Source organism: Trifolium pratense, linkage group LG3 (assembly GCF_020283565.1).
Source record: "Trifolium pratense cultivar HEN17-A07 linkage group LG3, ARS_RC_1.1, whole genome shotgun sequence".
Taxonomy (NCBI): Eukaryota; Viridiplantae; Streptophyta; class Magnoliopsida; order Fabales; family Fabaceae; genus Trifolium; species Trifolium pratense.
Window position 1 is genome coordinate 19,193,475 of NC_060061.1, and position 71,106 is coordinate 19,264,580.

General features: G+C 33.0%; 10 protein-coding genes, 2 long non-coding RNA genes and 1 pseudogene across 15 annotated transcripts in view; 10 read left to right on the forward strand and 3 right to left on the reverse strand.

Annotated features, from left to right (window-relative positions):
• The first annotated feature begins 378 nt into the window (after positions 1-378).
• LOC123918575 lies at positions 379-1,409 on the forward strand (annotated as a pseudogene).
• An 11,910-nt stretch (positions 1,410-13,319) lies between these two features.
• LOC123918577 (oxysterol-binding protein-related protein 3C-like) lies at positions 13,320-19,381 on the forward strand. Its single transcript, XM_045970653.1, has 10 exons — positions 13,320-13,549; positions 13,788-13,881; positions 14,429-14,545; positions 14,643-14,715; positions 15,010-15,128; positions 15,474-15,595; positions 16,096-16,272; positions 16,616-16,760; positions 17,998-18,176; positions 18,881-19,381. The coding sequence occupies exons 1-10, from the start codon at positions 13,461-13,463 to the stop codon at positions 19,125-19,127; spliced, it is 1,362 nt and encodes a 453-aa protein (XP_045826609.1). The 5' UTR covers positions 13,320-13,460; the 3' UTR covers positions 19,128-19,381.
• A 1,626-nt stretch (positions 19,382-21,007) lies between these two features.
• Positions 21,008-25,253, forward strand: LOC123918579 (scarecrow-like protein 14). The gene has a single exon (XM_045970655.1). It carries the CDS (start codon positions 21,451-21,453, stop codon positions 23,635-23,637), a length of 2,187 nt encoding a protein of 728 aa, XP_045826611.1. The 5' UTR covers positions 21,008-21,450; the 3' UTR covers positions 23,638-25,253.
• Positions 22,899-27,897, forward strand: LOC123918578 (scarecrow-like protein 34). The gene is made up of 2 exons (XM_045970654.1): positions 22,899-25,253; positions 25,410-27,897. The coding sequence occupies exon 2, from the start codon at positions 25,421-25,423 to the stop codon at positions 27,641-27,643; it is 2,223 nt and encodes a 740-aa protein (XP_045826610.1). The 5' UTR covers positions 22,899-25,253; positions 25,410-25,420; the 3' UTR covers positions 27,644-27,897.
• Positions 27,898-29,241: 1,344 nt separating this feature from the next.
• LOC123918582 lies at positions 29,242-31,695 on the forward strand. Its single transcript, XR_006812850.1, has 3 exons — positions 29,242-29,408; positions 29,726-30,400; positions 30,632-31,695. It is a non-coding gene; the product is annotated as an uncharacterized LOC123918582 (long non-coding RNA).
• LOC123918581 (scarecrow-like protein 14) lies at positions 29,968-43,021 on the reverse strand. The gene is made up of 3 exons (XM_045970658.1): positions 42,900-43,021; positions 39,271-39,482; positions 29,968-31,567 (listed from the first exon to the last, which is right to left on the reverse strand). Exons 2-3 carry the CDS (start codon positions 39,305-39,307, stop codon positions 30,066-30,068), a joined length of 1,539 nt encoding a protein of 512 aa, XP_045826614.1. The 5' UTR covers positions 39,308-39,482; positions 42,900-43,021; the 3' UTR covers positions 29,968-30,065.
• LOC123918580 (scarecrow-like protein 31) lies at positions 40,720-42,901 on the reverse strand. The gene has a single exon (XM_045970657.1). It carries the CDS (start codon positions 42,723-42,725, stop codon positions 40,875-40,877), a length of 1,851 nt encoding a protein of 616 aa, XP_045826613.1. The 5' UTR covers positions 42,726-42,901; the 3' UTR covers positions 40,720-40,874.
• Positions 43,022-49,751: 6,730 nt separating the features above from the next.
• Positions 49,752-52,440, forward strand: LOC123918583 (scarecrow-like protein 30). Its single transcript, XM_045970659.1, has one exon. The coding sequence runs from the start codon at positions 50,230-50,232 to the stop codon at positions 52,201-52,203; it is 1,974 nt and encodes a 657-aa protein (XP_045826615.1). The 5' UTR covers positions 49,752-50,229; the 3' UTR covers positions 52,204-52,440.
• A 574-nt stretch (positions 52,441-53,014) lies between these two features.
• Positions 53,015-54,265, forward strand: LOC123914721. The gene is made up of 2 exons (XM_045965900.1): positions 53,015-53,527; positions 53,696-54,265. The coding sequence occupies exons 1-2, from the start codon at positions 53,015-53,017 to the stop codon at positions 54,263-54,265; spliced, it is 1,083 nt and encodes a 360-aa protein (XP_045821856.1).
• Positions 54,266-56,918: 2,653 nt separating this feature from the next.
• Positions 56,919-58,715, forward strand: LOC123918584 (ubiquitin recognition factor in ER-associated degradation protein 1-like). Its single transcript, XM_045970660.1, has 2 exons — positions 56,919-57,048; positions 57,398-58,715. Exons 1-2 carry the CDS (start codon positions 57,046-57,048, stop codon positions 58,568-58,570), a joined length of 1,176 nt encoding a protein of 391 aa, XP_045826616.1. The 5' UTR covers positions 56,919-57,045; the 3' UTR covers positions 58,571-58,715.
• Positions 58,716-59,048: 333 nt separating this feature from the next.
• On the forward strand, positions 59,049-59,917 carry LOC123914722 (scarecrow-like protein 14). Its single transcript, XM_045965901.1, has 2 exons — positions 59,049-59,085; positions 59,148-59,917. The coding sequence occupies exons 1-2, from the start codon at positions 59,049-59,051 to the stop codon at positions 59,915-59,917; spliced, it is 807 nt and encodes a 268-aa protein (XP_045821857.1).
• A 5,159-nt stretch (positions 59,918-65,076) lies between these two features.
• Positions 65,077-66,546, forward strand: LOC123918585 (ubiquitin recognition factor in ER-associated degradation protein 1-like). Its single transcript, XM_045970661.1, has one exon. The coding sequence runs from the start codon at positions 65,197-65,199 to the stop codon at positions 66,397-66,399; it is 1,203 nt and encodes a 400-aa protein (XP_045826617.1). The 5' UTR covers positions 65,077-65,196; the 3' UTR covers positions 66,400-66,546.
• A 3,029-nt stretch (positions 66,547-69,575) lies between these two features.
• Positions 69,576-71,106, reverse strand: part of LOC123918586 — a 5,400-nt gene continuing 3,869 nt past the window's right edge. The window contains exons 8-9 of one of the 4 annotated variants that reach the window (XR_006812851.1): positions 70,363-71,106; positions 69,576-69,858 (exon numbers count right to left, since the gene is read on the reverse strand). The exon at positions 70,363-71,106 is cut by the window's right edge and continues 163 nt beyond it. This is a non-coding gene — a long non-coding RNA (uncharacterized LOC123918586). Of the gene's footprint in view, positions 69,859-70,362 lie in introns of those variants that run through there. The other 3 variants (XR_006812854.1, XR_006812852.1, XR_006812853.1) reach the window with 3 other exon arrangements.

Sequence of the window (71,106 nt, forward strand, 5' to 3'; positions counted from 1 at the left end):
ATTCCTTTGTAGATGCCACTGAACCTTTGATGATTGAGGTGGATCAGATTTACCATCGTGTGTGCCCCGCACCTCCTATTTTCTTCAAATATAATCCTGTGAACGTATGATCTTGTCTTATTTTGTGTTTAATCATACCATTTATTTAGCAAGTAGTTCATATAGTTGTATAACAATCGAAGAGTTTACTTTTAACATCCATTCATTGCACAGTCACTAAAATTGGTTGCTTCATATAAAAGTGCATAGAACCCACATGCATAATGCTACAATCTGCATCAACGAATATATCTGCTGCATCGCTGATTGAAAGATATCTTTTTCATACTGCTCCTTGAGAGATTATCTAATGTGTTAATAATAAATTTACAGACAATAAAGACATATGTGATTGGCACTCTGAAGTCTGAACATGCTTGGGCTTGCAAAACGAGTTGGAGCAAGATTAGGAATTTTTCTTTGGGAATAAGATTTATGATTTCAGCTTCTGCCATCAGCTGGTCTTAGTTTTGTTTTTCTTGGCGTGGAATCTTAGTTCTTATTTTATTGACAGAATTTTGCTTACATCAACTTCGGAGGTATATGGGGATCCTCTTGAGCATCCTCAAACTGAAAACTAAGATAAACCCTATTGGAATGTGCTTAACCCTATTGGTATGCGCTTTATCTCATTCTATATGAAATTGTATATGTTGCTATGCTTTTGAAAGATATTTGTACTAGATAAACCTTGAAGACCTTTCTTTTTTAATTTGTGAATAATAATATAAATGGCTTGTTTGATTGTGCTGTTTTCATGACAAGATGTACCTTAACTAAGCACTCAATTTTGTTTGTAACAGGAGTTCGTAATTCATGGTTTTCTGTTCACATTAATTTCCTCTCATTCTCTGTAGGTATATATCCTGTGGAAGTTTTGTTTTGTGATTGAAGAAACTAATATTTTTTCCAACATAAAAATTCGTGTTGCGAGAATCTTCAACACATATGGGCCGCGCATGAATATTGATGATGGAACTCTTACATTTTCTCTGTAGGTATATACCCTGTGTGTTGTCAGCAACTTCATTGCTCAAGCACTGCGGTAATAAAACTTACATTTTCTTCTCGCTTCTTCCCATTTCTATATTAATGCCTACCAGTTTAATATCCTTCTTTTCTGATGCAACCATTTTTGTTGTGTTTTAGTGGTGAATCCTTGACGGTCCAATCTCTTGGAACGCAAACTCGTAGGTTTCTGTTATGTCTCTGACCAGGTAATATGACCCATTGAATCTTTGTTTTTTTTCCCATTGAATTACCAGTGGTATGCTGATTTTGTGTATTCTGACACCCTTTAGGTTGATGGTCTTATCCGTCGCATGGGAGGATCGGACACCGGTCCAATCAATCTTGGAAATCCAGGTTAGATTTCTACAATTGATTTTCTTTGCCTTTTTTTTTTTGACACTCCTAAAAAGATATCCATTTGGTTACAGTGGTCCGAGACTCCTCTTTGTTTGGAGGAAGCCAGGATTGTGTCACACATCATTTGCTTATCTTTTCTAAGACTCTTTACATTTCAGTCAATGTTTGATACTCAGCATCTACTTTTGTCAGTTTCGTTAAGTTTTCTGTTTTGTGTGAAACAGGGGAGATAACCTCTGCATGCCCGTGGAACCTGAGGCAGGCAGAGGTTCTCATATTAATTTGTGCTTTAGGAACAATAGTGTGAAGCATTCGCTTAAGATGAAGAATTCTGGACAGTTTGGTTTGACACTTTTTTGTTATGTTGATCTGCTGATTCCTATTTTGACCATCTCTAGTAAATTCCTTTAGTTTCAGTATTTCATTGTTGTTGAGAGCATATATTTGTTGATCTGTTATTTTTCTCTTTGGTTTTGCAGGAGATGTACAATTCCTTCGGCTTGTATGTTCCTCTTGTTTGATCTTTTATGTTTTGTTTTCTCACTATTTTTTCGCGGTTACCTTGGTTTCGATCTTGAAGTTTGTTGTTCTTATTTTAATGATGATCTGCAGCTATTGAAGAGTTGTTTGGATTTTAATTGATTGCTCTTCCAAATTGTTTCTGGTTCATTATTTTGTATGATATTTAGATATTCATTCATCCATTTTGCAGCGGGCTTCTGGTTCTATATTTTGGATGATCTTCATGTTTAATATTTGGTGCAACATGTACATGTTTGTTGCATATTGCATTGTAGTGTGGTTTATGACCTTCTCATCAGCGATTTTGTATGGAGAATTAGGATACTTTTCTTTCTTTTATTTGTCAAAGTAGTTTTGTTGTACATGTATGTATCACCTGGTGTTCACAGTCCCAGAAGTCTCAATCACACTTCACCTTGTCAATTTTGTTGTGCTGAAAATGGAGACGAGTGCCTCTTCCCCTTTGTACTAGTATCTTGTGAAATAATTAATAAGTACACATGAACCTCATGTTTTGCTGGATGTAGTATATATTTTCAATTGTGGCTGAGCTTAATCTGGCAATCTGATGATTTTTAACTGCCTCTGCGCTTTGTACTACTTCTGCATGCATGCTTCTCTCATTCTTTCTTGGGATATAATTGGTCTTTTTCTTACTTCTATGTATTTGTTCCCAAATGATAGTTCTTTGATTGCGTGCAAGCTGGTGTTGAAGCTGTTTATTTCAGTATCCAGAACCTGAGTAGTACTCTGTCATAAGGTACAAGATTCTGGAATAACTCTTTTCCCTTCCTAGTTGAAAAATTTTGGACAATTTTGGTTACGTCATATGTGTTGTTTGCTGTGATGATTTGTTCGTTGGTGACAACTTAACTTTGTTCGGAGAGATTTTCTCTAGCCTTCTTTTGCTTGTTTTTACTGTTAGTTGTGATCTGTGATGATGACCAGAATCTGCAAATGTCTCTCTTCATGTTTTCTGTTTGAGGATGTAGTTTACTTGACTCCTTTGTCCATTTCTATGGCAGAGATTATCAAGGACATATTCTTGCTTTGGTGTTACAAGGGAGAGAGCCTGTGAATGTTTTTGCTTTGGTCAATTTTCCTTAAATCGACTTGGTGGGCCTCTCTTTGTACTGCTGATCCACATTGATTTGAAGAATTATGCTACTATTACATTAGGTGTGTCGAATAGTTCCAGCTGTAAAAGGCTTAAATTTGGTCATTTCTACTACGGCATGGTTTATTATTTTGGCTTCCTGCTTCTGAGGTTTTATTTGGTTGTTGTTGGTTTCAAACTATTATTGAGTTTGTTAGGTTTTTCGTCGACTTATTTTCTAGTTCATCTTTTGTGTCAAATATTATTCTTCCTTAGAGCATGTACATATCATCAGTGTTTTGCTTTTAATTTTTTTTTTTTTTGCAGCATGCTAGACTTCTGATGTGAATTTTATTTTTTGATGTGTTACTAGTTTGGGCAGCACGCCTCGTTTTTAACATGTAGTCTGGAGAAATTAGGACAGTTCTGTGGGACTCTCTTTGTAATTATGACCTTCTGATCAACGACTTGGTTTGGAGTATTATACTACTTTTCTTTCTATTTTCTTGGTTTATTCTACAACTAATTGTAACAATAATTTTGTTGTGCATGTATGTATCACCTGGTGTTCACAGTCCCAGAAGTGTCAATCACACTGCACCTTGTTAATTTTGTTGTGCTGAAAATGGAGATAGTTCCTCTGCGCTTTGTACTACCCGTGTCCTGTGAAATAATTAACAAGTACACATGAACCATCATGTTTTACTAGATGTGGTATATAGTTTCAACTGTGGCTGAGGTTAATCTAACAATCTGATGATTTTCAACTGCCTCTGCGCTTTGTACTACTTCTGCATCCTTGCTTCTCTCATTCATTCTTGGGATATAATAGGGCTTTCTCTCATATGTGCGAGCTGGTGTTGGAGTTTTCGTGTGTCATCTAGTGTGGAAGTTGTGTTTCAGTATCTAGAACGTCGGTGCTACTCTATCATAAGGTACAAGATTCTGGAACAACTCTTTTCCCTTCCCAGATGAGAAATTTTGGACAATTTTGGTTATGTCATATGTGTTGTTTGCTCTGATGATTTGTTCTTTGGTGACAACTTATCTTTGTTTGGAGAGATTTTCTCTAGTCTTCTTTTGCTTGTTTATACTATTAGTTGTGATCTATGATGATGACCAGAATCTGCAACTGGCTCTCTTCATGCTATCTGTTTGAGGATGTAGTTTACTTGAGTCCTTTATCAGTTTCTGTGGCAGAGATTATCAAGGACATGTTCTTGCTTTGGTTCTACAGGGGAGAGAGCCTGTGAATGTTTTTGCTTTGGCCAATTTTCCTTGAATGCACTTGATTATGATGATTACGTTGTACTCGTGTCCTGTGAAATAATTAATAAGTGCACATGAACCTCATGTTTTGCTGGATGTGATATATATTTTCAATTGTGGCTGAGCTTAATCTGGCAATCTGATGATTTTCAACTGCCTCTGTGCTTTGTACTACTTCTGCATGCATGCTTCTCTCATTCATTCTTCGGATATAATTGGTCTTTTTACTTATATGTATTTGTTCCCAAATGATAGTTCTTTGATCGCGTGCAAGCTGGTGTTGAAGCTGTGTGTTTCAGTATCCAGAACTTGAGTACTACTCTATCATAAGGTACAAGATTCTGGAATAACTCTTTTCCCTTCCCAGATGACAAATTTTGGACAATTTTGGTTACGTCATAGGTGTTGTTTGCTCTGATGATTTGTCCGTTGGTGACAACATAATCTTTTGCTAGTTTTTAATGATGATGATGTTGATGATGATGATCCTATAAAGATAATGTTTTCATTACGGTGGCCTGGGACTCCTATGTTTTAGGAGGAAGCCAAAATCGTGTCAGAAATATGTAGTTTGTTGTGGAACCTGTGGCAGACAGGTTCACATTGTTGTGGAAGTGTGGGATATAATTGGTCTTTTCTTCTGGTTTTGGTTCTATCTTTCTTTTGTTTGAGCTTCATGTTTTGTAATTTTTCTGGTCTTTTGATCCTCATGTTTTGTAATCTTATTTTTTTCTGGTCGTTTGATTTGGTTCTGGCTTTGACCGCCATACATGTGAATTGAAATATGACGTTGTTTTCTGCAGTGTAGTGTGTTTTGAAACAATAACATTCTAAGTAGTATCAAGCCTCATGTTTATTTTGCCATCATGCACTTGGGTTGTGAATTATTTTCATTTCTATATTGTCTAGTAGATTTATTTCTTTGATCTACATTTGGCTTTTTGATCTAAATTCTGACAGTGCAAAAGTTTACATGATTCTTGAGGAGTTGGGATAACTTGGTGGTCCTCTCTTTGTAACGCTGATCTGCAACTTGGTTTGAAGAATTATGCTACTATTCTTCTTGTTTATTTTTCTACAACCTATTTTCCACGGCGTAATTGTTCTGTTAGTGTATCATGTGGTATTGGCAGAGCAAGTTTTACATGGGTTTGGTGTGTTACAAAAGTCTTCATCTTTCGCAATCAACCTACACCTTTCAATTAGCTACCTGGAATGTAGAACATTAGAGATGAGTTTCTTTGCCGCTTAGTACTACTTACCTTCTGTGAATCATTATTTCTGATGGCCTGGTTATATATTTGCTAGGCTTTAATTTGGGTTTCTCTTGGAATATGAATTATTTACATTTCATTATGTCCGTTTCAGCATCCCTGCTTCTTGATTCCATTGTGAAAGCTTAGAGAGAGGTTATCACATCCCTTTGGTTTTGCATTTCTTCTAGTGTTGAAGTTTTTCTGTGTTTCTATCCGGAACATCAGTTTTACTCTGTGGTTTTGCATACAAGCTTCCGGAGTAACTCTTCCCTTCCCAAGGATGAGGAGTTTTGGTCAACTTGGTTAGGTGTTTGTTATGATGATTTGAACATATAGAGATAATATTCTTCTAGTGTTATTTTCGTTGTTATTTTGTATTTATGATGTGTACTCCTAAAATGATATCGTCATTGTTACAGTGGCTGGCTCGAGGACTTATCTGGTATGGCATATGGCAAGATAAAATCGGTAATTTGGCCTGTGGCAGGCAAGTAGAGGTTAAAACAGTAATTTTTGCATATCTGTTTGTCTTTTGATGGTGTGTCTGCTAGTGTTGGATTTCTTATTTTCTTTTTGTATCTACCACTTGTGCCACACTATGTTGGTCTCTTGTTCTGTTAATTTACCACTTCCTTTGTTATGATTCTTTAGGCTATTCTTGTCCACTGTGATATATGAATCTTCTCTCTCTCAAATCGGTCTGTCACAACGAGGAAGCCTAAAAAATTGTCATTTCACATGGAGCTCTGCAATTAACTGTGGCATATATTCGCATTGTTGTATTTTGAAGCATTTGGTGATTTTTATTTTGACTATGAATTCTTCATGTTTCTGTCTCTTGAATTTAGTTTTTTTAACATACTTTCCATTCAATTCAGCTTTGGGATCTTTCATGTTTTTACGTAGTATTTTCTGCATCTTGCTAGTCTTGGTGATTTTGTGTTCTGCAAGAGGAACGTGAGAAATGAAGCATACAAGATTCTAAAGTATATCTTTTCACACTCCCCTTGAATGAGGAATCTGGACTTAATTTTAATTAAGCTGCTTTGGCGCGTTTTACTTGATCGGTCTGGTATAGGTGGGAAGCTTAAATTTGGTATCATTTATCATGGAGGACCAGAATTTCCATTTGGTTGTGACATATGTTCTCATTGTTGTTATGCTTTCATTTGGCGATCTCTACTTGACTATAAATATTGCATGGTTCTTTGTCTTTTAAGTGGATCTAGTTTTCGCGTTGGTTTCATGTTGGTGTCAGGGGGAATATGGATTGTGTGAAGCTGTGGTGGAGATTATCAAGGACATGGACTGTGAAAGCACACTCTACTTTGGACTTATAGGGAGATAGCCTATGAATGTACTGTGGGATTGAAAGTTGCGACGATGGGCCTCGCTATAAAATGGGTTATGTTCCCCCTTAACTGTACTTGTTCATGAAAGTCGTTGTCTTTGAGATGGTGTTATGTGGCGATGTTTATTTTTGTGATTTTATCAGGAATTTTCCATACTAATATGATGGGTAGAGAACAGCAAACAACTCTAGATAAATCCAGATTTTTCTAATAGTTGTTCTCCATTATTATTTTTTCATTGGTTTGATCGCATGTATTATGAAACCTATTTTCTGCTGTGTTGTAGACTTCTTCAAGAACCAGTTTTGTCTGCAGTGTGGTAGTTCTTCATAGCATAGCTCCTCGAGATTTGATTAATTTATCTCTATTGAATTCTATCTTTCCCATGATTGTATTCTATATCGTTGGTGGTTTTGGTTTTTGCTTCTGAATTTTTCTTTTCTTGATTTCTTAAACCTAATCAAGTTGTTTTCCATCTTTGTTGGTTTCAGCCTCAGAGTTTATTGTACCTTCAATTAGTTGTGGCTTATCCATAAAACTCTTTTGAAAGGGAAGGAAAGGTTGAAAGTTGAATTCGTGAAAATCTGTCATTCTTTACCAACATAATCATCCTAAGTCATTGCATCCAAATTATACAGTGCAGTAATTATATCTTGAATAAGATGGCTTTTTTTAAAGAAAAAAACAAATAAAGGATGCGGTGCCTGGGTTTCTTGGACATGTGAGTTTTGTGATACTTCATTCACAATCATTGGCTCCAGGTAAAAACCTTTGTTCATTGAATTTTTTGGTATCAATTTTTCAGGCTATGATCGCAGCATGTGTATTGAATTATATGAACCTGTTTTAGGCAGATTGTGTGTTGAATAAAGGTAGTTCTATGTAATCAAGCCTTAGTTTAATTTGCTTATAAAAAAAAAAAAAAAACTTAGTTTAATTTGATGACCTTTACTGGATTATAAGTTACTTTTATTTGAGTATTACTCTTTCTATTTGTATTATAGATTCTTTCCAATTTCCTCATTTAAGTTCACTTGGATGTTTCATGAGAGATAAAGCTATGAATGTGCAACTGTGGTACTGGCAGAGGTTATTCTTCCAAATGTGCAGTGTTGGTTTAATTCACCATTTACACTCTCAAAATGTCCAGATGGTGAATTAAAAGAGTGTAAATGGTGAATTAAAAATAATAATAATTTGGTCATCTGTTTTACGACTTCATGTTTCAGCTATGTTTGATACTCAACATCTACTTCTGCTATTCCTTTGAGTTTTCTGTGTGGAAGAGAGGTTCACATACTTTATGTTCAGCCTTCGGATGAAACAATTTTTTTACTTACTTCTGCGTATTTGTTTTGGGATAGTGTTGAAACAAATATCCGCTTGGTTTGGTACTTTTTTGTCCTGTTGATTTGCCACTTTCTTTGTTATAATTATTTATTTCTATTTTCTTGCCATTATTAAGGAAATGATTGGTTTGGAACTTTATTGTTCAGTTGACCATTTGCCACTTTTTCATTCTCTTGACTATTCTTTTATGGATTGGTTATAAAGAATTGTTTGCCTAGCTTTTGGATATAGTTCTTCATTAGATAATTGAGTTGTGTTTATCCATTTTGCAGTGAGTTAAAGTCTTTGGATATATGTAGAACATTTCGCGATTCTTTCTTAAATGCATAAGAACAGAGAAGGTTCCAGATAAGTCAATTTTCTTCAACGACTCATTCTTTATCAATTTTATTTCTTTGCGTTTATGGCAAAGACATATGAAGTGAACGGTGAAAATGTTTTTCTGCAGCGCGCGACTTCTTCATAGCATGGAGCCTAGATTTTCATTTGGTGATCTCTAGTAAATTCTTTTTGTTTCAATGTTTATTGGTTCTGAGAGTATATTTTTCATGATTTGTTATTTATTCTTTATGTTGCAGGAGTGGATGATATGATTTTGATTTACGTATTGATATGTTTCTCTTAGAATTTCACACCATCAAACTTCTCTCTTCGTTTATTCATCAAGGTTTTGTTTTGTATAATTTTTTGATATAATTCTTCGTTTCATAATTGAGAGATGCGTTTATCCATCCAATGTCTATAATGACTTGACGCAATGGACAAGAACGGAAAGCGGTTCCATATACAATAGTTTTGTGCGTTTCTTCAATATGAGTCCTTCTTTACTATTTTTACTTAGTTTTGTGCATTTTCAAATTAATAACTTTCTTCTAGCATGGAGCTTAGCGTTTTGATTTGGTGATCTTTATTAAATTGTTTTTGTTTTCAATATTTCGTCTTGTTCTATATTCCTTTTGTTTGATCTTCATTTTCTGTATTATTCTTTTCTGATTGATTATTTGGTATTTTGGTTGCTATTGCTTCTGTTCTTGTAGTTTGCTTTTCTTATTGTTCTTGGAGATGAGTGCCTCTGTGATCTCTTTTTCTCTGAACTTAAATTTGAACATTTCGGCATTCATGCTTCTCGATTCTTCTCTGAAAGTTTAGGCAAGATTATCAATATTCATCATTGGGATATAATTGGTCATATTTTCTATATGCATATGTATTTGTTTTCGAATAATTGTTCTTAGATTGTGTACTAACTGGTGTTAAAGTTTGTGTTTCTTCTGGTGTTGATGTTTGTGTGTTTCAGTCTCCAGAACCTGAGTACACGATTTTGAATTAATTCTTTGCCCTTCCCAAGATGAAGAATTTTGGACGACTTGGTTACATCGTAGGTGTTGTTTGTTCTAATGATTTGTTCGTTGGGAGAGGTTTTCTATAATCTACTTTTACTGGTTTCTATTATTACTTGTGATTTAAATGACGATGATACTCTAAAAATATATCTTTTTCATTACAGAGGCCCGAGACGCCTCTATATTAGGAGGAAACCAAAATCATGTCACACATCATCTGCTTTTGATACTCTAAAGTAGGAAGACTCTTTACATTTCAGTCGACATTTAAATACTCAACATCTACTTTTGAGTTTTCTGTGGGTAGGCATGGCAATGGGGCGGGGCGGGGACGGATATTGCCCTCCCCAAACCCAAACCCATAAAAGTTCGGGTTTTCCCAAACCCATCCCAATTTTGAGCGGGGATAAAATGTATAACCCCAAACCCATACCCAACGAGGATCGGGTATCCCCGTCGGGGTTCGGGTATCCCCGTTACGTATCTTTTCACATGAATTTGAATTTTGAATTGTATTTTAGTATTTTTTTATCAAAAAAAGAAGTTAAATGTCCAAAATTATTTTGTTTCAACAATATTTTTTTAAATAAAGAAAAAAATAGAGAAAATGATTTGTTTAATACTCAAATTAAAAATAAATATAAACATATGAATGTAATTTAAGAGATTGTTGAAGGGTTTCTAATGTAAAATATGTAAAATATAATTTTAGTATAAGCGGGGCGGGTTCGGGGTGGGTATCAATGTACCCATTACCCGCCCCAATCCATCTTTTGAAATCGGGGAAAACCCAAACCCAGTCAACTCGGGTTTTCCCCGTCAAAACGGGTAGGATTTGGGCGGGTACCCACGGGTATGGGTTTTATTGCCATGCCTATCTGTGGGGATCTAGGTAGCCAATAAATCTGCAGCAGGCACAAGTTCTCATATTTCCCGTTAAACTGGTAATTTTTTTATTTGTGTATTTGTTTCTGGATTTTGGAGCAATAACTTGGTATAGGGTGAACCTAATGGAGCACAAGAATCTGCTATAGTCTGCTGTTTTTGTGCTTTCATTTGGTGAACGCTACTCTTCAATGAATTCTTCACGCTTCTTTGTTTTTTTTTTTTTGAGGATCTAGTTCTATTGTTTCTTTCATGAGTTCCATTTGGATTTCACAAGGGGATATGTACCGTGAAAGATGTGGTGGAGATTATCATGGACGTGTTTTTGGTTTAGTGTACTGGGGGATAGAACTATGAATGTACTTATTCTGAATAGTGTATTATGGCAATGTTGATTTTAGTATATCTATGGTTATGTAGTACATGTACATCTCTCTCTTGGATAATTGGGATACATGTATGTTTTTCAGTGAGTTGAAGTTTGGATATCTCGTTTGTAGAGGGACGGATTTACAGAGGGGCAAGCAGGGGCTTGGGCCCCTCCGTTACTCTTGTTATCATATACTTCATAATGATAATGATATATAATACTACTAATAATATACAACTATGATTCCAAGCTTGCAATTGTTCTGTTTAGTGATAGAATTAAATTAAATATGTTCAACTTTGTGTGTATAATAATCAATAATCAATAATATATTTTAGTTTAATTGATTTTTGGTTGTTAACTATTTTGAGATTCTAGTAATTTGAAGTTCAGTCAAAAAGTAAGTAAAAATTAACTAAAAATTGTCTTACACACATGATCTAAGTTCAGGTTCTCTCAAACAATCTAACTAAGAACTTTTTCTTTAATTTGTATACTTATAAAAATTAAAAGTACGCGTCAAATAAATTAAGGGTAAAAAAAAATTCTAACCTTGTAATGTAATTTTTTTTAACATGTGTGCTCAAAGGTTAAAAGACAAAAAAAATTAAAGACCGAGGAAGTATTACATTTTTTGGCCCCCCGTTTTATAAATTCCTGTGTGTCTGAATATACCTCTATTGTATCTAAGATTAAGGGCCTGTTTGTTAAAGATTTTCTTAAAATAGATTCTTATAGTGTTATATGATTTTGTGTAAAAAAAAATACAAAGAAACTTTTTATAAAAGCTTCAAATGAAAATTTGGTTTAAATAGTTATTCTTAAAATGTTATTATAGGAATTTGATTATTTTATTGAAACTTTTTTGGATATCAAAATTTTGAAAAATCACTTAATTTTGAAGTTATTTTAAATAGATTTTCATAAAAGGCATGTTCTACCATGAACAAGTACATGGTATAGTTAATGGTGTACAAGTCGCCGATTTCATTATAACGAATACGAATTTTACAAAATCCATCGTTGGATTGAAAGTTTATAATATATAGATCATCTATGTTTTTTTATGAAAAAATTTAAAATCATTTGTTATGTTATTGAGACTCGTCAAAATTAACGGTTTATGAATTTTTATTAAATACCGTTACTTTTTATGAGTCGCATTAACATATCAAATGATTTTTAATTTTTTCAAAAAAAATTATGGATGATTTATATGATATAAACTTTCAATCCAACGGTGGATTTTATAAAATTCGTATTCGTTATAATGGAATCGGTGACTTGTGCACCATGCACCATATGGTACACTTGTGCATGTTAGTCAAAGCCTTCATAAAAATCAATTTTGAAATATAATTTTTTGAAAAAATTGTAATTTTGACTATGTTTTGTCCTTCAATAATGTGTGTTTATGTTATATGATGTCAAAATTAGTGTTTCAATTTAGAAAAAAACGAATATAAAAAAACTTGTAATATTTTGAAAAACGATTTTAGAAAATCTATTTTTAAAAATACAAAGAAAAATTCCATTCTTTTAAAGATGAAACAAACAGGCCCTAAATGTATCTTGTCTTTACATTCAGACTTTGAGGTGTGAAGTCTATTAAGCGACAAACGAATATGGTTGCTCACACACCTGCTAGGGTGGTCATTTCTTGGTATAGTCGCTATCTCTTTGAATTGATACCTCATTGTATTGAAAGTTTATTATATAATGAAATGATATGAATTTCTGTTTGTAAAACAAAAATTGATCTATTTGTCATTTTTTTAAGAGAAAAATAATTGATCTATTTGTCATTTTTTTTGTTTAAATGCAGTTTTACCCCTCTATTTTGAATAAATTGAAATTTTATTTTTCTATTTTAAAATCTGGAATTTTACCCCCCCCATTTTAAAATCCTGAATCCCCTCCTATTTTAAAGTTTTTTGGATTTTGCCCCCCCCCTAGAATTTTGCACAAAATCTACTTCTGAGCCTCAACTTCTAAGCTTCGTACATAACTCAATTTTGATCAATAATTCATCAAATTGGTGCAAAAATGACCATAATCGAGTTAACTTTTCATAGAATTAGGCCCCAATAAATTTGGAGTTATAAAGGGAGAGTATTTATCGATATAGTGCAGACCTGTCCAATTACTAATTTTATAGAAATCTGCTCCTGACCTTCAAATTCAACATCGTCTATTGAACGCATCGTAACTCCAAATCCGATGAAATTGAAATTCCAACAAAGGTAATTTTGTTAGCTTTCCAGACATGTAAATACTATTCAAAACGGAGCTACAAGGTGAGAGACATGACGAAAATACCAGTAGTAGGTTCATTTCACTAAAACAGTAATTAATCTCTCTTTATAACTTCAAATTCTGGTTTTTAAAATACCGGATAAAATTCCGATTTATTCAAACCATGGGGTAAAATTGCATTTATGTTTGTTTTTCTTTTTTTAAGAGAAAAATAATTGATCTAAAAAAACACAACTAAACTATACACCACTTCAATCTATCACCGTTACAGTTTTGATTTGTATTGGATGAGCTCAGTTTTGGCAATATCTCTTTGATTCCGATCGTCTTGTGAATTAGGGTTTCACATTCACGATGGGTACCCCCCAAAAGGAAAATGAAAGCAAGGGTTTCTTTTCCGCAATGTCTTCCCGCTTCAGCAACGCTATCCGATCTGTTAACGGGTACTTCATCCCTTCCTTAATTCACCTCATAAACCCTTCATTTTACCCCTTCTTTGTTATCTTCGTTGTTTATGTTTCAATTCTACAACACTGTTAAATTTGTTCTTCAATATGATCAATTCATGAAGTTTGGTGGTTAATTCTAGAACCTATCATCGTATGTTTGAGTTTATTTACTAAGATATGCTGTGATTTGGAGGAATTTTAAGGTAATTATGTGTTTATTATTTGGTTTTAGGCTTCTTGGATATGAAGGTGTTGAAGTCATAAACCCAGATGGTGGTAAAGATGATGTAGATGATGAACTTCAGAGAGGAAGATGGAAACCGGAGGTGCTCGCTTTGTTTTGTGTTGTTTTTTAGTTTTATTGGTTGTTAAGGATAAGGAAGGATGCTAGCATTTGTTTTGGTCTTATAGTTTTACGGTGACATATAATAAGAATAGAGAACATGATAGTTATTTTAAGGTTAAATATGATTTTAGTCCTGCAAATTCAAAAACCATCTGTGGCTCAATATAATCACACCACATAGCCCAATAAGTTGGCGTTAGGGACTAAATAAAACAACATTTTTTGAATTTATAGGACTAAATCCGAACAAAAAATTTGCAATGACTAAAACAAAACAAAAAAACTTATAATTACAGGGACTAAAATCATATTTAAACTTTATTTTAAAAAGATAGTTATAAAATAGGCCTACATGAAAAGATGATAGGTTCCCATTGGATGACGGTTTAAAAATATTTTACACCGTCAATGAATAGCCAATAAACTCTTTATTTTATGTCATTTTTTCTTTCTTTCGCGTGTAACCCTCATTCATACATGCTTGTGTAGTTTGAAAATTATCCGTTTCTCTCCTTTTGTATATATAGGAAAGAGATGGTTACTGGAAGATGATGCAGAATTATATTGGGGCAGATGTAACATCACTGGTGACATTGCCAGTGATTATATTTGAACCAATGACTATGCTCCAAAAAATGGCCGAGGTTTGCTATCTTTTTTAAGTTATTCTGTTGTTGTTAATGGTTTGTTAACTTGTATTGTTAGTTGATTGAAATTGGAACATTTAATTGCATGGACTAGTTGATGGAGTATTCCCACTTGTTAGATCAAGCAGATGAATCAGAGGATCCTTACATGCAGTTGGTATATGCATGTGAGTTATTTTTTCTCCCTTGTGTTTTATCTTAGTTTTTTTTTTCTATTCGATTTATTTAAGTATAAATGATTGGCAAACAACAAGCATATGAAACATCATAATTCGGAACTAGTTTTGCTGAAGTATTTGGATGACCAGACTCATTTATCTTCAAGCGATGCTTTGTATAATGGATTTAGTTCTTATTGCATTGAAGTAACTATAAATATCAGGCGTGTGTTCTTATGGCTTTAGTTCTTTTTGTTATTATTTCTTCAGTATTTAATTTAATTTACGTAATAATGATCACAGCATCATGGGCTATATCTGTGTACTTTGCATACCAACGAACCTGGAAGCCTTTTAATCCTATCCTTGGAGAGACTTATGAATTGACCAACCATAATGGAATTACATTTCTTGCGGAACAGGTATCTTTTCAGTTTGTGATTCTCTGTGCGTGTGCGTGTGTGTGTGTGCACGCGTGCATGTGTGTCTTGTTCAATTTCACAACCAAACTTTTTGCTGAATACAAAATTAAGTAATCTGACCATGGAATCGTGTTATACTATATTCTAGGCTACACTTGGGATCAATGGATCCTAACTTTCTCACTTCCTCCCTATGTGTGCATTGTGCATGTGTGATACATATGCTAGCAATTGGAAGAAATATTAACTTCTTCTCTTGCTTTCTAATTTTGTTTGGTCAAAACAAACTGATATTTTTTTGTACTTCTCTATCTCTGTATATCAAAAATTTATTTTGAATTTCAGGTTAGTCATCATCCCCCAATGAGTGCTGGGCATGCTGAGAATGAACATTTTACATATGACGTGACTTCCAAGTTAAAAACTAAGTTTTTGGGGAATTCTGTTGATGTGTACCCTGTTGGAAGGTGATGAAGATATTGCATTTGTTTAGTAGATTTCCTTTGTTACATTGTTTTACACTTTTACTCCTATTTTCACTAATATTTTTGTGTTCTTTCAAGTTCACACTCTTATTTCTGCTTTCACCTGTCACACCCTAATTGAAAGAATTTCCATCTCATCTCTGATCTAATTTCCTAAGAGATTACAAGTGTTCTCAAGCAGAAGAGAGGATAGTGATATTTGATAACTACATGGCATGTGTGTTTTCAATCTATTATAATGCTTTCCTAAGATATCCATACAAGGTCGCCAAATGCCGATGTAGGTTTTAGGGTCTTGAAGAGCTGTTGTATGAGATTCAATCTTAGTAGTCCACGGTTATATATATGATTAGACAATACTGGATTCAACTCTTTCTGTTCTTATTTGAATTATTGGTTTTATTGCTGTTTCCTTTTTTTATAAGCTTGCTGCTGTTTATTATTAAGGAGGAATAATATTTTGTGGATTATATTGTTTGCAGAACGCGTGTGACCCTTAAGAAGCACGGTGTAGTCTTAGATTTGGTGCCACCTCCTACAAAGGTTAATAACCTGATTTTTGGCCGGACTTGGATTGATTCACCTGGGGAAATGATAATGACAAATTTGACAACTGGAGACAAAGCCGTACTTTACTTTCAACAATGTGGATGGTTTGGGTCAGTAACATTTCAAGTTCTAATTTTTGTTTTTTAAAAAAAGATACATTTTTATTAGTTTTATACCTATTCTATATTAGGATTTAGGTTTCATCCTTTAAGCAATTCGTTAGTGTATTAATTTGACTTGATGTATATTGAAATGAAAATTGTTTCTCCTGTTTCACCTGATATTTTGATTTGATGATAATTGAGTGGCTCTGAACTTTGTTCCCTTTCATTTATGATGTCTATGTTTTAACTCCATCTCCCCCCCCCCCCCCCCCCTAGCTGTTTAGGTACCTCACTAAATCTGTATCTACAGCCTTTAATTAAGCTCTACCTATTTCCTCATCTTCTGCAGTGCTGGTCGCTATGAAGTGGATGGTTATGTTTATAATTCTTCTGAAGAACCCAAAATTTTGATGACTGGGAAGTGGAATCAGTCAATGAATTATCAACCTTGTGATTCTGAAGGAGAGCCTCTTCCAAACACAGAATTGAAAGAGGTGATATTTTCTTCATTAATCTTCAAAGTTACCTTGAGAATTATTTGCAATCAAAATTCATAGTAACTTTGCTTTAAACACTAAGCATTTTTTCTCGCTCTTACCATCTGATGATAAAGAGCCTGTTTGTTTGAGATTTAAAACAAATGATTTTTTTTGAAAAAAATCATTTTTTTGTAGAGATTTTGAAAAAAATCTAAAGCTATTTGCCGTTTGTTTACAATCATTAAAATCTATTTTTTTAAAATGGTGAGGGATGATGAATGATAAAAAAATGGATTTTGATAAAAGCTATTGAAAATAGATTCTCATTTTGATGAAAAAAATGATTTTTTTACTAAAATGATTTTTGAAAAAAATCTGAAACAAACACAAGTAAGATAAAAAAATAGATTTTTTTGTTGAAAAATCTGAAACAAACAGGCCCTAAATCATTGCCTATCTAGTCATGCTTGGTAGGTTAAGTTGAAGAGAGTGATGTCTTTTTGCCATAGCCTCTTTCCAGTTATGGAATTTTCACAAGACAATAATTCACGGGTGACCCATTTGAATGTCCTCCATCCATCCGCCCCTTGGCCCCTTCCCCTTTTCCCCATTTGAAAATTTGTTAGAGGTGTGAGTGAGGCCACCTCTTACAAATTTTCAACTATTTCTACTTAGTTTAATTTTTGAAGAGTTTGATTTTGACAAACTTTCACGATCAATCATATGGACGGTTTTAGAAGTAGTTACAGTTAAAGTAAAACATTTTTAACGATTTGACGATTATGGTTGATTGGCAGTGTAAAAACTCTTTACAGTTGCACTGACAATGTATATAGATGTTAAACCATTACTTTTATTCTTGTATAGCTAACAATGTTTTCCGGTTAATCTATTACTTTGCTCTTATCATTTTAAGACAACTGAATTTCCGCTCGTGATTTTGAAATTGTCTCTGAAACAATAATCTTTAAAGAACTTCATAATGTGATGGAAGAAAACAAGGATTTGATAAGGCATATTTTGGCCATCTCTTATATACATGCACACATTCTTATTTATAATCCATATTTAGCCTTCTTTGAAAATCTTCAATTTGAAGTTATAGCCATGCAATCAAGAATCTGGCATTCTATCTGATAAAAATAAGTAACCCCAGTCTTATGCTTAGCTTATATATTGATTGTAACGATATTAATACCTCAAAGTTCCTTATCATTGTTATTGGCATTTCATCAGTGATTTTATCATGCAGGTTTGGCATGTTGCTGATGTTCCACCAAATGATAAATTCCAGTATACACATTTTGCTCATAAATTAAACAGCTTTGACACTGCTCCCAGAAAGTTGTTGGCATCAGACTCACGTCTACGTCCAGATAGATATGCACTTGAGTTGGGTGATCTGTCAAAATCCGGGACAGAAAAGAGCAGGTTTATTACCATTTCTTTTGTTCCCTTTCTGTCTCCTTGTGCCCAAACACATTTAGTTGAGCATTGTTTAAGGGATGTTCATATAAATTTTTGTAGCAGTTTAACTTGTTTAATGTTGCATTTCTATAGGCATTATGTTGGTTGAAATAACTTGGCTGAGGTGGGTTGTAGTTCCTTATGGGTGGGTTGGGGGTTCTGTTAGGACCTGTATTTCAGAAGATGATCCTATGCTGATCAGTAGTGGGAAAAGCCTAGATTGTGGAAGGTTAAATTCGAGAGAGAAGAAAGGTGCGGCCAGGTATTCTGTTAGGATAGAGGGAAATATTAACGTGATAGTGATAGGAGGGTTGAAAGCAAGTAGTGGGAGAACTTCCATTTTGAACTGTGTGGTATAGGACAATCATTCTCTGAGGAGCCCTGGCTGTGGATCAGTGTATCTTCTGATTGAAGAATACCATACTATTTCATGCTGTCATTTGGAGTGCTATTTTTGGTTTTCTATTTTCTTTCTGTTATCTAAGCAGCTTAGGTTTTGGATGATTAGATTGGTATAGAGCCGTGTAACCCGTGAGTGTCTACATTGATATCTGTCACTGTCACCACCTCCCTTAAATAAAATATGGTTTTGAGTTTCACCATAGAGATGCTGCGAGATTGCTCCCTGTGTGTTTATCTTTTTTATTTTATTTTCTTTTCATTTTCAGTTTGGAGGAGAGGCAGCGTGCTGAAAAGAGAGCTCGGGAAGAAAAAGGGCATAAATTCACACCAAGATGGTTTGAGTTAACTGAAGAAGTGACAGCGACTCCTTGGGGTGATTTGGAAATCTACCAATATAATGGTAAATACTCGGAACATCGAGCTGCTGCAGATAACTCTGGCAGTATTGATGATGTTGATGTTAAATCAATTGAATTCAATCCATGGCAGTTTGCTGACTTGGCCACGGAATGAAGTAGTTTCAATGTGCTTTTGTTTTTAGATGATGCAGTTAACTTTTTACTGATGCATTGGAAGAAATCTAACTTTTTATTTTGTGTTGGCTTGTGTACATTGTATCTACAATTCTCTTTCTGCCTATCTTAGTATTTTGATTGTGATATGGAATATGTTGCATTGCTGGTGCCTGTACTGGTTACCTTGAAATTGTATATATCCTATGCTGTTTTCAACAATTGAAACATTCATTGGTTGTTTTTACATTTGAAGATATTTTTCCGTAGTGATGATTGTTTTATTGGTGTTACAACATGCAAGATTTTGGAGGATTCTCTGAATATATTTTGCTCAATGCAAAAGAGAGCGTAATCAAATGACCCATGGTTTACCTAATTATGCAACTGGAAATGATTTGTGTTTGGCGGAAAACACAAATCGATACTATTGGAAGTAAATGTGATTGAAGAGGATCTATTCTCGTGTTGAGCTAAATGAGGTTCCACCATAGTGTTACAATCCTCAAGTCCTTTGTATATGACCCGTTCCATTCGATTGTCTGAATCTGAGGTTTTTGGTTAACTTCAAGGTAATGCAGTTCATGTCAAATTTGTGGATCATTTTGATATGTAGTTCATAATAAATCAACACTTGAAAATCGTTCAATATTGTAACGACAACTCATGGTACTTATTAGGAGAAGTTTATGGTTTCATCATTCCGGTGAGTGATACGTGAATTGATACCCCTTGACTGGTATCTCTTTGAAAATAAAGAAAAATGAATGATTGTCTTGAAAATTCCGGTGAGTGAGACATGACTTGATCACCACATTATCAAACTTTTATTATTTTCCATCAAACTAGTTGTAAAAGAAGTTAAAATTTAAGTATAAAACAAATAAAAAAATGTTAGGGTAAGAAGTCTCTGCGGGATGAGGGATAAAACTCGGTCCTCATTCCCAAACCTCCCTTGGAGGAACTTTCTCTCCCATCTCTATGCAAAAAAATTCTCTACCTTTGAACCTTCAAACCGGACAATCTCCATTTATTGATAGAATTGACATCATTGTATATTGAAGTTCTCTTTTATATAGAGTGAGTATTAAAGTTAATTTTTTTATTTTTTTTTTTAAAAAAAAAAGGTGGGAAAGTGTGAAATTTGTATTTGTTGGTAAGGCTAAGCTCTAAGCACTAAACTCCTAAAGGTTTTAAATTAATTTTGTTATGCAATGGCCTGCAAATTAATGATGAATTTGAATTCTGTTTCTCAAAGTAAGTTTACTAACAACTCTTAACCAAGTTGTCAAGTTTAAGTGGTTAACAAATTTCATCAAAGAATAAATTGCTTTAAGAAAATTTATTTTCTTTTAGTTGAACTCCAAATTATTAGAATTTTTTTGGAGGCCTATGCGCTAACAAGAAAAAGAAAAAACTAAAGAATATTGCTCCAATCTCTAATATAAATAAAAGTTGGTCAAACAAAATTAATGTATTTAACAAGCTCTCAAGCGATCTCTTGGTTAAAGGTGCATACCTCAACCTTGTGGTCCTTGGTTTTGATACCAACAGAGAATGTATGGATCTGACTCCTCTAAAGTAAGTAATTCACTTTAGAGTGTAAAGTAAGTAATATCAACCCGTTAATTAATAAATCAAAGGTAGATATTATAGTTACATCATAATAAATCATGAGGTTGTTACAACCACAACCCTTAATATTCTCACTTTACACTTTACTCACGTTAGAGAATCCAAATCTAGAATGTATTATCTACACATAATTGCATAAACTAATTCTAAAAAATAACTGAAATTTATTTAAGAGATTAACCTCTTTCCATAAATATTACTACTATTCAATATATCCAGTCAAAGATTAATCTGCGAAACAAATGGTTAAGGGAGTAGAAGAAGTGTGTATGAAATTTAGCAGCCACTAAAATAAATTTGGACCCGCATTTTGACCCGGGGTCAGGAAAAAGAAAATCCAGTCCATGAATGAACCACGTTGAAGTTGAAGTTGACGACGGGTCATAAGATTGATCCTGTGATCATCTGTCACCGTTCAGTTTCTCACTCTTGTTATTGCTCTCTCCACTAACTTCATTATGCTGATTAGATATTTCTTTAATATTTAACAGAATCAAATAAAGAATATTTCACTTCTCAGATTCTCAAATCAAAGGTTCCTTTCCTTTCCTTCCTTCTTCTCTCATCAACAATTATTAAATAATCACTTCATACTAATAATAATCACTTCCTTCAATTTTATCCCCAAATCACTCAACCCTAGGGTTTCATGATTGATCTTCTATAAAAAGAGCTTAATTTCTTCACAAATGGATCCTCGTTTCAGCTCCAATTACACCAACGGTTTCAAATCAAACCAAATTCCAACTACACTCGATGGATTCATAGATAACCCTTTTCTTCATCCACCAAATGATCCAAACACTGAAGAAGATTCTCCATTGGATGAAACTGATTTTTCTGCCACAGTTCTTCGTTACATAAACCAAATGCTTATGGAAGAAGACATGGAGAAAAAACCATGTATGTTTCATGATTCATTGGCTTTACAAGCTGCTGAGAAATCATTCTATGAAGTCATTGGTGAGACATACCCTTCTTCTAGTTCTATTCAAAATCATCACAATGTGGATAGTCCTAATGATAGTAATTTTAGTAGTTATAGCAATTGTGGTACAACTACTAGTAGTAGTAATTCTGTTGAGTTTGAGTCTTATTGGAGTAATTTTGATGTTTCTGAGTATAAGCCTTCTATACTGCAAACCGCGTTTCCTGCTGATTTTGTTTTTCAGGCAAGTTCAATGAATGGTTATGGTACTAGTACTACTAGTACTGGCAGTAGCAATTTCGGTGTAACCAATAGTGGATTTTCGGTTAGTTCTAGGGATGGATTTCCTGATTCGAACTTGTTTAGTAAGAGTGAGTCTGTACTGCAATTTGAGAGGGGTGTGGAGGAAGCTAATAAGTTTCTTCCGAAAGCGAATCCCTTGGTTATTGACTTGGAGAATAACCACCCTTTTATCCCTTCTTTTAGGAAGGTTCCTCAGGAGGTAGTGGTTAAGACGGAGAGTAGTGAGAGGGAGCATTTTTCTGTTGAGTCTAGGGGGAGGAAGAATCACGAACGGGGAGATGAAACGGATTTACAGGATGAGAGAAGTAACAAGCAGTCGGCTGTTTACACTGATGACAGTGAAATATCGGAGCTGTTTGATAAGGTGTTGCTTGGCACAGGGTGCAGAAAGGAGGGAGATCCTAAGGAAGAGAAGCCTAATGAACAAGTTACGGGTGTGCAGCAGAAAGAAGAAGCCAACAATTCTGGTGGTGGAAAGAGTCGTGCTAAGAAACAAGGCAACAAGAAGGGTGTTGTGGATTTGAGGACAATGTTGATTCTGTGTGCACAATCTATTTCTTCTGATGATCGTGTAACTGCTAAGGAGTTATTAAAGCAGATAAGGCAACATTCTTCTCCACTTGGTGATGGATCTCAGAGGCTGGCACATTGCTTTGCAAATGCCATTGAAGCACGCTTGGCTGGCACTGGTACTCAGATTTATACTGCCTTATACTCCAAAAGAAACTCTGCTGCTGACATGGTGAAAGCTTATCAAATGTATATTTCAGCTTGTCCGTTCAAGAAGCTTGCTATCATTTTTGCAAACCATACAATTTTGAATCTAGCCAAGGAAGTGGAAACTCTTCACATTGTAGATTTTGGCATCCGTTATGGCTTCCAATGGCCTGCCCTTATTTATCGTCTATCCAAACGACCAGGTGGACCTCCCAAACTGCGCTTGACAGGGATAGAGCTCCCTCAACCTGGCTTCAGGCCTGCAGAGAGAGTCCAGGAGACAGGGCTTCGCCTGGCAAGGTATTGTGAACGTTTTAATGTTCCATTTGAGTTTAATGCTATTGCACAGAAATGGGAAACCGTCAAAGTTGAGGACTTGAAGATACAGAAAAATGAACTTCTTGTGGTGAATTGTATATGTCGGTTTAAAAATCTACTTGATGAGACAGTAGTATTGAATAGTCCCAGGGATGCTGTTTTAAAATTAATTAAGAATGCAAATCCCAATATCTTTATACATACTACTGTCAATGGGAGCTATAATGCCCCATTCTTTGTGACACGGTTCAAGGAGGCTCTTTTCCATTACTCTACAATGTTTGATGTGCTTGACGTCAATGTTGCTCGTGAAGATCCAATGAGGTTGATGTTTGAGAAAGAGTTCTGGGGGCGGGAGGTAATGAACACTATAGCTTGTGAGGGTTCTGAGAGGGTTGAGAGGCCAGAGACATACAAGCAATGGCAGGTCCGGAACATAAGGGCTGGATTTAGGCAACTGCCCTTGGATAAACATCTCATTAACAAGTTAAGATGCAAGTTGAAAGATGTGTATCATAGTGATTTCATGCTTGTTGAAGATGGCAACTGCATGCTGCAAGGTTGGAAGGGCCGAATAGTGTACGCTTCATCCTGTTGGGTACCTGCATAGGCCTCGACAATGCTTCTCAGGGAGTTTAGGAGTAGCATTGCTTGAGTTTGTAGCAGGAATCTGGCAAACATAACTTGGACTTCTTAATAGTTCTAGAAGCTGACCCCTGCCAATGGAATGGTATAACACAGTTCAGTTTCAGTACCTGCAACATTTTTATTTGGTTAAGTTTGTGTATAATGTAACTAATGCTATGTAAATGATGTATTTAGATGCATATTAGTTTAACTTTTCCTGTATTTGGCAGTCATTAAAGAAGTGGAATCTTGAGTAACATGTAAGGTCTAAAAATTGAGCTACCATGATATATTTTCTACTAAGTGTATGTTTGGTTATCAGTTGCAACGAGTAGATGCATGTCGAAAAAGGTCAAGCATGAGTTTTCTTTTCTAAATGGTGTTTGGGTGGTTGAAGATAAATCAATTTCAACAACCCAAAATCGATTTCAACTGAAGCCAATATTCGTAGATTTTCATGGTGACTGCGCAAATCGGTGCTTGCAATTTTTTGTGGGATTTGACAGTTATTGATGGATATAACAGTTACACATCTTCTCTCTATTCCTTTCTTGTCCTTGATAAGTGTCATCAATAACTTCTACCAATTTTGTGCTTTTTTACTATTGGCATCCCTATGTCATGAATTCACCAACTTTCAATCATTGTTTTTGCAAAATCCTCCATTTGGTGAACTATAATTAAATATCAGAATTTATATTACCAACTCTATATTACTGGCCTGATATGTATTTGCTCTTAGAAGTTCTTTCATTTTGCAACTAGTGGTATTGGAGAGTTGCAGACAACAACTTCTTTAGAGGTAGGTAAACTTGAAAACTGCTCTGTTTATATTTTCTTCATCTGTGATAGTTTGCAATAATTTCTTTTTGGTGATTGATAAAGTGTATTTTATTTTAGGCTAAATTGTGATTTTTACCCCCTAAATTTCATAATAGCATTTTTGGTCTCCTAACTTTAGCCTCTTTTGCAAAAGGCTGGTCCCCAACTGATTTGGCCTAGTCAACGCACACGTGAACAATGACTCCATATCACGTCAGCATGTCTTGCCGTCTATGCAATTATTAAAAAACAAAAATCAGCATAATTTATACCTTCCAAAAAAAAATTAGCATAATTTTTAAAGAAAAGCCAATTTACCTATTGTTGGTAAAAGAAACAAGTGTACCAAACCATTTCATTTGGTGGGGTATCTAGATGCTGTCTTCAAACAAATCTAACAAACATTGGAGACTTGTCTCACTCTTGACCACGTTGAAGAAGGAAAAAAGTTTTACCAACCGTAAAAATGATACACTGTACATTGTTTGCCCATCACGCCAAATTCACATGACTATTGTCTTTGACTATAGTAATTTAGTGTCCACCTATGTTTTATCTTTTGACAACATTGCCATCATGCTACTTCTTCGAAGATCCGTGTATTATCCATCTCAAATATTTGTATTATTATATGCTTTAGTCAAAGATGCTATATGCTTTAGTCAAAGAGGCTGCTTCTCTATAAAGAATAAGCACCACATCATAACCAAACGAGAGCATCTCTCTGAATCTCCAAACTTCAATAGAGCCCTTATCTTGTATCAAGCAACAACTCAGGTCAGTTCAATTCAAATCTTACTAAGAGTTATATGAAACCATTTCATATTATTTTTTGTTCATACTGTTCCATTTTATTTATGTTTATGCTTTGTTTTTCATTAATATACTCAACAATAGTGATTTGAGTGTTTGTAAATGTTTCTCAACAAACAGAAACAAAAAAGATGGATCCAAATTTTCCTCAAGCTTTCATAAATGGTTACTACCACTTTGATGAAGAAGGAAGCATAGTGGTTTCTGGGTCTGATCCAAATCAGTATGATAGTTTCCATGATGCTGATCCAAATCAGTATGATAACTTCCTTGATGCTGATCCAAATCAGTATGATAGCTTCCTTGATGCTGATCAACTTGGTTTTGCAGCCACCACTTTCCCTATAGAAGGTTCTATGGGCTTGGTGACAGATCCTTCCCTTGAAGATGCTGATTTTTCTGATACTGGAAAGTTCATAAACCAAATCCTGATGGAAGAAAACCTTGACCAGAGACCATTTTATGATCCACTTAGCTTGCAAATCACAGAAAAATCATTCTATGATGCTCTCTTACACCAAAATAAACCTCCTTCACCTAATCAACATCCCTTAGATATTCATCACTCTGATGGAACAAACAGCACCAGTAGTAACAACAATAGCAATAGTAATAGTAGTAGCAGTGACGACTCTCGAGAGATGATACCCCTTTCCCCTGATACTCCTGTTTCTGATCTTGGTGATCATGTTTTTCAGTTTAACTCCCCTTCCATTTCTCACACTTTCTCTCAACCTCATTCTACTAGTGATGCACTCAGAGATTTGGATTCTTCTATTACAAAGATGGCACAAAACATTTTCACTGATGTAGATTCTGTTTCCCTATTCAAGAAAAGTTTAGAAGAAGCCAACAAGTTTCTTCCTCCGCAGCCTCAACTCGTGACTGGTTTTGAATCATCCAATTTTAATATGGTTGAGGAGAAAGAGAAACCGTTTGTGTTGAAGGGTAGAAAGAATCACAAACGAGAAGAAAGTTATAGTAACGAAGAAGACGAAGAAGCTGCTAGGAGAAGTAGCAAACAATCAGCTATTAGTGTTGTTGACGAGGATGAATTATCAGAGATGTTTGATAAAGTTTTGCTTAATGTCGAACATTTGCCATTATGCAAGGGAAATGATTGCTCGCAGACTGGACAAGTGAAAACGGAGCAGTCGCCTCCATCTAATGGAGGGAAAGCTCGTCCTAAGAAAAAAGGCAAAAAAAAGGATACAATAGATTTGAGGAATCTTCTGCTTCTGTGTTCACAATCTGTGTATGCCAATGACAACAGGAATGCTAATGAACTACTGAAGCAGATTAGGCAACACTCTTCGGCCTTAGGAGATGCATCAGAGAGGGTGGCACATTACTTTGCCAATGGCCTTGAGGCACGCCTTGTTGGTAATGGTACTAATTCACAAGTGTTCTATTCTTCGCCAAGTTCCAAGAGGATCAGTACTGCTGAGTTTTTGAAAGCATATCAAGTTCATCTATCTAGTAGCCCATTCAAAAAGTTTGCATTCTTTTTTGCAAATAAAATGATTATGGATGTTGCTGAAAATGCTGAAACCCTTCATATCATTGATTTTGGTATCCTATATGGTTTTCAGTGGCCAATACTTATTAAGTTTTTAGCAGATAGAGAAGTTGGACCTCCAAAGCTGAGGATCACCGGGATAGAGTTCCCTTTGCCCGGCTTCCGTCCAATGGAAAAAATTGAGGAAACTGGCCGTCGTCTTGCTAACTATTGCAAGCGTTTCAATGTTCCCTTTGAGTTTAATGCCATAGCATCGCGGAACTGGGAAACAATTCGAGTTGAAGATCTTAAAATTGGGAGCAATGAGGTAGTTGTTGTGAACACTTTGATGAGGTTTAAGAATTTACTGGATGAAAGTATTGAAGTGAACAGTCCAAGAAACGCGGTTCTGCAATTGATCAGGAAGATAAACCCTGCTATTTTTACTCAGTCCATTGTTAATGGGTCATATAATTCGCCTTTCTTTGCTACACGGTTTAGGGAGGCACTGTTTCATTTTTCTGCTCATTTTGATATGTTTGACACTGTCATACCGCGTGAAAACGAACATAGGATGATGATGGAGAAGGAAAGTCTGGGTAGGGAGGCTATGAATGTTGTAGCATGTGAAGGTTTAGAGAGAGTTGAGAGGCCTGAGACATACAAACAATGGCAGGTTAGGAATACAAGAGCTGGTTTCAAGCAGCTTCCATTGAAGTCAAAATTAATGGACAAATTTAGGACAAAGTTAAGTCAGTACCATAAAGATTTTGTATTTGATGAAGACAACAATTGGATGCTTCAAGGTTGGAAAGGTCGCATTTTATATGCTTCAACATGTTGGGTGCCAGCATAATCAACTCACATCATACTGGACTTATAGTGTGAGTCTGATTATAAGAATCATGCAGTTGTAGCTTTTTACTCTATCTTTCCCCTTTGTTAAATTTTTGAGTTGTAGTGGTACTAAGGCTAGGATGAGGTTGTTAACTGAGATAATGTTTTGGTATTTATGTTGTAATGGTTAGCTTATTTTGCTAGCTCTTTAGAAGCTTGTTTGTCTTAATGTAACAGAAGCTTGTTATTATAAGTACCTTTGAGATAGTAAAATTACATGTCCTATTCACATAATTTTGATTGTTTATTTGCTTGCCAATTAGTCTGTTAGTTGTACCTCATATTGTGAAATATATGCATGACATAAATTGTTTCAATGGAGCTGGCAATGTCTTTCCAGGTCCTGCTGCACACACAACACACTCACTACTCCCTCCATCTCATTTTAAGTGAACCCTTTGAGATTTGCACACTTTTTAAGATAATGATTATTTGTGTTGATTTCAATGATAAAATAAGTTTCATTTACTATCATACCCTTATTAATAGTAGTTGGTAGAGTAGTTATGTGAGTTGAAATACAATAAATAAGGGTATATATTGGTGGAAAAAATTAATAAATGTTGCATTGGTAATTTGAGTCATAGAAATATTATAAAAGAGACACTTATAATGAGACAGAGAAAGTTGTACTCGTACTTAGCTCACATTATGCTCTCCTTGGAGTCCATAATTTTGTTTTCTTCCGTTATAAATTACGGTCAAAACAGGGACATTATTGCAGGCGCTAGGGTTCAAACCACAATTTTTTTTACTTCTCCACACTAAATGGAACCAAAATATGTTGGGTCGGAATACAATCTCTAATTATACACCATAACAAGTGACATACTTTTAGAGGAATGCTTAGTTTCCACATGCTGCTCCAATCCCCTTCCACACAAAACGCGGTGTTGGGCAGAATGTTACTCATCACAAAATGATTGAACTCAGAAAAAGAAACCCAGAAGCAGCAAGAGTCATAGCAGCACATGTGTGTTGAGGACTTCTAGCTCCTAATACATTTGTTAAGAAACTAAATAATATGTTTATCAACACTCATATCTAAAACCATTACTCAACAGTTCCTTTGCTTCATCCTAATCCGTTCACTTGAAATCTCAAATCAATTTTATATAAAATTAAATCAAAGTAATAGAATATGTACTAGTTGTCTACATCAAAACCAATGATAATCAGAAAGTATTAGTAGAGTCTCCATGAAAGAAAATATGTACATGTACTAGTTGTCTAATGTGTTATATCTGACAAATGCTAGTGCACAGTAATTTAGGTGGAATCCTAAAATTAGTACCAACCAACAAATGCTAAATCACTTATCTGAGATATGGCTAATGATAGTATCAGATCAAGGAAAACTTTTGATAGTATCAAATTATTGCTCAATCGATAATATGGAAGATATAGGAAACTTAAATTACTCAAAAAATGTGTTAGAAATTCAAATAGTTTTGAAAAACTTACTAGTTTCGAGCATGAAGGTTGATTCATTCCATTTACTAATTTTGAAAAACTTCTAGTCAGGTATACCTGAAAATCCTTCCTATTAATTGCAACAAAAAAAAACTGTATTGCTGAAGTTCATTCATTCCATTTACTAAGATGATGATATTGGTTTCATAGGTTGTCCATTGCTGCCAGAAGCATCTTCATTCAATTCTAATTGAGAAGACAGAAGCTGCAGAATCAACTTTGCTTTCAAAATGTAGGACTATATGTGTTTGGTAATGTCAAGATCCATAGTTATATGTTTATTTCATTGTTTCTGACTTATTAGTACTAACTTATACAGAAAGAAAGTTTATGATCAATTCTTAATCATTAGATACATTGCGTTGGCCAGGTTTCACTGCGCAATTATTCTGAACATCATTAAGAATAAAATCATGTATTAATCCAAATTCAACATACAATCAAATAGAATTTAACACAGTTTACAATAGAAATCACATGGTCTAATATAAAAATATAATTATATGGTCTACAACTGATTCTTATTATCACACTCTTTCTTATTATATGATATGAGTTGATTATGCAGGCACCCAACAAGTTGAAGCGTATAAAATACGACCTTTCCAACCTTGAAGCATCCAATTCTTGTCTTCATCAACATCAAAATCTCTACGGTACCACTGCTTTAAGTTAGTCCTAAATTTTGCCATTAATTCTTGGTCCAATAGAAGCTGCTTGAAACCAGCCTTAGTATTCCTAACCTGCCACAGTTTATATGTCTCAGGCCTCTCAACTCTCTCTAAACCTTCACATGCTACCACATTCATAATTTCCCTACCCATAATTTCCCTCTCTATCATTGTCCTCCATTCATTTTCTCTTGGTATGACAGTGTCCAACATATCATAACTAGCAGAAAAATGAAATCATGCCTCCCTAAAACGTGTTGCAAAGAATGGTGAATTATACGATCCATTAATAACAGAAAGAGTAAAAATATCAGGATTTATCTTCCTAATAAAATGCAGAACCGCATTTCTAGGACTGTTCACTTTGATGCTCTCATCTATTAAATTCTTAAACCTTGTCATACAGTTTACAGAGATTACCTCATTGCTTTCAATTCTAACATCTTCAACTCGAATTTTTTCCCAATTCTGTGATGCTATGATATTGTACTCGAATGGAACACTGAAACTCTTGCAGTAGTTGGCCAGACGGCGACCAGTCTCCTCAATTCTTCCAGTCGGACAAAATCCAGGTAAAGGGAACTCTATCCCAGTGATTCTAAATTTTGGAGGTCCACCTTCTCTATTTGATAAGTACTTAATAAGCATCGGACACTGAAAACCATAATGGATACCAAAATCAATGATATGAAGGGTTTCAGCCTTTTCCGCAACTTTCATAATCATTTTATTTGCAAACAAATACACAAATTTGTTGAATGGAGGACTAATAAAATGAACTTGGTATGTTTTCAAAAACTCAGCAGCAGTGATCCTCTTGGTGCTTGGCGAGGAATAGAATGTTTGTGCACCGGCTCCCTCACCTACAAGGCGTGCCTCAAGTCCATTAGCAAAGTAATGTGTTACCCTTTGTGATGCATCTCCAAAGAGCGAAGTGTGTTTCCTAATCTGCTTCAGTAGTTCCCTAGCATTCCTGTTGTCATTGGCATACAAAGCTTGTGAGCACAGAAGCAGAAGATTCCTCAAATCAATCGTTTCGTTTTTGCTATTATGTTTCTTAGGACGAGCCTTAGCTCCACCAGCTGAAGGCGTGTTCTCATTCGGAAAGCAATCATTTTCGTCATTAAGTAAAGCTTTATCAAACATTTCTGATAGCTCATCCTCATCAACACCACCACCAATAGCTGATTGCTTGTTATTTCTCCTCCCTTCTTCATCTTCTTCGCGCTCGTGATTCTTTCTACCTTTCAACACAACTGAATTATCTTTCTCCTCGAATATATTGAAGTTGGATGATTCTAGACTAGTCAAGAGCTGAGGCTGAGGAGGAAGAAACTTGTTGGCTTCTTCAAAACCTCTCTTGAATTGGGAAACAGAATCTGCATTTCCGAAAATGTTTTGTGCTAACAAATTGGTAATAGAAGAATCCAAATCAACAAGTCCATCACTAACACTAGTTGAAAGAGGGGAAATAAACTGAAAAACATGAGTACCAAGATCAGAAACAAGGGTATCAGGAGAAAGAGGTTTCGTTGAGCTATTACTAGTGCTGCTGATTCTTTGATCAGAGTTATGAAAATGTAAGGGGTGTTGATTGGGGGAAAGAGCATCAAAGAATGATTTTTCTGTGATTTGTAAGCTAAGTGGATCATAATAGGGTCTCAGATCAAAGTTTTCTTCCATAAGTATTTGGGTTATGAACTTTGTGGTTTCTGAAAAATCAGTGTCTTCCATATAACCTTGTTGAAACTCATCATCACAGTTTGAATAATCCATATGGTTGAGAAACAGTAATCTGATATCATCAGATTACAGTTGTTGTGGAAAGATAATCTATAAATAACAATACTTTATTTATTGTCGATAAGATTTATGCATCTATCTATCTATCTTTCTGAGTTTTTGACTATGAATCTATGAGACTATTATTAATACATATTACATAGTACGTACTAATGTGTGGAGATGATGTTTGCATTCTCTCTATTATTTATACACTTTTTAATATGTATGAAATAACTCTACGGTGCGAAAAATTATTGTTGAATAAATTGATTTTGTAAAATTAATTATGACTAAAATTGGTTTAAGGTTGTTCCTGATTGGGCCAAGGGTTCATCCGCGTGTTAAATTGAGTCACCCGATCCATAAATAAACAAGTTATTATATAGAAGTGTCACCCTGCCATCCGACAACACCTATCACTTGACATCTCAAATTAATTTTATATAGATTAAATCAAATTAATAGAGTATGTACTAGTTGTCTACATCAAAACCAATGATAATCAGAAAGTAATAATAAAGTCTCCATGAAAGAAAATATGTACATAGAGCTATGTACTAGTTGTCCAATATATGTTATATCTGACAATAAACAATAATCTTGCACAACATTATCCTTGATCAAATGACAAAAATCAGAGATAAGACCTAGACAACAATGATAATGACTTCAAATGACTCTTAACAAGTTGAATATAGAGAAACACATACTATCTTTGGAAGATTCATTTTGCTTTGTAAGACTTTCAAAACTCACATACACTACTATTGACTGCATACTGCCATGTAGCTTCTTTCCTCAGATTGAAGCATTGTCTGAAATATCTATCATTAGGGCAAAGTTCTATGCAGTGCAATTACATGCTGTTAGCCTAAAATCTATCATTTAATGGAAATATTCATGGACTTTAAGAGTATGTTGTAAAAATTTAGATGAAATCCTAAAAATTAGTACAAACCAAATAAATGCTAAATCACTTATCTGAAATATGGATAATGATAGTATCGGATTAAGGAAAACTTTTGATAGTATCAAATTATTGCTCAATTGATAATGTGAAAACTGAATATATTATTATATTTCAAGTTATGAATAATTTACAATCACTAATGTGTTTATATAGGCTATTCTAACCTAATGGGCTCATGGGCCAAATACAAATTACTAATAGAAGATTACTCCTAATAATAGAATATTTACTATTTATTTACAACACTCCCCCTCAAGCTGGTGAATGAATATTTATCATTCCCAACTTGGAAACAATTCTTTCAAAGTTATTGCCGTTCAGCCCCCCTTAGTTAGAAGATCTGCAAGGTTGCCTTGGGAAGAGACATATGGAGTGCAAATTAGACCACTATCTAATTTTTCTTTGATGAAGTGTCGGTCAACTTCAATATGTTTGGTCCTATCATGTTGCACTGGATTATGAGCTATGCTAATAGCAGATTTATTATCACAATAGAGTTTCATTGGTTCATCACTCTTTATCCTCAAGTCTTCCAAGATGCTTTTCAGCCATAGTAATTCACATATACCTTGTGCCATTGCCCTGAACTCTGCTTCAGCACTAGATCTGGATACCACACTTTGTTTTTTACTCTTCCAAGTCACAAGATTTCCACCTAAAAAAGTGCAATATCCTGTAGTTGATCTCCTATCCACAATTGACCCTGCATAGTCAGCATCAGTATATGCTTCAAGTCCCACACTTCCATTTCGTTCGAACAAAATTCCTCTACCTGGAGTTCTTTTCAAATATTGAACAATTCGGAGTGCAGCTTGTAGATGAATCTCCTTTGGTTGGTGCATGAATTGGCTGACCAAGCTTACAGCAAAAGCAACATCAGGTCTAGTATGTGATAAATATATTAGTTTGCCGACCAATCTTTGATACCTTTCCTTATTAACCGCAACATCTTCTTCTGCATTCCCCAACTTTATATTTGGATCAATTGGTGTACATGCAGGCTTGCATGCTGTCTTGCCAGTCTCTTGCAAAAGGTCGGTAATGTATTTTTGTTGGGATATGAAAATTCCTTTCTTAGAGTGAGCCACTTCTATTCCCAAAAAATACTTCAATTTTCCCAAGGTCTTAATCTCAAATTCCTTGGCTAAGTGTTGACTTAACATTTGCTGCTCCTCTTCATTATCGCCTGTTACGATAATGTCGTCCACATACACCAATAACACTGTGACTCCCCCTGACTTAGAGTGTTTAACAAATAAAGTATGGTCTCCTTGACTTTGTTTGAAGCCCAAACCAACCATAACTTTGGTGAATCTTCCAAACCAAGCTCGTGGTGATTGCTTTAGTCCATATAAAGCCTTTTTTAACTTACACACGGTGTTGGCAGCAATATCTTCACGATATCCAGGGGGTACATCCATGTAGATCTCTTCTTCAAGTTCTCCATGAAGGAAAGCATTTTTTACATCAAATTGCTGCAAGTTCCAATTGTAATTAGTTGCTAAAGATAATATCACCCTAACAGTGTTCATTTTTGCAACTGGAGCAAATGTCTCAGAGTAATCTATTCCATAAGTCTGAGTGAACCCTTTGGCTACCAATCTTGCCTTGTACCTCTCAATAGATCCATCAGCCTTGTATTTTACAGTGTATACCCATTTGCACCCTACAGGTTTCTTTCCATTTGGTAGAGAGACCAATTCCCAAGTATTGTTCTTATCAAGTGCCTCCATTTCCAAATCCATGGCTTGTTTCCATTTCTTGTCAGACAATGCCTCAGACAAGGAAGTAGGTATTGTGGTAGTGTTTAGACTTGTGAGGAAGGCTTTATGGGTAGTTGATAATTGTTCAAAGCATAAGTAATTGGATAGAGGGTAAAGTGGCTTGTTGGTGCAGGTTCTAGTATTTTTCCTATGGGCAATTGGGAGATGTAAATCTTTAGAGTCTACTGGTGTTATTTCTCTGGATTTTGGGTTTTTATGTTTTATCAGAATGGATTCTGGTTCCCTTTGTATGGTTGAGCTAGATTCTGGTTCTTGGGTATGAGAAAATTCTGAAATTGAATCACTAGAGTTTGAAGGGTCAAGGAAAGTTACCTCATGTAATGTTGGATCGGACTCATGGATATGAGTAGATTCAGGAATGGTCTTTTTTCTTGTGTATACTAAATTCTTCCCATATCTCACATCAACACCAACATTTTCATCTTTCTCAGAATCAATTTCAGTCTCAACATTGTCAACTTTAGTTTCAATATTTTCAAGATCAATTTCAGTCTCAACATTGTCACCTCTAGTTTCAGCCTCAACTTCTGGCCCGAAATTAAGGTCAGGGAGTATAAGAGACTCATCTTCCTTACTTGTGCTCTCCCCCTGAAGATGAGTTTGAATGAAGTAACTTTCATGTTCATGGAAGGTGACATCTCGGGAGACAAAGAATTTATGAGACGGTGGATGATAACATTTGTAACCCTTTTGGGTGGAAGAATACCCTATAAAGACACACTTTAAGGCTCTAGGATCAAGTTTCCTTCTACCATCACTATGGATATGGACGAACGACTTACACCCAAATATTCTAGGAATGAGATTACAAGAGGTGGACACATCAGGATAAAATGAGGATAGAACCTCCATAGGAGTTTTAGAGGCAAGGACACTAGAAGGTAAACGATTTATGAGATACGATGCGGTTAAAACCGCCTCTCCCCAATACTTCTTGGGAACCTTATTTTGGAATAATATAGCACGTGTTTGATCTAACAAATGCCTGTTTTTTCTCTCAGCAATCCCATTTTGTTGGGGTGTTTTGACACAAGAGGACTCATGAATAATACCCTCTTTTTGACAAAAGGAATTAAGTCCTTGATTGAAGTAATCTTTGGCATTATCAGACCTGACCCTCTTAATACTCACTCCAAACTGGTTTTTTACCAATGAGAAAAAATGTAGAAACACAGAGGTAACCTCGGACTTTTGTCTTAGTAAGTAGACCCATGTAACCCGAGTGCAATCATCGATGAAGGTTACAAACCATCGAGCACCCGATATATTTGGAACATTAGAAGGACCCCACACATCAGTATGAATTAAATAAAATGGAGAAGTACTCACTTGGTTACTGACCGGGAAAGAGGCACGTTTGTGTTTAGCAAGTTCACACACCTCACAACAAAGACTCTCAACATCTAAATTTTTAAAAAAGGAAGGAAATATTTGTTTCATGACTCTAAATGAAGGATGACCAAGGCGACGGTGGTATAGAAAGACTTTCTCCCTATTGGTCTTAATTGATTCCAAAAAAAGTGAGTTGTTGTTGTTGAGTGGATTTGGGGGGAGATTTTGGTTATCCAAGTAATAAAGACCATTCAATTCTTTCGCATTTCCAATTGTCCTCTCCGAATGCTTATCTTGAAAAACACAAGCATTGTCATAAAAAATAGCATTACATGATAGGTTTTTGGTGAGTTTTTGTATGGAAATTAGGCTAGTAGACAATTTGGGAATGTGAAGGACATTTCGTAGGATTATAGATGGACTTATTTGGATATCTCCTTGACCTGCTACAGTTAAAAGGGTACCATCTGCTGTGGATATTTTCTTGTTACTGAGACAAGGTGAATAAGTGGAAAATTGTGTGGGTAAGGGTGTCATGTGGTCAGTGGCTCCAGAATCCAGTATCCAATATTGGTTATAGGGTTTATCCGAAGCATTAAATCCAACAGAAAATTGAGACTTACCAAGAGAAAGTGGAAACGGAAACATACCTGAATATGCCAGAGAAGTTGTAACCGTTGTTGGTGTCTCCAATTCACTAAGAAAAGATTTCAACCTCTTTATTTCATCTTGGTTGAGTGGAACAAATCCTTTTTTTGACATATTGACCGATGTCATGTGATTGTCTTAATAAGGAGAACAAAATAGCAAAAAATCCAAGTTTTTTTTTTAATGAACAGTGACGCACAGTACTGTTATGAACAGTACGCGCGTGAACAGTGTTGTGGATGAACAGTACCACGTGAACAGTGATTTCGCAACTGTTTGTTGAAACTGCAATAAAGGCAGTAGTAACAAATCCTAATCCTGCAATGAAGGCAGTTAGGGTTTATGACCGCAATGAAGGCGGCTAGGGTTTATGCGGAAGCAAGGCCCTCAAAGAACGAGAGCTCTGATGCCATGTGAAAACTGAATATATTATTATATTTCAAGTTATGAATAATTTACAATCACTAATGTGTTTATATAGGCTATTCTAACCTAATGGGCTCATGGGCCAAATACAAATTACTAATAGAAGATTACTCCTAATAATAGAATATTTACTATTTATTTACAACAGATAATATGGAAGATAAAGGAAACTTAAAATACCCAAAAACATGTTTTAGAAATTCAAATAGTTTTGAAAAACTTCTAGTCAGGTATACCTGAAAATCCTTCCTATTAATTGCAAAAAAAAAAAAAAAACTGTATTGCTGAAGTTCATTCATTCCATTTACTAAGATGGTGATATTGGTTTCATAGGTTGTCAATCTCTGCCAAAAGCATCTCCATTCAATTCTGATTGAGAAGATAGAAGCTGCAGAATCAAGTTTGCTTTCAAATGTAGGACTATATGTGTTTGGCAGTTTCAAGATCCATAGCTATATTGTTATTTCATTGTTTCTAACTTATTAGTACTAACTTATACCGAAAGAAAGTTTATGATCAATTCTGAATCATTAGATATATTGCGTTGGCCTGGTTTCACTGCGCAATTATTCTGAACATCACTAAGAATAAAATCATGTAATAATCCAAATTCAACATACAATCAAATAGAATGAACACAATTCACAATAGAAATCCAGTATGATATGAGTTGATTATGCAGACACCCAACAAGTTGAAGCATATAAAATACGACCTTTCCAACCTTGAAGCATCCAATTGTTGTCTTCATCAAAATCAAAATCTCTATGGTACCACTGCTTGAACATAGTCCTCAATTTTGCCATTAATTCTTGGTCCAATGGAAGCTGCTTGAAACCAGCCTTAGTATTCCTAACCTGCCACAGTTTATATGTCTCAGGCCTCTCAACTCTCTCTAAACCTTCACATGCTACCACATTCATAACTTCCCTACCCATAATTTCTCTCTCTATCATTGTCCTTAATTCATTTTCCCTTGGCATGACAGTGTCCAACATATCATAAATAGCAGAAAAATGAAACAATGCCTCCCTAAACCGTGTTGCAAAGAAAGGTGAATTATACGATCCATTAATAACGGAAAGAGTAAAGATATCTGGATTTATCTTCCTAATCAAATGCAGAACCTCATCTCTAGGACTGTTCACTTCGATACTCTCATCTAGTAAATTTTTAAACCTCGTCATACATTTTACAGCGATTACCTCATTGCTTTCAATTTTAAGATCTTCAACTCGAATTGCTTCCCAGTTCCGCGACGCTATGACATTGTACTCGAATGGAACATTGAAACGCTTGCAGTAGTTGGCCAGACGACGACCAGTCTCCTCAATTCTTTCGGTCGGACGAAATCCAGGTAAAGGGAACTCTATCCCGGTGATTCTCAACTTTGGAGGTCCACCTTCTCTATTTGATAAGTACTTAATAAGCATTGGCCACTGAAAACCATAAAGGATACCAAAATCAATGATATGAAGGATTTCAGCCTTTTTAGCAACTTTCATAATCATTTTATTTGAAAACAAATATGTAAACTTTTGGAATGGAGGACTAATAAAATGAACTTGGTGTGCTTTCAAAAACTCAGCAGCAGTGATCCTCATGGTGCTCGGCGAGGAATGGAAAGTTTGTGCACGGGCTCCATCGCCTACAAGGCGTGCCTCAAGTCCATTAGCAAAGTAATGTGCCACCCTCTCTGATGCATCTCCAAAGGGCGAAGAGTGTTGCCTAATCTGCTTCAGTAGTTCATTAGCATTCCTGTTGTCATTGGCATACACAGCTTGTGAGCACAGAAGCAGAAGATTTCTCAAATCAATCGTTTTGTTTTTTATATTACGTTTCTTAGGAAGGGCTTTTGCTCCATTAGTTGAAGGCGGCTTCTCATGCGGCAAGTAATCATTTTCCAAATTAAGTAAAACTTTATCAAACATTTCTGATAGCTCATCCTCATCAACAACATTAAAAGCCGATTGCTTGTTATTTCTCCCCCCTTCTTCTTCTTCTTCGCGCTCATGATTCTTTCTACCATTCAACACAAATGGATTCTCTTTCTCCTCGACCATATTGAAGTTGGATGATTCTAGACTAGTCAAGAGTTGAGGCTGAGGAGGAAGAAACTTGTTGGCTTCTTCAAAACCTCTCTTGAATTGGGAAACAGAATCTGCATTACTGAAAATGTTTTGTGCTAACAAATTGGTAATAGAAGAATCCAAATCTACGAATCCATCACTAACACTAGTTGAAAGAAGTTTTGTTGAGCTATTGCTATTGCTATTATTGTTGCTACTAGTGCTGCTGATTATTTCATCAGAGTTATGAAAATCTAAGGGGTGTTGATTGGGGGAAAGAGCATCAAAGAATGATTTTTGTGTGATTTGTAAGCTAAGTGGATCATAATAGGGTCTCTGATCAAAGTTTTCTTCCATAAGGATTTGGGTTATGAATTTAATGGTTTCTGAAAAATCAGTATCTTCCATGGACATGGTTTCCAATGAACCTTGTTGAAACTCATAATCACAGTTTGAATAATCCATATGGTTATTGAGAAACAGTAACCTAATATCAGATCACAGTTGTTGTGGAAAGATAATCTATAAATAACAATATTTATTGTCGATAAGATTTATGCATCTATCTATGTATCTGAGTTTTTGAGGTTTGACTATGAATCTATGAGACTATTATTAATACATATTACATAGTAAGTACCTACTAATGTGTGGAGAGATGATGTGTGGATTTGAATCTCTTAAGTATATTTAATTTAAATTTATCAATTTATATAGTTCAAAGACAATATTTGAGAGAGTTATTTTAAAGATTAATTTTATGTTAAAAAATAAACAGAACAAAAATGAAAGCATGTCATGTCCTGTAAAAAAAAACAAAGGATTCTTTCATAATCTATTTAACTAGAATCAAGGAATATATGTAAAAGAATATTAAGTGGCCTATTATAAGGATAATTTTGCAAAAATTATTGTTGAAATAAATTGATTTTGTAAAATTAATTATGATTAAAATTGGTTTAAGGTTGTTCCTGATTTGGCCAAGGGTCCATCCGCGTGTTAAATTGAGTCACCCAAGTGATTAATTATCACTTAGCAGGGACACATGGACTGTGTAGAACTGTCACCCTGCCATCGGACAACACCTGTCACAACTACAGGGGGCAGAAGAATATTCTAAGTCTATACAGCTTAATTCTTTCCATATATAAAACTTGCCAAAAAGGCTAATTCATATCTACAATATCTAACCCTAAATATTTTTTACTCTACGACGTTTACCGACTTGATCTTCAGAGTGTTTGTGCAAGTACCACACTCTAGCTCCTAATCCATTTGTTAAATTAAGATATTAAATAATATGTTTATCAACACTCAAATCTAAAGCCATTACTCAACCAGTTCCTATGCTTCATCCTAATCCGGTTGACTTGACATCTCAAATTAATTTTATATAGATTAAATCAAAGTAGTAGAGTATGTACTAGTTGTCTAATATATGTTATATCTGACAATAAACAATAATCGTGCACAACATTATCCTTGATCAAATGCCAACAATCAGAGATAAGACAAACACTAGACAACAATGATATAGAGAAAATTACTTTCAAGTTCATGAAAACTACTGCATACTGCCATGTAGTTTCTTTACTATGATTAGGGAAAATTCTATGCAGTGCAAGTGCATGTTGTTAGCCTAAAATCTATCATTGACTGGAAATATAGATGGACTTAAGAGTATGTGAAACTTCAGGTGAAATCCTACAAATTAGTACACAGTAATCTATCATAGCCTATATGTTTATTTCATTGTTTCTGAATTATCAGTACTAAGTTATACAGAAAGATAGTTTATGATAAATTTTGAATCATTAGATACATTGAGTTGGCCAGGTTTCACTGTGCAATTATTCTGAAGATCATTAAGACTAAAATCATGCATTAATCCAAATTCAACATAAAATCAAATAGAATGGACACAATTTACAATAGAAATCACATGGTCTAATCTAAAAATCTAATTACACAAGGTCTACAACTGATTCTTATAATCACACTCACACAATAAGTCTAGTAGGATATGAGTTGATTATGCAGGCACCCAACAAGTTGAAGCATATAAAATACGACCTTTCCAACCTTGAAGCATCCAATTGTTGTCTTCATCAAAATCAAAATCTCTATGGTACCACTGCTTTAACTTAGTCCTAAATTTTGCCATTAATTCTGAATCCAATGGAAGCTGCTTGAAACCAGCCTTAGTATTCCTAACCTGCCACAGTTTATATGTCTCAGGCCTCTCAACTCTCTCTAAACCTTCACAAGCTACAACATTCATAACTTCCCTACCTATAATTTCCCTCTCTATCATCGTCCTCCATTCATTTTCCCTTGGTATGACAGCGTCGAACAAATCGTAAATAGCAGAAAAATGAAACAATGCCTCCTTAAAACGTGTTGCAAAGAATGGTGAATTATACGATCCATTAATAACGGAAAGAGTAAAAATATCAGGATTTATCTTCCTAATCAAATGCAGAACCCCATTTCTAGGACTGTTCACTTCAATACTCTCATCTAGTAAATTCTTAAACCTAGTCATACAGTTCACAGCGATTACCTCATTGCTTTCAATTTTAAGATCTTCAACTCGAATTTCTTCCCAGTTCCGCGACGCTATGACATTGTACTCGAATGGAACGCTGAAACGCTTGCAGTAGTTGGCCAAACGGCGACCAGTCTCCTCAATTCTTTCGGTCGGACGAAAGCCAGGTAAAGGGAACTCTATCCCAGTGATTCTCAACTTTGGAGGTCCACCTTCTCTATTTGATAAGTACTTAATAAGCAACGGCCACTGAAATCCATAAAGGATACCAAAATCAATGATATGAAGGGTTTCAGCCTTTTTAGCAACTTTCATAATCATTTTATTTGCAAACAAATATGCAAATTTTTTGAATGGAGGACTAATAAAATGAACTTGGTATGCTTTCAAAAACTCAGCAGCAGTGATCCTCTTGGTGCTCGGCGAGGAATAAAATGTTTGTGTGCCGGTTCCATCGCCTACAAGGCGTGCCTCAATTCCATCAGCAAAGTAATGCGCCACCCTCTGTGATGCATCTCCAAAGGGCGAAGAATGTTGCCTAATCGTCTTCAGTAGTTCATTAGCATTCCTGTTGTCATTGGCATACAAAGCTTGTGAGCACAGAAGCAGAAGATTTCTCAAATCAACCCTTTCGTTTTTGCTATTACGTTTCTTAGGACGAGCCTTTGCTCCATTAGTTGAAGCCAGCTTCTCATTCGGCAAGCAATCATTTTCGACATTAAGTAAAGCTTTATCAAACATTTCCGATAACTCATCCTCATCAACAACACCACCAATAGCTGATTGCTTGTTATTTCTCCTCTCTTCTTCATCTTCTTCGCGATCGTGATTCTTTCTACCTTTCAACACAACTGAATTCTCTTTCTCCTCAACCATATTGAAGTTGGATGATTCTAGACTAGTCAAGAGTTGAGGCTGAGGAGGAAGAAACTTGTTGGCTTCTTCAAAACCTCTCTTGAATTGGGAAACAGAATCTGCATTACTGAAAATGTTTTGTGCTAACAAATTGGTAATAGAAGAATCCAAATCTACAAGTCCATCACTAACACTAGTACCAAGATCTGAAACAGGAGTATCAGGGGAAAGAGGTTTTGTTGAGCTATCACTAGTGCTGATTCTTTGATCAGAGTTATGAAAATCTAAGGGGTGTTGATTGGGGGAAAGAGCATCAAAGAATGATTTTTGTGTGATTTGTAAGCTAAGTGGATCATAAAAAGGTCTCTGGTCAAAGTTTTCTTCCATAAGGATTTGGGTTATGAACTTTATGGTTTCTGAAAAATCAGTGTCTTCCATTGAACCTTGTTGAAACTCATAATCACAGTTTGAATAATCCATATGGTTATTGAGACACAGTAATCTGATATCAGATTGCAGTTGTTGTAGAAAGATAATCTATAAATAACAATACTTTATATATTGTCGATAAGATTTATGCATCTATCTATGTATCTGAGTTTGAGGTTTGACTATGAATCTATGAGACTATTATTAATACATATTACATAGTACCTACTAATGTGTGGAGATGATGTTTGCATCTGTCCCTTCATGATTTGAGGATGCTTTGCTTGCTTGTGGATTTGAATCTCATTTTCTGCCACTGTAGTGTTTGTTACCCCTGTTTCTTGTGTATTTTTTATCAGACTCACAAAAACAATTCCTTTATTTTAAAATCGACTTTTTGGTCTTCTATTTTCACTTTTATTGTAATTTTGGTCTTAACTCATGTTTTTTGCGCTAAAGGTGGTGATTTTTTATTCTAGAAACGGTGAATTTTTGTCTCCAATGTGCTATTTAATCATTAGATTCAACGTTAAAGACGATATGTCACACTTTATGACGTCAAAATCACTATTTTTAGAGGATATATAAACATGTGTTGGGACTAAAATTGCAACAAATATGAAAAAAGAAGACCAAAAGGTTTAATTTTAAAATAGAGAGATTATTTTCGCGAGTTTCATAAAATATGAGGTAAAAAAAACATACACTTTATGTAAAGTTGTATAAAAAGGGGAAGGATCAAATTACACCGGTGTAACATTCTCAAATGTTACACTGCTCAATAACGCTTCAACGAATACAAATTTTACAAAATCCACCGTTGGATTGAAAGTTTATATCATTTAGATCATCCATGTTCAATTTTACAAAAATTTAAAATCGTTTGATATGTTATTGAGACCGATCAACATTAACGCTTTATGTGTTTTTATTGAATACTGTTAAGCTTGATCAATCTCAATAACATATCAAATGATTTTAGATTTTTATAGAATTGAACATGAATGATCTATATGATATAAACTTTCAATCCAACGGTGGATTTTGTAAAATTTGTATTCGTTCAAGCGTTATTGAGCGGTGTAACATTACTCAAATGTTACACCGATGTAATTTGATCCTTCCCCGTATAAAAATGCATCAATTCAGATAGTTACTCGGGTATCCATATTCTTCATAATCCTCCGCGAGGTTGTATTAGTCTTTTATGGCAGGATAGTATTGGTTTCCATTTTAGTCGTAGAATTCCTCTTTAAGTTGGCCTAACGGCCTCCCTTGTAGTTAAAAAAAAAAAGACAATATTTGAGAGTTATTTTGGAGAATAATTTTATGTTAAAAAATAAAGAAAAAACGAAAGCATTTCATTGTCATGTTCGTGTAAAAATAAATAAAGGATTCTTTCATAATCTATACTAGTATAACTTACCCGTGCAATTGCACGGGTTAATGTTCAATGAAAAATATAAATTATTAAAATTTTAATATTTTGTGATTTTTTAACTATCTATAATTTTTTTTATTTAATGTAATTTATTTAGATATGAAAAATAATACAAATTTTACATATTTTAAAGGGGAGGGTGTATATTAATCTTCCACTCCTCATTCCCAACTCACATGTTATTTTTTCTCTCATAGACATCTGCATCAGTTTCTGTAAGAATCTCATCAACATATTAAAAAAATTGAATAAATAAATTTATTCTTCGTCTTTAAATATACTCTTTAGATCCAATAGAAAAAACATATAGGCCATAGAGATGAGAAATGATAAAAAACTAAATAAGAGAAAAGAATATGTAAAAAGAATATGTAAAAAAGAGATGAAAGAAAGCTGAGAGCAAAAATATTTTTAGTCAATTTTGGCAATGTTTCTAAAATTTTGTTTTATCATCAAATCATATTCCTTGAGTGTAGCTATCTTATATACCAATGTTTGACAGAATATTTTTGGTGCAATAATTAATTCGTAATTAACACACGATTAATATAAAGACTTCTATAGAAAGCTAGAAATTAATATACAAACTTCTTGAGAAAGTCAAATCTCATAAAATATGAAAATTTCAATAAATTAATGATAGTATTGCAAGACCAAAAATAAATTAATGTATTTAAATAAAAATAAACAAATTGATGAACAGAAAGTTTCATTTTTGTTTAGTACCAAATTGTAAAAAAAAAAAGGGAAACTAATTCAAAGTCTAATGAATTTTTTTTAATTAACCTAATTTTAATACCTAAAACTATGCATCATTAAACATAATTATTTGGATTTTATTTTAATATTTTTAACTATACAAATAACTAATTCAAAGTCCATTGATTGTAAAAAAAAAAAAAACTATAAAAATAACTAATATGAATTCAAAAACTAAAATAATACGTAAGAAAACTACATAGTGAGGTACATATAAAATTTCATATATAAATAATAATGACCATAACACTATTGAAAAAATACATCATTTGATCACTCTGTTGATTCATTCATTAAGAGAATACATCATTGATATTTCAAGTTGTATTCAACTCATAATTATTGATAAAGCAAGATAAGAAAAAAAGAGACTCCAAGTTTGATCTCAATTCAATCCATTTTGTCATAATGTGATGCATTTCTTATTGTCTTCCAATGATTTTCTGTGTCACAAATAATAAATTGGATTAATAAATAAAAATAAAAATATAAAGACCAAAAGAAAATAATCTAAATAGTAAAAAAAAACAATATAAGAAATATCGAACAAAGAAAAAATAATAAAATTTTTTTTAAAAAGTGACAATAGACAAAAAAAATTGTGAGTATTGAGAGAGATGAAATCTATAACAATATATAAAGGGGATAGGGGAGTTTGGGTTAACTTTTTCTTTGGTCTATTTTGCCCTTCACTATCATTTGAAATAACACATATAACACCCTTGATTTTTTTAGTAGCAACAAACAAATTTGATTAACAAACTCACAATAACATAAGACATTTTAGTCTTCATACAAATGTCATATATATATATATATATATATATATATATATATATATATATATATATATATATATATATATATATATATATATATATATATATATAGTGAAAAAAATGAACATATGAGTAATTTTGACTTTAATGTGAAATTAAATTCATTAAAGTCAAATATATTGATTCCATTTTCAATTTAAAAAACGTATTAGTAAATATATTTGTAAATAAGGCATATTCCATTCCATTATATTATAAATTGATGCACATGAATATAACTCAAATATTCCATTTTTTTTAAGATAATAAAATATGAAGAATTGGCTTGTTAAAAAAAATGAAGAATTATATTTTAAAATAAATTTCGAATTTTAATTTTTATTAATAAATTGAATGTGAATAATTTTTTTATCAAACTAATGCTTATATTTTAATAAAAATATATTAGTTTTTTAGCATAATTCTTTTTATCACATAATAAGAATTTGTTTTCGTATGTTAAAAAAATTGGGGTCTTGTTTAAAAAAAAAATTGGGGTCTTACCATTTTAGAATATTAGTACTATAACTTGTTTGATTGCCTCCTAATCTCCTAATAATAATGTATTGAATTCTTACCAAAATAAATAATGTTTTGAATTGTTTCCAAATATAGAATATAAATTGACTACTCATTTATTTTCATATTTTTTGTGCATGTATATAATATAAAAATAATTTGTTGTAAAACTACTCATTTATGTTAAAGGTAATTTAGACAAATGCACTCAAATAATAATACAGTTTTTTTTTTATTAATCAAATAATAATACACTTAAAAAATAAGAATTGAAAATATTGTTGATATTTTTCAAACGAAAAAAAAAATCTCAACATCTAATGTTGTTTAAATTAATTTATAAGAATAAGAAATTTCTATATATAGTTATAATTTTTAAATTTGATTTTTGTGATTAAACCCGATTAATATATCAATAATTGTCTTTCTGATTTTGATTTTTGTGATTTAAACCTGATTAATATAGTAATGGTTGCCTTTTTAAATTAACCAAAGGTCAAATAAATAAAATTAGAGAAATATTCTAATAAGTCGCCACATAGGAGATTAGTAAATAGTAAAGTGACACCTAATCAAGTGATCAAATAGAGAATGACACATAGGAAAGTTTCCATGAGAAAAAACTCCTAAGCATATAAATAATAGATAGATATATTCACAAAAATAAAGAGTTTACCTATTTGTATTTTTTATTTTATTTTGTGTCTTTCAAGTGTGCTTAATAATATGAAATGAGTTTTTTTCCTAAAAAAATAAAATGGATTGGTAAAAAAAAAAATAATAAGAATTCATAATGATTGTAAAGAAAATTGGTAATGTTGTTAAAAAAAATTAAAACTATTCGATTGTTTCATTTTGAATTGATTATTTGTAAATTAGCATTAAATTTTGATTCAGAAAAACACTAAAGAAAAAATATTCCTTATATGAGTACGGCACATAAATTCCATTGAAGATGCTCTCTAAATTGCCATATAGAAAAGATGTTCTCAATTGTTGCCACATAGATTATGATGAATGAGAGGATGCCACATTCGATTAATAAAAATTAAAATTCATAAGAAAGTAACACGCAGATTTGTTTCCTAGAGAAAAAACTCTTAAACATATAAATAATAGATAGATTCACAAAAATAAAGATCTCCTTTTTTTAAAAAAAAAGAAGTATAAAATAAAAATTGCAATAGAAAAATATACAATAATGATGAACTTAATACTATTGGAAAAATACATCATTTGATTAATTTGTTAATAGATTCATCAAGTAAATACATCATTGATATTCCAACTTGTATCCAAGACATCATTGATATTGATAAAGTGCTATAAGCAAGATTTTCTAAAAAAACAAAACTACAGTTGTTAAAACAGACTCCGAGCTCTCAATTCAATCCATTTTGTGAGAATGTGATGCATTTCGTCTTGCCTCTCAATTATTTCCCTGTGACGAAAATAAATAGGATTAATAAATAAAAAGATGACCAAAAGAAAATAATCTAAAAGGTAAAACAAACAATATATTAAAAATATAAGAAATATCGAACAAAGAAGAAAAAATAAAGAAATTTAAAAAGGTGACAATATACAGAAAAAATAGTGATTATCGAGAGAGATGAATAAGAGATAATGAAGATTGAAAAATTGTGAGTTTTAGAGTTCAGACAAATGTTATATATATAGTAAAAAAAAATGGACAAATGAGTAATTTTGTCTTTAATATGAAATTAAATTCATTAAAGTCAAATATATTGATTCCATTTTTAATTTTAAAAATATATTAGTAAATTAGTAATTAGTAAATTAGTAAATAAGACATATTCCATTATATTATAAATAAATTAAATAAATTAATGCACATGAATATAACACACATATTCCAATTTTTTTAAATAATAATAAAATATTAATTATATTATGTGACTCTATATAATTATAAAATTATGAAAATATATAATATATTTTTTTTACCGTAATACAATATATATATATATATATATATATATATATATATATATATATATATGTGACCTTAGTATTTTGATACACGACCATTTAGAAAAAATTTTGTGAGAGAATAATTTTGATCATAAAGATTTAATATTTTTTTAATTGAATTTGAAGACCATAAAAATTATTATATCCAGCTGACAATTATACCTAATTATTATATGCAGTTGGCAATCTTCCTTTCATAAAAAAAAATTTAAAAACAATTGCTTTGGTACAAATTTTTTTTTTTTTGACGAAATTGGTACAAAAATAATTATTAGAGTAAATTTATGATTTTCGGTCAGCAAAAATAATGACTATATAATTGCTTGCTATATATAGCACTTCAGAAACAATTCCTTTTGTAATAATGCAAAATAAAAAAAAAATGAAAAATCATATAAAGTATTTAATTCATTTATGGCCAAAAATATGGGAGAAAAATGCATTTGGGAACGCCATGTGTACAGAATCCTTTCTATCAAACCCTCCCAAATAATAATAATAATAATAATAATAATAATAATAATAATAATAATAATAATAATAATAATAATAATAGATAGATAGATAGATAGGTAATAGATAATGGGGATAGATAATAGGTGCATTAAATACGATTTATAAACAATAATTAAGAAATGATTGAATTTCCAAATTAGCCAAAGATTTTAAGTAAAATGATATCATCATGTATTAGAGAAATTGCAAAGGCCTTCATAGTTAGCCACATAGGAATTGGAGAAATATTAGAATGCCACATAAGACATGGATCAAGGAAATGATGCCACATAGGAATAAGACCATGAGAGAGAAACTCCTAAATATATAAATAATAGATATCCATAAATCAGGGAATACATGTAAAAAAATATTAAGTGGCCTATTCGTAAAAGAATATTTCATAAGAATAATTTAGCAAATGCTTCATTCTCTCTATTATTTATACACTTTTTAATATGTATGAAATTATTCTACAGTGCAAAAAATTGACATCGGGTGAATTGATTCAGTAAAATTAACTATGATTAAATTTGAGTTGAAAGTTGTTTTTGGATTAGGCTAAGGACCTATCCGTGTGCTGAATCAGGTTACCGAACCGACGAATAAATAGAGCAGTCGATATGACATACACGTCTTAATTATAGGTGATTATCGCTTAGTAGAAACACGTAAACTATTTGAAGCTTGTAAATACCATCATTATCTCTAAAACATCTGATCAATATTAAATGATTCAAATCTTAAAAGAACTTTTATTTTTGGCTTAATTAATAAAATGGTCCTTTAAAGACATTTTTGGTTTCATATTGGTCCCTTAAAGAAAAAAAGGTCTAAATAGGTCCCTTAAAGAAAAAAAGGTCTGAATAGGTCCCTTAAAGACATCTTCGTTAATCAGTTTAATTTGAATCTTTTTTTCTTTAAGGGACCAATCTGAAATAAAAAATATCTTTAAGGGACCATTTTATTAATTAAGCCTTTATTTTTTTATTTAATATAAATTTTGAAATTAAAATATAAACCGTTCGATCTTTTTACACAATCATACAAGCTTTAAGAGGACGACTTCATGACTCCTCATAAAGCAATGTCAGAATGAAGATTTAAAAACATTAATTATGAATATATCTGTAGAGGTCCACCTCATAAAGTCTTTAATCACCTTCCTTGAAACTTCTCCGAATCACAGAAAAATCTCTTCTCATAATTTATTAATTAAGTATAAAATCAACAGATAACACTTCTTCTACAAGTTTCCACCGTGCTTATCATTTCTTCCAACTTCTTCTGTTGACCATTCTTCCAAAATAAATAACAAACCCACTTTTTTGGTAAGGAATCGCTTATTTTCATTTCACTTAGATTAGATTCCACAAATTCATTCATTCCTTATTTTTATTTTTTTGTTTTTTCTTGTCCCTTTATTCAACAAAAATCATTACCTTAATTTCCTAGATCTGTTCCTATCTTCGTAAAAAATAAGGTTAATTTCTCCTTCAGATTATAATCTTTGTAACAAACCAACACCATGTTATCTACCGATACACTTGTTGAGAATTTTCCTGGTTCTGTCAATGGATGCATGTTTGGAAACATTCCTGTCTCTGTTTTTTCAAATCAGAATCCAGAAAATGGTTTCAAATTTGAAGATTCAAATTCAATTTCAATATCCCCTTCAACTCATTCAGATTCTCCAAATGATTCTGGTACAACCTCAAATGTTGAATCTTCTGAGAGTAGTAAATATTCAAATCCTATTCTTAGATTTATAAGTGATATTCTCATGGATGAAGAAGATTATTTGGAGAAAAAACCTTGTATGTTGCAAGATTGTTTGAAACTTCAAGCTGCTGAAAAATCATTTTATGATGTTTTAGGTAATAATAATAATAATAATTTTGAAGCAGGAACAGTAACTAGTACTAGTTCTGAGAGTTATAGTAATTCTAGTTATACCACTGATAATTCTGTAGTTGATTATGATTCACCTGAAAATAATGCCTATGAGGTGTTTGATAAAATGCCTCAAGCTGTTTTCAATTTTCCAAGTGATGCTTGGAATATGAATCAAGAGGGTACTTTGATTTTGGGTTCTAGAGGAGGATCAAGGGAAAAGAGAGGTCTTTTGATGAATGATGTTGGTATTTTACATGAAGAGGATCTGAGAAGTAGCAAGGTTTCAGCTGTTTATTCTGATGATTCAGAGTTATCAGAGATGTTTGATGAGGTACTTCTTTGTAAGGATGGTAAAAGTCCATCCATTTTTGGTGCTAATTCTGAACCATCATCGCTTTCACATGTTTCTAGTTCATTAGGATCTAATGGAAAAACATCGCGTTCTAAGAAAGGTTCAAACAAGGTTAAAAAACTAAGTTCTACTGTAGATTTATGGACTTTGTTAACTCAATGTGCACAAGCTGTTGGTAGCTATGATCAAAGGAATGCAAATGATATACTCAAGCAGATTAGGCAGCACTCTTCAGCGCATGGTGATGGACTCCAGCGTTTAGCTCATTACTTTGCTGATGGCCTCGAGGCGCGGTTATCTGCCGGGACACCAATGTATAAACAACTGCAGTCATCGTCTTCTGCAGATATGCTAAAAGCTTACAAAGTTTACATCACAGCATCTCCATTTCAACGGATGTCGAATTTCTTAGCAAACAGAACTATTCTCGGTCTGGCACAAAACAAAAGCAGCCTCCATATTATTGACTTTGGTGTTTTCTATGGCTTTCAGTGGCCTTGCCTCATTCAGCGTCTTTCGGAAATGCCTCAGGGGCCACCGAGGCTTCGAATTACAGGAATTGATCTTCCTCAGCCAGGATTTAGGCCTGCAGAAAGAGTTGAGGAGACAGGTCGGCGACTTGAGAAGTACTGCAAGAGGTTTGGAGTTCCATTTGAGTACAATTGTCTTGCACAGAAATGGGACACTATCAGACTTGAGGATCTCAAGATTGATAGAGAAGAAGTAACAGTGGTTAACTGTTTATACAGATTGAAGAACCTTTCTGATGAAACGGTGACGGCGAATTGTCCGAGAGATGCTGTGTTGAGGTTGATAAGGAAGATTAATCCAAACATCTTCATACATGGAGTAGTGAATGGAACATATAATGCACCATTTTTTCTTACTAGGTTCAGAGAAGCACTGTTTCATTTCTCATCATTGTTTGATATGCTTGAAGCTACTGTGCCGCGTGAAGATCCATATAGGTTGATGTTTGAGAAAGGGTTATTTGGAAGGGATGCAGTGAATGTGATAGCTTGTGAAGGAGCAGAGAGAGTTGAAAGGCCAGAGACTTACAAGCAGTGGCAGGTTAGGAACAAGAGAGCAAGGTTCAAGCAACTTCCTTTGGCTCCAGAATTGGTGGATAGGGTGAAGGAAATGGTGAAGAAGGAATATCCGAAAGATTTTGTAGTTGATGAGGATGGGAAGTGGGTTCTGCAGGGTTGGAAAGGACGTATTCTGCATGCTGTTTCTTGTTGGGTTCCTGCTTAAACAAATTACCAAATTATTAGTCCTAGCACACTCTTTTTCTAGGGATTTTTTCTTTTTTTGTTTACTAATTTGTGTGTGAACGTAGTAAGCTGCAAAGTACTGAATAAGGGTATATTAATCTTGGATTTAAGTAGATTTAAATCATCATAATATACTTTTAAGTTGAATTAAGATTGGATATATTCTTATTGTATGTACTTTATATACAAGTTTATAGCAGTTTATGCATTGGCTCTAGTGGATACATTTGCAGTATTATGTTCTATTTTCTTTCTTTCCGCATTTGAGTTTGTGTTTTAGATACCGGATTGACTAAGCCTTGTACATGGCTCAAAAAAAAAAAAAATTGGTGTTAGACTCTTCTTATAAGCAATCGTTCTATTTTCTTCTTATTTTGGTCTTAGTCTCTTTTATTTGAAGTTGGTTGATTGAATTTAATTAAGGAGGTAAAAGTCTCCTAAAGTTTCATAATTATTCAAATTTGATATTCCATTTAAGAGAGAAATATCTTGTCAGTTAAGCATCAGGTGCATCTGGTTCTGGTTGTGCCTGGCTATAAGTAGAATTTGTCAAACTTTGCAAAGGTGCTGCATGACTCCTGTGACGTGCAACTCAGCCAGCTACCGTGTCTGGCTATCAGAGGAGATTCTTTGTGTATCAAAATCACGCAAGCTGAATATGAGAAAGTTTGGCTGACTACAAAAAGAATTTACATGGTAGGCTGAGGTTGAGTAAAGGCGATAAGCCGGTCACGGCACGGGACCTCCAAATCAAACTGGTAGCTTTGTGGAAAACTAGTAGTCCATGGAAAATGATTTCTCTTGGGAGAGGATTCTATGAATTTAAATTCACTTCTTATGAGGATATGCGTTTGGCTTGGTCTTCGGGAACGGTTAACTTGAAGCCCGGTGTCCTTCGTCTTTCCAAATGGACGAATGATTTTAACTCTTCTGCCCAAAGCCAAACCAATGTTCAGGTATGGATTCGATTGATGGAACTACCGCAAGAGTACTGGAGGCAACGTACTCTGTTCGAAATTGCGAGTGCAATTGGCATTCCCCTTGCTTTAGATGAGGCCAAGAAGAACAGAACTATCGGTCACTATGCACGTCTTCTCGTTGACTTGGATTTATCCAACCGAATCTTTGATGGAATTGTGGTTGAACGGGAGGGATTCACGTTTAAACTCCCGGTGGTTTATGAACGGCTCCCGGAGTTTTGTCCTCACTGTTATGTTATTGGTCATAATGTATCGAATTGCAGATCGGTACATCCGCCGACGGTAGAAGAGAAAATTGTTATGAAGAATAAGGAGCAGCCTGAGGTTAACAAGAAAACGTGAAACAAGAATTTGTGGCAAAGGCTATTACGCAATCCAAGCTACAACAGAAGCTTTTGACTTCCGCACAGTTACTACAGAAACCCGATATCATTATTCCATTACAGCAGAAACCTAATCCTTCTGCGGGTATTGATCTGGATTTTAATGCAGCAAAACCAGTTCTTGATATGGATGTTAATGCAGAAAAACCAGTCACTGCAGTTACAGCAGCAACCTGAAACGCAACAACCAGTTATTGCTCTGGCAGTTCATGCAGAAAAGCCAAAAGTGAAGATTGCAGCAAATGTTGCTAATGATAAAAGCGATACTTCTTTTAGCTTGGCTTTGGATAATGTTGTAGATGAAATAGTGCATGGTGATTTACAAACGAACATCCCTATTATTCAACAAGTAGAAACTGTTGTTACTCGTGATGGAGAGGAGGACGTCGCAGAAACACAATTTGATATTGTTATTGATGAACATGTTAACGAAGTAGAGCTCGCACAGCCAATTCATGTGGCAATGGTGCACTCAGATAGCTCAAGGGATGATGAAGAAACCGTTCCAGAAACTCAAACTACAATGCTTTCACAGGAGCCGCTTTTGAAACCGGTCCTTATGGAGGATATTGTGATCAGCAAGCATGGGCACAGCGAGCAGGCCAAGATACGCCCAATAAAGAGACTGATTATAAGCCGTTTTTATCTAAAAGTGCTAAGAAGAGGAATAAAAAATTAGCAAAGAATACAGGTAATTATTATACCCGGTCAAAGGGTCCCCCTCCTCCTTATTCCCAATGATCTTTATTAGAATGTGGCAGAGATTGGTAATCCTGAGGCTCAGGTTTCGTTGAAGGTTTTATGTACCAATCATAAGGTGGGCCTATGGCGGCTTCTGAGCCGAAAACTAGCCATTATAGCCAGCCTTCGACACGCTTTCACAGGGCTCCAATGGTGGAGTTCCATGCCACCGAATTTATCTGATGAACTTTTCGGGTCAGATGGAATATTCCTTATTTTCGTTTTCTTACTGTTTTGTTCTTTTTATCTTGTCGCTTGTTTTCATTTCCTTTTTGCTTTCTTTCTTGCTTTATTGGGTAAGGGTTGGCCCCCAATTTGTAAATATTTTTTCCATTTTTTTTATATAGAGACGAGCACTTAACATAAGATTAGGGTATATATAGCTGTCAAAGGGGCCGGCCCGATCCGGCCTGGCCCGGCCTGGAGGGGCCCGGTCAAATAAAGGGGTCGGCCCAGCCCGGTCCGTTAACTTCATGGCCCGACCTGCGTAGCCAGACCTGATAAGCAAAAGCCTACATGGCCCGATGGGCCGGCCAACTAATTTTCATAATATTTTTTTTTTGAAAAAAAAAATATATTCTACTAAATTTATGTTATATAATCTCCCAAACAACAATATCTTCCTCTTTATCCTCATCAAACAAACAAACAAATCTCTAACGAATAATCTCATTCTAATCCAATAAGTTTTTTGTCATATTATTATTATTACTACTAAAAAAATTTCCATGTTTTATATCTTTCATTCATCCATTGTAATTTAAGTAAAAAAAAACAAAAATATAGAAAGAATGTAAAATAAATACAATAAAAAGATGATAGGCTTAAAATAACCATATTCCGAGTTTTATATCCTTCGTTGTAATTGCACAAAAAATAAAATAAAAAGATGATATGCTTAAAAATAGGAATAAAATAGATTATAGATAGGAACAAAACACAAATAATAACAATAAAACAACAAAAAAAATAAAAAAAAATTATATATGAATTTATGCATAAAAATAGACCAAAATATAATAATAAAAAGATTATAAAAAAAATTTAAATAATTTTTTTTAATTCCTAAGGGGCCGGCCCAAAAGCCTGTGGGCCGGCTCATGACAACCCATGAAAAAGCCTGATCTAATAAGGTTCGACCTCCTTTTTATGAAGTCCGTCCCGTGTAAAAGGATAGGGCTAATGGGCCGGCCCGATAGCCCGGCCCTTTTTGACAGATCTAAGGATATACAAGAGATTTCATTATGTTCTTAATTCAGTTAAAAAAAAAATGTACTTTTTTGTAATTTCAAATTATCTTATTCATTATTTTTATGTAGCATAAATATCTCAACTAACTAGATATATTATAAAAATTTCTTTACCAAAAAAAAAAAAATATTATAAAAATATTTATTTAGTATTTATTATATCTTATCTTTAAAACCTAATTTTAATTATCAATTACTTCTTTATCTTTTAGTGCCATATTCCATTTAATGCACTGTGTAGAGCAACGGGGTTGCAAAATATCAATCTTAGATTGAGAGAATATGTTATGAGACAAATATCTCAATTGTTAAGATTAACCATTAAATTATAAACAAAAAAATATATTAACCATTAAATACAAACCAACTTCCAATGAATGAAGGTAAATTATTTTTAAAAAAAATTTATAATTAAGGCCGAGTGATGATTCGATTGTTCCTATTTCTTTTTTATAAAGATTGTTCCTTTATATACAAACAAATTCACATCGTGTAATAATATTTATAAAGTTAAGAATGAATATTCATACTTAATTGGTATAATTTTTTATTCTTGCAATGAATATTCACTGTATAATAGTATTTTTTTTATTTGTCTATTATTGTCTATTTATTTTTGAAGTTAAGAATGAAGATTTGTGTAAGTTAATTTGTATAAAATGCTGTCTATTTATTTGTTTATATATGTTATTGTATTTGTAAATATAAATAATTTTAATATATTATATTTATTTGTGCATACTATCTTATTTACCAAAGAATTTACCTTTTATTTAATATTTAACTTGGGAAATGCCTGGTCTTTGCACCAGTTACCGGTAGTGATAATAAAATAAGATATTGATATAAGCTACTTTGGTCTAGTGTTGACGGGTTTGATTATTACGCTATAAGTTATGGGTTCAATCCCCAGCTCATTATAAAAAAATAAAAAAATAAATAAGATATTGATATTTTATTATTGTATTTTATTCAAAAAAATATATATATAATTGTATAATTTATTTTATTCAAAATAAATGCCTAGTTTTAGAATTTGTCGTGCTTAATGGAATTTGGTTTGGCCCCTCCTTTTATACTTGTTTTATTATCTCTCTTTATATATTATATTTTGGTGTGGATAGCTCTTAGCTTCCACCTTTTGGTTAAATAAAAAATAAAAAATCTTTGCATGAAAAATTATATTAGATCTTAAAAAATCTTTTTTTTTTTGTAAGGGAATCTTAAAATATCTTTGAAAATAATAAACATAAAAAAATTAAATAAATAAAAGATTGTATTGGGCTAGGCTTGAATTTTTTTTTCTCTTTCTGAAAAACTTATAAATACGTGGAAGTAGGTTAGTTTTGGAATGTCCGCAGTTTCTTCATTAAACATCATCTTGTTTTTTTCTTTCCGCTTGTTTGTTGTGTTTTCTTTTTAAAAAACTTAAAAGGTTAACATCATCTTGTTGCAAAGCTCGTTAAACATGGTATGTTATTTTTACATATGTTCTTGATTCAGATTATATTTTTATGTTGTTTTATAAAATTTAAAAATATTGATCTAAGAGACAGATGGCGGAATGTTTTGTTTATGACCAATCATATGAATTTTTTGGTTCATTGCTAATCATGGTTTGACTTTATCATCCTTCATCTCTTGGAACATTGCACATTTGTTCATCACTGATTGTATGTCTAGTAACAAACTAGGAATGACTAGTTTTTTAGATTGTGCTCTTCTTAATGGAGTTTTGGTTTGGACCTTTGTTCATCACGGATTGTATATCCAGGTTTTGACGTGGTCGCATTAACTTTTTCTTTTTATGTTATATGCAGAGTTCTGATGAGAGTAGGATGACTGAGGATTTGCATGATCATTTGCCTGATCAAGAGGATCAGAATCATAAGCAGAATGATGATCAGTTGAGCGAGGATTCACTTTCTGATCATATGTCTGATGACGAAGAGGATAGTTGGTATCCGGAGGAAGAGGATCAGAATCAGCCTAATGAGAATTCGCCTGAGGATCAGGATCAGAATCAGTGGAATGAGAATTTGCCCCAGGAACAGAATCAGTGGAATGAGTGGCATTCTTATTGGCAATTTGATGTCTTTGAACATGTTTACCGTTGTTTCTCTGTCTCATCTCTTGAAAGGCCAGATCTTGAAAACGGTGATAAAATTATCATGCCACCTTCAGCTCTAGATAGCCTTGCTCGTTTGGAAATAGAATATCCAATGTTATTTGAACTTAGAAATCCTTCTTCTGAAAGAACTACTCACTGTGGAGTCCTAGAATTCACTGCTGATGAGGGTATCGTATACTTACCAAATTGGATGATGGAAGATATGCTCCTAGAGGAAGGAGGCATTGTGTCTCTGAAAAGCACAAGTCTTGTGAAGGGAAAGTTTGTGAAACTCCAACCTCACTCCAAAGATTTTTTGGATATCACTAATCCAAAAGTCATGTTAGAAAAATCATTGAGGAGTTACTCGTGTTTAACAACCGGCCGCACTATAATGATTCCATATAACAACAAAAAGTACTACATTGATGTGGTTGAAACGAAACCTAGTCCAGCAATTTCTATAATTGAAACAGATTGTGAGGTTGATTTTGCTCCACCTCTTGATTACAAAGAACCTGAGAAGCCCTTGCCATCTAATTTGTCTGATAAGGAACCTCTGCAAGTTGAAGAAGAGACAGCAACAAAGACTCCCGCGGTGATTCCTTTTAGTGGTTCTGCAAGGCGTTTGGATGGGAAACCGTCGACACAATCAGTTGAGCAAACTTCGACTCCAATACCCAAGCAACAACAAACTGAAAATACCATGAGTTCCAACAGAACTTCTGGAAAGCTTGTTTTTGGATCAAAAGCTAATGCACCTAATGTTCAAACACAGCCAAAAGCTTCTCCGAAAAGTACAAGTCAAGATTCATCATCTAAGAAGACAGACACCCCACAATTCCAAGCTTTCTCAGGAAAGAAGTATTCATTAAGAGACTGATCTTTGTAGGGTTGTTTATTAGTTGTTTCTTGTTGCTATTAGAGTTCAAGTTCAGATGTTTACTCTTGCATATCCATGTTTTTTCTTTTCAGTATATAACTATTGCTATGAATTCAAATCTTTTTTTGTATTTACCTTGCCATTATATGACTGAATGTTTAAATATTATCTGCTATTTTGATTATATCAGTCAAGACTAACGTGCAACGTGTTTTCTACAGTTGTCTAGAAAACATAAACGCACTTCAAATTATTAATAACCATATAGAAGAGATACACGAACATATTGTATTCAACTGGGTTTTCTGTGTTTCAATTGACCTTACCCTTACCAAAAAAAACCAATTGACACTTTATAGATATAGATGTAAAGGATAGTTAATCGGTAATCTTTGTAAGGATGGTAAAAGTCCATCCATTTTTTGTGCTAATTCTGAACCATCATCGCATTCACATGTTTCTAGTTCATTAGGATCTAATGGAAAAACATCGCGTTCTAAGAAAGGTTCAACAAGGTTAAAAGACTAAGTTCTACAGTAGATTTATGGACTTACTTTGTTAACTCAATGTGCACAAGCTGTTGGTAGCTATGATCAAAGGAATGCAAATGATATACTCAAGCAGATTAGGCAGCACTCTTCATTGTGCGGTGATGGGCTCCAGCTTTTAGCTCATTACTTTGCTGATGGCCTGGAGGCGCGGTTATCTGCTGGGACACCGATGTATAAACAACTGCAGTCATCGTCTTCTGCAGATACGCTAAAAGCTTACAAAGTTTACATTACAGCATCTCCATTTCAACGGATGTCGAATTTCTTGTCAAACAGAACTATTCTCGGTCTGGCACAAAACAAAAGCAGCCTCCATATTATTGACTTTGGTGTTTTCTATGGCTTCCAGTGGCCTTGCCTCATTCAGCGCCTTTCAGAGAGACCAGATGGGCCACCGAGGCTTCGTATTACAGGAATTGATCTTCCTCATCCAGGATTTAGGCCTGCTGAAAGAGTTGAGGAGACGGGTCGGAGACTTGAGAAGTACTCCAAGAGGTTTGGAGTTCCATTTGAGTATAATTGCCTTGCACAGAAATGGGACACTATAAGACCAGAGGATATCAAGATTAATAGAGAAGAAGTAACAGTGGTTAACTGTTTATACAGAGTGAAGAACCTTTCCGATGAAACAGTGACGGCAAATTGTCCGGGAGACGCTGTGTTGAGGTTGATAAGGAGGATTAATCCAAACATCTTCATACACGGAGTGGTGAATGGAACATATAATGCACCATTTTTTCTTACTAGGTTCAGGGAAGCACTGTTTCATTTAAGAGAGAAACATCTTGGCAGTTAAGCATCAGGTGCATCTGGTTCTGCTTGTGCCTGGCTATAAGTAGAATTTGTCAAACTTTGCAAAGTAGATGTAATCAAGGATATGAGATGTAGATCAGCTAGTTGAGTTGGTTGAGTTAGGGTCTGTGATAGAAATTTAGCAAGTGTACTAAATCGCCATCAAGTAGTATAATAAAATCGTTCTCTCATGAGGGATTGTTGTAATTTAAAAGCAAATTGGAAATATACTAATGACATAATTATAAAAGGGGGGTTTTCCTTGGTTTGTTATTTGATCATAAACTTGAAAATTAAACTGGGATTTGAATTAATAGAAGAAAAGCGATTGATCATTTTTGGTTCATCTAATAACAACTTATCTCAGTAATTTCATGCATGTTAACGAATAACTCAATTTAGTTTCATGATTAGATTAACGCACAATTGATTATGTCCAATGTCTTGGTAACATAATCCTCTCCCTTGATCATTAATCCCTAATTTCTTAGGATGATCTATGATCAAGTTAGGCATATAAACTTTAATCCTTAAAATCTCAATTAACAATCCAAAATGTCTTAAATGAAAGTCAATTGATCAATTATTCCTAAATCGATGATTCATTCCTATTTTCATAGTTAAACAAATAATTGAAATCATCACATAATTGATCAGATAATGTAAAACATTGCCCATAAAGAATAATTGATAGAAACTAACTTTGTAATTTATTAACATGTCAAATGAGAATCACATTGTTCAAGATAAATTGAAATTAGAATCTCCTAGGACCAATCATAGGAATTTAGCTAGACATAGCAAATTCAGAAATTACATCAAATAAAATGAAATAAAGCATGATTACAAGAAGAATCTTGATGTGTTTCCACACTTGAATCCTTGCTTGAAAGCCTTGAAGAACACCCAAAACTTGCCGTCAAAAACTGTCTTTGATCTATAATTTCGTAATCCCCAAAATGAGAAACTGATTAGATAATGTAAAACATTGCCCATAAAGAATAATTGATAGAAACTAACTTTGTAAATTTATTAACATATCAAATGAGAATCACATTGTTCAAGATAAATTGAAATTAGAATCTCCTAGAACCAATCATAGGAATTTAGCTGGACATAGCAAATTCAGAAATTACATCAAATAAAATGAAATAAAGCATGATTACAAGAAGAATCTTGATGTGTTTCCACACTTGAATCCATGCTTGAAAGCCTTGAAGAATACCCAAAACTTGCTGTCAAAAACTGTCTTTGATCTATAATTTCGTAATCCCCAAAATGAGAAACTGATTATAATTTAAATGTGAGATTCCCGCACCTGCGCCCGGCTCAGAAACTTCGAGCTCAGTTAGCAGCAGCTCACCATTTTTTCTCTTCATTTCCTGCGTCAGGCTCAGCTTTCCTCAGCTAGGCTAGGCTCAGTTGACAACAATAACAACAAATTTCCTTCTTTTCTTGTGATCCAGGCAATCTCATATTTCAATGCAATTTCTTCTTTATTGTGCTGAAAACATGATAAAAACACACTAATTTGCTTTGCATTTGTTTAGAATATGTAGTAATGACATGAAGTCATCATTCTGTTTGATTCGAGGTAAATGGAGGGAAGGTGAGTAAATATTATTAACTAAAGGTGAGTAAGTGGAGTGTCTGGGGTTCGAACTCCGCTCCTGAATAATATATGTCATGTCTTTATCAATTAATCTAAGATCATGGAGACATGTAGTTCTTGTTATGCATAAATCTTTTAATATTGTTTCTATACATATATATTATTCAACAACTGCTGAACATTCCTTGAGAAAAAGAGTATTAATAGAGTAAAATTACATATAAGAGTAGAACATTCGGGCAGATTCTTAAGATTAACTATAAAGAAAAATATTTTATGTCGCGTGTTGATTCCACATTTTATTTCAAATTCTTTAGTTTTATAAATCTCTATTATAGATTCTCACGGAGCTCTCTCGTGCATTTTCATAGAAATTGCTTAGGTGTCATTTAAATAGAATTTGCTTACGTGTCATTCAATTGAATCTTTTTCGAAAAAAGATTTAAAAAAAGAATTAAAAAAAAAATCTTCTAAAAAAAAGGGAAAAAAAATCTTTGTATCTCACTTATTTGTTGGGGTGATTGTTAGATATATACAAATTAATCTGTCAAAAACAAAAAAAAAAAAACAACTAAACTAATCGGATATATATAAGCTTATACAAAATTATGTTCTATTATATATACGGAACTTCAGCCTCAATGCACACCACAATTGTTGAATTCATTCCTTATAATCGTGCTTCCAAACCCCGTTTCTCCCAATTTTTATAATTTATGGTTTCATACTTATGTTTATTTGTTCTTTTTAATTTTGATAGGATGAATATCACGTTGGATACGGAGGTGGCCAACAAATAATTTTGTTGGCCTTGTAAACATTTATAGAGCATTTTTATTTTGTTTTTTTTACTCAATTATTTCTGATTTTTTTAATTTATTGTTGAAAGACTTTATATTGTTCAAAAACTAAAGGTTTTTTTCTTTCGGAAAAGGTATTGTTAATTATGTGGCATTCAATTGAATATTTATTTATTTTTTTGTAAAACAATTGAATTTTCTCTTACCCATTATTAAAAAAAGTATTAAAAAACAAATCTTCTCTAACCCACTTTGTTGGCATTTAATTAGAGAGCTTGATTACGTGACATTCAATTGAACCTTCTTTAACCTATTTTAAACAAAACAAAAATTAAAAAATTCTCTAACTCACTTCGTTGGCATTCTTTTGGCATTCAATTGAAGAGCTTCCTTACATGACATTCAATTTAATCTTATCTAACACATAAAAAAGAAAAAACTTCTCTAACCCACTTATTTGTTGCAAGGTTGGATATATACAACTAAATTAATTGAATATATATAAGTTATGTTATATGTTATATTAACAACTAATTATACAAAGTTATATGTTCTACACCTAAATACATTTTATTTTATTTTTAAAAAAAAATTATGTTCATTAGGAAAATGATGCTCATGGTTGGATACATGTTTTATGTTCTACGAAAAGTGATTCCCATGATGAAAAGTGTGTGTAGATGATAGTGAGAACTAAGCATTATAATTTTATTGATTTTCATTAAAAAATAATAAAGAATTAACAACTATTTTTTGTTCATATAGCAGCTATATAGTTCTACAACAGAGACGGAAGAGGGATAGAAATAAAGAGAGGGAGAGAGATCTCAGTGGTGTAAAATGGAAAACGATGAGCTTTTCCCACCCGACTCTTAAAAATATATATTGACTAATTAAAATTTGAATATCGACTGTGGGGGTTATCCAGATTTTCATATTTCAAAATTTCATATTTCATATTTTATTTAGCACGATGAAAAGTGACCCCCATAATAAAAAATGTAAGTAGAAGATGGTGATAATTGAGAAGGGAATTAACAATTGTTTTATGTTGATGGAGTCTCTATAGAGTCTTGTAACAGAGACGGGAAAGAGATAAAAATAGAGAGAGAATCTCTCATTGGTATATCATAGAAAACGGGAAACACTTTCCACTCCGCTATTATAGAGTACTGTAACAAAGATGGAAAAAAGATAAAAATAGAGAGAGAGAGAGAGAGAGTCTCTCATTGATATATCATAGAAAACGGGAAACATATTCCACTCCCCTATTATAAATACACATTGACGAATTCAAATTTGAATTCCGGCTACGGGAATTTTTCCATATTTTGTGTCCATCACACTTTCACTAGATTACATCCGGCTAATGAAATTCATGGAAAACCTAAAATAAATTAATATAATTTTAATTTTTTATAATTAATCTATGAATTTTTTTTTATAATTCCAATTTTAGGCTTTCCATAAACCTTCGTTCGAACCATTTTAGGAAGGCTAATTTATCCATGTGAATGGAGATATACATAGATTTTTTCATTTGACGTTCACGCGTAAAAATTGATTCTTTGTGGATACATCTATTTAGCATATATTGCTCGCAACTAACTATATATGTATTACTTTCACGCTTTTCACTAAATATTTTACTACATTTTCTGATTAATTTATAAAATCCTTTTTATTTCTACCATTTTTATAATGTTGTTTAATTTAATTTTATCATAATTTATTTCGATAAATTTATTATTATTTTGTACTTTTCTGCAATTTCAAATTATTTTTTATGTAGCATAAATATCTCAACTAACTAAATATTTCCTCCTTTTGTTTAAGTGTCTTTTAATATCAGGTTTAACGTTCCTATTTAATTGTCATTTTGGTATTTTAAGGGTACAATTTGTCAATTATACACATTGTCAATTACTCTTATCTTTTTCAATAAAACTAATTATTTTTTTTAACAGCAAAATATATTAATATTAATAACTAATCTCCGTAAAACTAATTAATGTTACTCCCTCAGTTTTTTTTTAAGTGCCCATTTAGAATATTAGTAACACCAAATTAAGAAAGTGTATTTTTGTATCTTATCTTCCTATTATACCCTAATGTTAATCCACCAACAAATTTCTATTTTTTTGCACACACTTTCTCTTTCCAATTAATTTAATATATTACGTACAAAAAAAATTAATATGTTATGTACCAAATAAAAAATTAAAAAAAAAGATTTAGTTTTTTAAATATATAGCATTAATTAGTTTTATTGAAATTGACAAAGGGTACAATTGACAAATTGTATCCTTAAAACACCAAATAGACAGTTAATTAAAAACGTTAAATCTGACAAAACTGGACAATTAAAAAAACGGAGTAGTTTCCCAAAAAAAAAAGGAGTAATTCTATAAGTCCTTGTGAGCTTAGCTCAGTTGGTAGGGACATCACACTATATGTGCAGGAGCCCGGGTTCGAACCCGGGACACTCCACTTATTCAAAAAAAAATTACTATAATAATTTTTTTTATTTTAATATCTTCTATTATTAGCAGTACAAAAAAAATTATAATTGTATAACCAGGGAGCCGTATAACCATACAAATCTTTGCATGAAAAATTAAAATATCTTTTTTTGGTAAGGAAATCTTAAAATATCTTTTTTTGGTAAGGAAATCTTAAAATATCTTTGAAAAAGATTGTATTGGGCTAGGCTGATTTGTTTTTTTTTCTCTTCTGAAACACTTATAAATACGTGGAAGTAGGTTAGTTTTGAAACATCCGCAGTTTCTTCATAAATTTTTTCCCTTTGTTTGTTGTGTTCTCTTTTTTTAAAACTTAAAAGTTTAGCATCATCTTGTTGCAAAGCTCATTATGACTGAGGATTTGCATGATCATTTGCCTGAGGAAGATGATCAGAATCATAAGCAGGATGATCAGTTGAGTGAGGATTCACTTTCTGATAATATGTCTGATGACAATGACGATAGTTGGTTTCCGGAGGAAGAGGAAGAGGATCGGATTAAGTGGAACAAGAATTTGTCCGAGAATCATGATCAGTGGAACAAGAATTTGCCCGAGGATCGGAATCAGTGGAATGAGAATTTGCCCGAGTATCATGATCAGCGGAATCAGGAGGATTCTTGTGATTATATGCAGTATGCTTGGCAGATTGAGGTCTTTGAACATGTTTACCGTTGTTTCTCTGTCTCGTCTCTTGGAAGGCCAGATCTTGAAAACGGTGATAAAATTATCATGCCGTCTTCAGCTCTAGATAGCCTTGTGCGTTTGGAAATAGAATATCCAATGTTATTTGAACTGAGAAATCCTTCTGCTGAAAGAACTACTCACTGTGGAGTCTTAGAATTCACTGCTGATGAGGGGATTGCATACTTACCAAATTGGATGATGGAAGATATGCTCATAGAGGAAGGAGGCATTGTGTCTCTGAAAAGCACAAGTCTTGTGAAGGGAAAGTTTGTCAAGTTCCAACCTCACTCCAAAGAGTTTTTGGATATCACTAATCCAAAAGTCATGTTAGAAAAATCATTGAGGAGTTACTCATGTTTAACAACCGGCCGCACTATAATGATTCCATATAACAACAAAAAGTACTACATTGATGTGGTCGAAACGAAACCTACTACAGCAATTTCTATAATTGAAACAGATTGTGAGGTTGATTTTGCTCCACCTCTTGATTACAAAGAACCTGAGAAGCCCTTGCTATCTGATTTGTCTGATAAGGAACCTCTGCAAGTTGAAGAAGAGACTGCAACAAAGACTCCCACTGTGATTCCTTTTAGTGGTTTTGGAAGGCGTTTGGGTGGAAAACCATCGACACAATCAGTTGAGCAAACTTCCACTCCAATTCTCAAGCAGCAACAAACTGAAAATACCATGAGTTCCAACAGAACTTCAGGAAAGCTTGTTTTTGGATCAAAAGCTAATGCATCTAATGTTCAAACACAGCCAAAAGCTTCTCCAAAAAGTACAAGTCAAGATTCATCATCTAAGAAGACAGACACCTCACAATTCCAAGCTTTCTCAGGAAAGAAGTATTCATTAAGAGACTGATCCTTGTAGGGTTTTTTATTAGCTGTTTCTTTTGATATATGACAGACAGTTTAGATTAGTTGACATGGCTTAGAGCTCAAATTCTGATGTTACTTTTACATATCCATGTTTTTTCTTTTCAGTATATGATGATTATTGCCTTGCAAAGTTTATAATTATCCCATTTAACAAATAATATCAATTGAAGTCTTTTATGTATTTAATTTGTCTTTATTTCAACCTCATCATTGAAAGTATTTTATAAGCCAAGACATTTACTCGATTCGTACTAGATTTCATGTATGGACGTTTTCCTTCCAAAGCCGCATGCTATGCAAATATGGTATAATTCCGTATTTCCATTACATTACATTACTGTTTGTTTAAATACTAGATATCCGACCCGTGCAACGCACGGGCAAGCATTTGTTATATATTTTAATTGTTAGTATCATGATAAATAATTAGGCATAATATTAAGATATCAAACATTGACCTAAAAATAATCGAATAATACGAAATAGTACAATAATAATGACATAGGTCAATCAATAATACAACACATGATTTTTAAAGTAGAACTTGAAACTCATACTAATTAAAATATAATAAAACAACACATGGTTCAAACCATAATAAAACATCACATGGTTCTTAAAACATAAATAATTTCATATAATATCCCGATATCATTATAAATTAAACTAAATATAATACGACATTGTCATTAGATTAGAGGGATAATATTTATCTGATTAAATACAGCACTCAAGATTATATGATTAAATAATGACATAAGATTTTTTAAATATAACCAATTAGACAAATGTTAATTATTAACATAATACAACCATATAATAAGGAAAATATAAGAAAGGCTACATAAAATCATACAGCTCCAGTGCATTTTTTAGATATATAAAATTTGAAAATTAATATTAAATTTAATGGATAAGCAAAATGGATACACAAAACATAGAGCGTATAATAAAGGCTGCATAAAATCTTACAGTCCCCGTGCGGTTTGTAGAGATATAGAATTTGAAAATTAATATTAAATTTAATGGATAAACAAAATGGATACACAAATCATAGAGCGTATAATAAATACTACATAAAATCTTACAGTCCCCGTGCATTTTTGAGAGATACGAAATTTGAAATTTATTTATGGTAAAACATATATCATATTACACGGTTACATTATGAACTTATAAATTTCATAAAAAATTAATGTAATCTTGAATGGATAGACAAAAATGGATACACAAAACATAGAGCGTATAATAAAGTCTAAATAAAATCATACAGTCCCCGTGCATTTTTGAGAGATACGAAATTTGAAATTTATTTATGGTAAAAGATATATCATATTACACGGTTACATTATGAAATTATAAATTCAATTAAAAAATTAATGTAATCTTGAATGGATAGACAAAAATGGACACACAAAACATAGAGCGTATAATAAAGTCTAAATAAAATCATACAGTCCCCGTGCATTTTTGAGAGATACGAAATTTGAAATTTATTTATGGTAAAAGATATATCATATTACACGGTTACATTATGAAATTATAAATTCAATTAAAAATTAATGTAATCTTGAATGGATAGACAAAAATGGATACACAAAACATAGAGCGTATAATAAAGTCTACATAAAATCATACAGTCCCCGTGCATTTTTGAGAGATACGAAATTTAAAATTTATTTATGGTAAAACATATATCATATTACACGGTTACATTATGAAATTATAAATTCAATTAAAAAATTAATGTAATCTTGAATGGATAGACAAAAATGGACACACAAAACATAGAAAGTATGATAAAGTCTACATAAAATCATACAGTCCCCGTGCATTGAGAGATAAGAAATTTGAAATTTATTTATGGTAAAACATATATCATATTACACGGTTATATTATGAAATTATAAATTTCATAAAAAATTAATGTAATGTTGAATGGATAGACAAAAATGGACACACAAAACATAGAGCGTATGATAAAGTCTACATAAAATCATACAACCTCCGTGCATTTTTGAGAGATACGAAATTTGAAATTTATTAATGGTAAAACATATATCATATTAGATGGTTACATTATGAAATTATAAATTCAATTAAAAAATTAATGTAATCTTGAATGGATAGACAAATGGATACACAAAACATAGAGCGTATGATAAAGTCTACATAAAATCATACAGTCCCCGTGCATTTTTGAGAGATACTAAATTTGAAATTTATTTATCGTAAAACATATATCATATTACACGGTTACATTATGAAATTATAAATTCAATTAAAAAATTAATGTAATCTTGAATGGATAGACAAAAATGGATACACAAAACATAGAGCGTATAATAATGTCTACATAAAATCATACAGTCCCCGTGCATTTTTGAGAGATACAAAATTTGAAATTTATTTATGGTAAAACATATATCATATTACATGGTTACATTATGAAATTATAAATTCAATTAAAAAATTAATGTAATCTTTAATGGATAGACAAATGGATACCCAAAACATAGAGCGTATGATAAAGTCTACATAAAATCATACAGTCCCCGTGCATTTTCGAGAGATACGAAATTTGAAATTTATTTATTTTAAAAGATATATCATATTACACGGTACCATTATGAAATTATAAATTCAATTAAAAAATTAATGTAATCTTGAATGGATAGACAAAAATGGATACACAAAACATAGAGCGTATAATAAAGTCTACATAAAATCATACAGTCCCCGTGCATTTTTGAGAGATACGAAATTTAAAATTTATTTATGGTAAAAGATATATCATATTACACGGTTACATTATGAAATTATAAATTCAATTAAAAAATTAATGTAATGTTTCTTAATTTTTCAGAGATATAAAATTTGAAAATTAATATTAAATTCATATACATTGTGATTTTTGATCCAATGTGTTTCGCATAATTTGATGGTGAAATACTTATTCAAATTGAGATTTAAGACATTAGTTCTTAGCGCAACATTGCTTTTCATGTTTATTATTACATTGATAATCTCTTAATCTATGTCAAGTTTCCTTATGTTTTCGTCCTCTTGCTTTTCTTTAACTGGATTATTATAGGTATGTTATTTAATGAGAATTTGTTGTATGAGATGAAGTTGAGAACACATTGCAAAATAAAAAAGAGCAACATGTGTTCATACTTATGTAGTGGATATACTATAACATAGCAAACTTAATGTTATATTTTAATGTCATTTTTATTTTCATTCAAGAAATTTTTTCAAATTCCATTAAGAGAAAAACTCATGAACTAAAGAAAGTTAATACCATTACGGTAAACTTAAATTATATAAAACCCTTTTTAAACATTGTATTATCATGGATAAATCCTTTGGAAGTTAAAAACCCATTTTGCAACCCTATCGATATTTCGGCTCACAATCTCCTTTAGATGTAAAACCAAATCTGTAAAAAATAAAAATAAAAATAGCATTAGTAAATAATACACAATAAGAAAATACTTATATTATTGGAAAGAAACTATAAAGTTAAAGTGAAAGAATTCATCATTAACACTTTTGTCAAATAAGAGTGTCTAAGCTTAAAAAACCGAAGCACTATGGACTTAATAATTACCAACTATAGAGAATGCTACGACAAAAGATAACCAAACCATGTAGTTTGAAGAAGTGGGTCGTTCTAATTCTAATAAGTTATAAATATATAATAAGATATATATCTTAATAAAAACTATGCATGCAGAAGACACTATAATGAGACAAATGTAGTTAAAATCTAAGGAATGCTTCGACAAAAGATAATCAAACCATGTAGTTTGAATACTTGGGGCAAGCATATTTTTTTTGTTGTACATACACTTGAGTCTTTCTAATAAGATATGAATAACACGCTATAATGACACACAAATCACAGAAGTAACAAAATTGAATTAAAAATAAGTCTACATACCTTTAACAACTTTCACTTTTAAGACCTATAATTCCTTCTACAAAATTGTTTCCATAAATTGGTATGATTTGGAATTCCTTCCCTTCAGCATCCATGAGTCAGACATTTATATCGGATTCAATTTGCGGTAAAAGTTAGTTGTTCTTATGCATTAAAGTATAATAGAATCCAAACCATGAGACCACAGGTACTGCCTATTGCCTACTACTCTTTGTTCCTTTTCAACGTGAATGTTTACACTATACCAATAAAATTTTTCGAGTTCCAATTTCCCTTACATGTACCACATGTAGTCTCTAACTTAAATATGCTAACTTGAAACAAAACATACTTAATAAAAAAATGAATGTGTTAAAAAAATGATTGGGAGAAGAATCCAGCAAACAAATTCAGAGTCAATAAAAAATGAAACACACCCAAATTAGTTAGAAGGTCAATGTGGTTTGTCCAAAAGAGCAAACACATAAACATTCTTACTAAAAAGTTCGAACAAAGTAACAAAAAATTAAATCATAGTCAAAGAGTGAAGACACTTACTTGTTTATAGAACTTGAAAAATGTAGAGTGTGTAGAATTCGATTTAAATCCTCCCATAATGCACTTACTTCATCTACATATATTTCTCACAGGTCTTTAAGATATAAATACTTGAAGAATAATGCACATGCATACTATCATCCATTGCTTTGAGTCACTTAAAACAAATTCTCAAAACAAAAAGTATCACACTATAAGTGATCCACT

What these genes read in the sequence shown, in the direction of transcription:
- LOC123918580 (XM_045970657.1), bottom strand. Translation starts at nt 42,725, where the DNA reads ATGGATTATTCAAACTGTGATTATGAGTTTCAACAAGGTTCAATGGAA.
- LOC123918579 (XM_045970655.1), top strand. Translation starts at nt 21,451, where the DNA reads ATGGATCCTCGTTTCAGCTCCAATTACACCAACGGTTTCAAATCAAAC.
- LOC123918583 (XM_045970659.1), top strand. Translation starts at nt 50,230, where the DNA reads ATGTTATCTACCGATACACTTGTTGAGAATTTTCCTGGTTCTGTCAAT.
- LOC123918577 (XM_045970653.1), top strand. Translation starts at nt 13,461, where the DNA reads ATGGGTACCCCCCAAAAGGAAAATGAAAGCAAGGGTTTCTTTTCCGCA. An exon ending in CAAACACAGAATTGAAAGAG is followed by an intron (nt 16,761 to 17,997) that starts GTGATATTTTCT and finishes TTTATCATGCAG; the next exon opens with GTTTGGCATGTTGCTGATGT. An exon ending in TCCGGGACAGAAAAGAGCAG is followed by an intron (nt 18,177 to 18,880) that starts GTTTATTACCAT and finishes TTTCATTTTCAG; the next exon opens with TTTGGAGGAGAGGCAGCGTG.
- LOC123918578 (XM_045970654.1), top strand. Translation starts at nt 25,421, where the DNA reads ATGGATCCAAATTTTCCTCAAGCTTTCATAAATGGTTACTACCACTTT.
- LOC123914721 (XM_045965900.1), top strand. Translation starts at nt 53,015, where the DNA reads ATGATTTCTCTTGGGAGAGGATTCTATGAATTTAAATTCACTTCTTAT. An exon ending in AGAATAAGGAGCAGCCTGAG is followed by an intron (nt 53,528 to 53,695) that starts GTTAACAAGAAA and finishes ATTTTAATGCAG; the next exon opens with CAAAACCAGTTCTTGATATG.
- LOC123918585 (XM_045970661.1), top strand. Translation starts at nt 65,197, where the DNA reads ATGACTGAGGATTTGCATGATCATTTGCCTGAGGAAGATGATCAGAAT.
- LOC123914722 (XM_045965901.1), top strand. Translation starts at nt 59,049, where the DNA reads ATGGAAAAACATCGCGTTCTAAGAAAGGTTCAACAAG. An exon ending in TCTAAGAAAGGTTCAACAAG is followed by an intron (nt 59,086 to 59,147) that starts GTTAAAAGACTA and finishes AATGTGCACAAG; the next exon opens with CTGTTGGTAGCTATGATCAA.
- LOC123918581 (XM_045970658.1), bottom strand. Translation starts at nt 39,307, where the DNA reads ATGGATTATTCAAACTGTGATTATGAGTTTCAACAAG. An exon ending in TGATTATGAGTTTCAACAAG is followed by an intron (nt 31,568 to 39,270) that starts GTTCATTGGAAA and finishes AGTTTCAACAAG; the next exon opens with GTTATATGGAAGACACTGAT.